The sequence below is a fragment of the Cimex lectularius genome, unplaced genomic scaffold, assembly GCF_000648675.2.
Source record: "Cimex lectularius strain Harlan isolate CLEC.00 unplaced genomic scaffold, Clec_2.1 scaffold66, whole genome shotgun sequence".
Taxonomy (NCBI): Eukaryota; Metazoa; Arthropoda; class Insecta; order Hemiptera; family Cimicidae; genus Cimex; species Cimex lectularius.
In genome coordinates this window covers 842426-914514 of record NW_019392701.1, presented here as the reverse complement: position 1 = coordinate 914514, position 72089 = coordinate 842426, and the positions used below count along the sequence as shown (strand labels likewise).

Sequence of the window (72089 nt, the reverse complement as noted above, 5' to 3'; positions counted from 1 at the left end):
ATTTAGCCTATTTTTTGAGAAATTCGGTAGTTGCCGATAATTTTGGTTTGTCAGAAATGTTTTTCTATTTCACCATCTCCACTGAGTCAAAATGCCAAAACAAAAAAATAACTTATTCGACTGTATAAAAGTTTTTTTTTTTTAATGTGCTTTTGAATTTTGTTTCTGTGCAAAGATATTTGCATTGGGTTATCATAAATGGGATTTAAATATAAAGATAATTGTTTAAATATTGGTCTTTTTTTATGTAAGTCTTGAGTTATTGCACTGTCTCACTTCTCAATTTAATTGTTTTTTTCTTTATTTCAGTAAATTTGTACATAACAAACTAAAAATCCAGAATTCCTCTATAAATGACGAACAACTTCATGGTGAATTTTATGAGAAAAATGACAGAACAGCTTCGCCACCCTTGGATCATGTATATTTATTTTTTATAATTAAAGTAACTTTAATGTATAATTATGAATGTTTTTACAGGTAGATATTTCCAATCATTTTAATTACTATATCTCTATGTTGGAGCAGAAAGTGGATATGTTAAATGTATATTCAAATAGGATTTGCCCTCACAGTATGTAGATATGATTTATTTTATACACTTGCAATAACAATGCATATTATAAAGTGATAATTGTTTTTGTTAATGAAATAAATTTAAAATTAAAATAAGAGAGCTTTATTATGCTTAAAAAAATTTTATTCAGTCATAAAATAAGTCCATAATGTTTTTTAATGGTAAATTCAATGAAAAATTCAGGTTCGTGTAAACAAAACATTAACCAGCTTGCTCCACTGTATGATGCCTTCGAACGTATAATTTTGTCCACTCAGAACTTTTCAGCTTTTTGAGCAATAAGCTATTTCATGTAGGTTTTTGATGGCCACATTGGTTAAGTGTATTGGTGTTGACACGGTGCTCACTGTAAGATATCGGGTTTGAAAAATGACGTTTTTCAAAAACGCTTACTCTTAGGGGTCATATAACCTCATAGTTAAAATACCCGTGTAGAAACAAAAAAAAAAGTGTTTTCTGCCTGTATTCCTTAAGTGAAGTAGTGTTTCCCATTAATATTGTTTAATATGTAACAATATTATATAAACATAAGAAGGACAAGTAAAATTACTTGTTAAAAAATGTTATGGACTTATTTTACAAACAAATACTATTTCATTAAGAAATATATTTTATTCAAAATTTTGTTTTCAGACAATGATTCAAAAAATGATAATGATAAAATAAGCCCTGATAATTTTTCGAAGAATAACTGCAGATCAAGAAATTGTCCTAACAAGCAGGCGGTAAGCTATGTATTATTACTGAATTATACTATTTCATTAGTTTTTATTTTTATTTTTTATAGTAAGATTAAGTAGAATTTTAAGTTATTGGGTTATTCATATAAATAATTTAGAAACAGTTAAGGTAAATATAAATAATTCATATTTTATTATTACTCAGTGTGTTTCATCTCTCTCTCTCTCTCTCTCTCTCTCTCTCTCCCCTCTATCTCTCCCTCCCTCCCTCCCCTCTCTCTCACTCTCACGCTCTCTCTCTCACACACACACACCACACAGTTGGAAGTTTTTGTAGATCTAGCAATTTCTTTTATAAAGAGAACATTGAGAAGGATGGTGTGGCTGGAAACAGAAGGGGTTTCCTTTGACGATAGTTGGCTTCGTCATTACAAATAGGGCTTCCAAGGGTAGCCGAACATAGGTGAATTCAGCGATTTCTGCCCGCCCTGGCGAACCCTAGGCCAGTAGAGTGGCGTGGCATGGCACGACCCCAGCTTCTAGAAGTCTGGCAACTTTTCTAGCGCGGCTTCGTGCCGCCCTACTAGCCTAGTGTGTGGGGTTACATCCATTTCAATGTATTTTTCTTGGGGTCAGACCTGTGCCGCTCTGCCCCACCGACCTAGTCTGCGCCCGCCTTATAAGTGAGGCAGTGATGCGATGAAGGTTTATGGTAAATGGGACTTTGTGGTGTTTATAGAAATGATAAAGGTGTGATGAGTATGTTGTTTAATCTCTTTAAAATATCTTACTCAGTTTGTTGTTTTCATTGATCTGGACTTCAAGCATTAAATGCTCGTCATCAGTGTTTAGTTAGAAAAGTGTTTGTAACTCCATCTTCCTGATGATGTGAACAAACTGTGAGTAAGAACTATCTTTTAAAGAGATTTGTGGTGTTTAGTTTGATTTGCTAGTTTATGAACCGTGTGTGCTGCCTGGAGGGTTTAATGGAGCTATAACGGGATGTCACAATTTAAAATTACTTTATTTTTATAAGTTTTTTAATTAAATAATTATTAATTATTTTAGATTAGCGACCTGAAGAAGGATTTTTGGAAATATTTAGATCAAATAAAAAAATTCATGAAAAAGGAAAAATTATCTCATAACCAACAAAAGGCTTTAAAGAATAAATTATCAACCATAGTTAGACGCATGAATAAGGAGTCTGATGCGCCTAGAAAAAGGAAACGCAACACCTCTCCCAATACTGCTTGTAAAAAAGTGAAAATCAGTGAAAATACATATCAATTATCTCCTCCTGCACATGAGCCAAATATCACTATCGAAAGCATCTTGAAGGCGCTTATAGAGTCAGTGCGCACTGAAGATTATATAACTCTGGCTAAGATAATTGTATGGGCGAATAATTCATCTGAAAGAAAATTAATTGGGAAAAAGTTATTTTATTCTGTTAAATATAATGAGGAGAGCATACTTCACATTTTAGAAAATATAATACAATATATAGAGAAGAGTATGGTTTTTAAATCAATATTAAAATGTTAAAAAAATTAATATTGAGTTTTCCTCTAGGTACACAAAAACGAGACGATATTAAACTGATAACACAAGTTTGTGTTGACTTCATATTATATTTTGCTACTTTGACAAAGTGGAATGAAGCATTCAAATTAATTGCACTGTTAAAAGAAAAGCGTATAAACCCGATTACTTTTAAGGTAAGGTACAATTTTAATATAGAAAATTTTTCCACTTTTCTAGGTCAATAGAGAGCACAGGGCTAAAGTCTGTTCAATGTGCATATTTATTATATAAGACATTGAGCAAGTCTACGAGATAGAAAATTCAAATTATTTTTTCTTTTCTTTTTTTTCCTTTAATGTACCTAAAGATTTTTGTAATAGGTGGACAAAAGCCCTCTCTTGAGAAATGACCACTTATGGGAAGTTTTGACTATATTTCATTATTAATGTGTAAACCTTTCTATTTCAGCCCATTGTACACAATACTAGTTGTATATATGTAGCTTCTTTATGTTCGCAAACTATGTTCTTCAACGGTTACTATAGCTCGGCTACAAACATCATGTTATGTAAGTTGTTTATATTTCGTATATTTAAGAATCATTTTGAAATAGAAATAAAAATGAACTAAATCATCCACTACTTTAAAAAAAATTGAATCAGATATGTAGCGTTACCCTATGTTAACTAACTTATCCCTACATCATTTAACCTAACCCATATGCACATCCCAGTACCATCAAAACTCACTAGAGTAGTACATCAGTAAGGTTCATTCTTCCTTTAATATTTCATGAAAAACAGCCCGATCACAATATAACTTTTAACTGTTCAGCGTTAATAATCTGTCTGTAAGTGTATTTTTAAAAATTGCCTGAATTTATGTTCCTGTTTTTTTTTATTTATGTTTTATATTTTATATATATAATTATACAAAAATTTTATTATATTTTTATTTTAGTTTATTTATTTTTTAATTTAATTTATTTTATTTTTATTTTTTTAATACGAAGAATTTGCCTAGGCATTTTTTTAAAATTTTGTATTACCAATTGTCACATGATGAATATTTTGTAAAAAAATCTGCCCTTAATTATTGTCAATGAAAAACAAATTTGCTCAGGGACTAGATTTTATTAAAATAATATTAAAATAAAATTTAAAAAACCGCTCAAGAAAACCTATAGTTTTTGTCCTTTGAAAAAATTCAAAATACTGGTTAGGGATAGTGACTCACAGACACCCACCATCAACTTCAACACGATCATTACAGCCTTGTTCTTGAATGATGCACGAAACCCTTCCTCTTTCTTCTTATATACACGTAAAACAATGCACCTCTTGTAGAAAACCCCCATTTTTGAAACTATTTGTAAAGTGTTATTATTCAATTTGACCTTTTGGAGATTTTTTACAATTAAAAAAAAATTAATAAAGATTTTTTCTGTATCAGGAGTCTTTACTAATCAGTCCCAAACGAATGTGTTAATGTAATGTAACCCTCACTGCGTAATCCTGTCCCTAACCCTACCTTATGTAAAGACTTTCCAGTTACACAAATTGATGAAGTTCCTTAAAAAATAAATAAATAAAATTAATTAAAAAATGAAAATCTCACTTAAAAAAGTGACCATGTTAAAAACTATTTGGCAGTTGCTTTTTTTTACACTGTCACATTAAAATTTAATTGTGTACTAAGAAAGTTTCAGATTTGTTTTTTTAAATAGAAAATTAACCAGCTTTTATTATGGATTTGTAAATATTTTGTAGGGGATTGACTCTTCAATCCTTTTTAAAATGTTATAAAACAAAAACAAAATGTTGGACAATCTAATACCAAACAAAACCTCAAACTCCCAAACTGTTTTGGATATCTCTTGATAGTATGGTAATTTTCATAAGTCAAAAATACTTGAGGGCAGATATAATTATTTTACCAGTTTCAACAGTAGTATAGATTTTATGTTTTCATATCCACACTACTCATAACAACAAGAAATATTGACATGAAGATCATTTTTATGCTTAACTTATGAATTTATTAGTATTAGGTGAAAGTTGACACTAAACTTAAGCACACCAGCCATGCTGTTTAGGTTAATATAATTTTTATTAATTATACTTTTAATCTAAGTTCTTGGTGTTGAGACGAAAATGCAAGTGTCACAATCGGGATTTGAACCCATGACCTTCGGTTGAATTCGCCGCTTCTCTAACCTCTTGAGCTAACATGACTTCAATCCACTCGAACACCAACTCCTCTTAACTCAACTTAACATACTCTAGAGGGGGCCGCGGTAGCGAGTGGTTAAGGTGTCAGACTCTTGGGTAGTAGACCCGCGGTCGTGGGTTCGATCCCCACCGTCGTCTCTGGACTTTTTCTGACGCCTAAGGGGACCGGTGGCCGCAATTGAAAGAAATTGACACGGCACTCATCATTGGAAGGGGCGGGATCGGATTTCAGCGACCCTGAATTTGGCCCCAACCCCCTTCAAAAATGAGTTTCTTCTATAGAAGAACACCGGTACAACGGGGGTTAAGTTCACATTTGTGTTGCGAGCCCCCCCTCCCAAAAAAAAGAAAAAAATATGGAGCCAGGGATAAAGTACAATAAGCTGTATAGCTCAGCTGCAGTGCTCAGGAGGGAACTCCTCCAGTCCCTGGTATTTAAAAAAAAAAATACATATTCTAATTCTAACATAAGGGAACTTTTTTGCTATATTTGGTTATCCCGCTCGTGAGACTGGCTTTTTCATCTCAACCTTAGATTAAGTTTAATTAATTAATATAGTCAATTATGACTAATAAATGTATATATAGAATAGTTTATAATGTTCTGAATGATTGATGTCTATTTTCAGCTAACAACTTAATTTTGGCTGATAAAACCAAATGGCTTATTGACGGTGAAGACGATGATTTTTGCATCACATACAACACTGTGATGTTTTTAATGGATAATTTTTTTCATCTTCGGCTGCCCGATTTGATAATCAGATTATTTGATAAAATACTCAAAGCTCAAAGCACACTTTATTCGCCAATTGGTACGTACATTTTATTGTTATTATGATATAGTGCGCGCGCGCGCGTGTGTGTGTGTGTGTAATTTAATAATTTAAAAAATGGAAGAAGAGATAATTGTTGTTGATTTTTGTTTTATTTTGGTTTGATTTACTTTACTTTATCTTCACTTATATTATTATTTAGATTATGGTTTTACATTGATATGAAGTGTAAAAGAATTGACTAATTGTTTAAAAAGGAATAATATGATTTATGTACAATTGTAAATTAGCCCTAAAGTCATTATTAGTTTGATATTATTATTCTGTCAATGAAACTTTAACTGTAATGTAATGCTATTAGTTTAAAAGAGAATTATTTTATTTAATTATAAAATAAAAGAAATTTAATAGGTCGCAAGGTCAACTCACCCACAACGGTTTGCACAACCAGTGGTAATGCATGTCTACTTTTGTAAATCAATCATAACAACATTATGTAACAAGGTTGTAAATAAAGACACACACACACACACACATATATATATATATATACATACATACACACACACACATTTCTTGAATCAATGACGCTATTAAAAGAAAATAATAATGTGTTTAATATTTTTTAGTATTGTTTCAAACATTTACTTTTATTTGTAAAAAAATTATACAGGGTACCTCAGACCCAGTTCCACTTTAAAATTTCAAATATGACCCTACACATTATTTTAAAGGATTTTTTTACATTGAAAACAGTGGTGCAATCGGATTTTAAATTGGTCAAAAAATGATGAAGTTATGGCAAAAAGGCGATGTAATTTCGACGAGGAGCTGAATATTTTACTGAAAGTTTGCTAAAATCTGAATTCCTCTCTCGGAAATGTAGGAAGGGTTGTAGTTTCCCCCCTCTTTTTCTTCACAAAATAAAATTAGACGTACTTTGGACTCAGATTTTTAAATTGTTTTGCTCTCATCTTGTCCAGGGATTTTGGGACTGTTTATTACCGGTGTCTAATCTTGCACAAATGTCGATTTGGGAGGCTGAGGAAATGTTCTTCAATACATACTATGGACTGATGAATCCAAGTGCACCTCTAATGGTATACTAAATTGTTCGAGTTTTCAAAAGTGGGCAGAGGAAAATCTGAGAATTTTGTCAACGTTAGGTGTGGACTTGTCAGATACTGTCCAATAAATTAATTGGATCTTATTTCTACGAAAATACTTTAAATGGTGCTCAGTACCTCACTTTTTTGAAGGAGCTTTTACTATCACTATTAGAGATGATGTTCCTCAGCAACAACGATAAAGAAGATTCTCCAGCTTAATGGATGCCCCACACAATTCTTTGCAGGTGAGAAGTTTTTTGAATCATCACTTCCGGGATACACGGATGGCCCAATCGGTTGTCTCTCAGTCCCCTGATTTAACTCCACTTGACTTTTTTTTTGTGGGGCCATTTAAAAAACATTGTCTACGCCAATCATAACCCAGCAACCTCAGTGAAGAACTGCGGCAAAGGATAGAAAATGCTTGTCAGTCCATCTCCCCTGTCTCTATCGCTCTGAGCACTGGTGAAGATTTGTTAAAAATAGCAAATCATGGTATCTTTACTCAGGGCAGGCAGTTCGAACATGAAATATGATTAATTAATTAATTAATAATAAATAGCAAACCAAATTTTTTTTATAACTTTTTGTCATCTTTTGACCAATTTAAAATCTAATTGCACCATTGTTTTCAGCATAAAAAAATCCCTTAAAATGATCTGTTAGGATGTATAGAGTCGTGTTTGAAATGTTGAAGTTGAACTAGGTCTGAGGGTACCCTGTTTAATTTTTCCCCCAAAAAAGGTAAAAATTTGAAACAAGGCTAAAAAATATTAAACACATTAAATATTTTGTTTTTTGATAGTCATTGGTCCAAGAGAAATTCATCCGGGCCATCTAAAAAGAACTTTTTTATCATGCAAGTAAAGAAAATGTTAAAATGATTAACCATATTTTCAGATGTTTCTAAATATTTTGGACCACTGTTATTATTGATGTTTGAAAATCTTAACAAGTATAAACACAAAGCGCTTGAATTGTTTTTGACAGTATATAAACTAGATGAGAGTTTTATTTTACCTGGCACAACTTACCGAGTGTTAGTTATAATCGCAATGAATGCTAAAATGTACCAAGTCGTAAGCGACCTTGTAGATTGTGCCACAGAAGCTTACGTATACTCAATCAAAGAGGTACATTCTACTTTTTATTTTATTATGATTATGAAAAAATTGTTTAATAACAATCAAAACGAGTTACAACACTTTGTTTGCATTTAGGCTGAGTCGAACACAATTTCATTAAGTACATGTTTCTTGCATGAAGAAATGGAAGCATATATTTATGTATGGTGCTCTTGGTTTTTATCCGGTAAAAATAATTCAACGAAAAAGAAACACAAGGCATTATGTGTTCAATTAAAAGTAAGTGTCGAATTACTTTAATGTGGAATTAGCTTTGCAGTTTTACATTTTTTTTGTAATTAATTAAACCATTTCAGCAAATGCATAATTGTGATTACAAAGATACGCAAGACCAAATTATTCCGGACATACTCAAATCAGCTAATCCTTTGCTTAGTGCAGCGATCTTGAGGATAAAATCGATCCTTCATAATTTGACTAATATGGAAATTACACCGAATATAAAAGTTCGCAGAAATAAGATTTTCTTAAGTTGTAAATTGAGTGCATGTTTGTTATCGTCTGTAAAGCGAGTAAGTAGGCATTAATGAATTTAAATTTGAATCTTTATTTAATTTTTAATTATGATTTTATTATTTTTTAGATATTAAACATTCATTGATCTTGAGATTGTAATTAGTCTGTTATGCAGTGTAATTAATATTACAATGTATATTAATTTCAAAGGAAATACTTTTTAAAAATATTTGATGTATATATTTTTGTTTTTTTATTTTATATGCTAAACTTAGTTGTAAGGTTGTATGTACTGTTGTTGTTTGTTTGTTTTTAAATTTTTTTACTGTAATATGTAATTTTGTTATTTGTAGGTGTGTACATTTAATTTTATGTCTTGAGATGTATTATTTTATTATCGAAAGTGTACTTTTAAGTTGAATACAAATTGTTGAAATTGTTTTATTTTTCAAAATTGCAAATATATAATTATGTGTATACAACAATTATTTTAACACTGAACAAATTTATCTTGATCTTTTTTCTATTCTGTTTTCTATTGGCTATTATTTCCCCCCTTTTTTTTTAAAGGAATTTTTAGATTCAGCATGAAACCAGCTTTCAAACGGTTTGCACCATTCTGGTATGGCTTCATTGATCCCAAAGAATATTGGCTGTGAACTTTTTTTTTATCATCTTTGTGCTTTTTCAAAGTAAGATTTGATTATTTTTACATTAAATAAGATTACTGATAAGATGGATAGACTGTTATAAATGCTAAAATATTTTGAGATTTTTAGGATTTTCTAGAGAAAACTCCATAAGTTTAACAGTTTATTCTTTTCATTTAATTTGTTTAATTTTCAATTCAATTTAGTTACAACAATAAATAATTTCTATTCTCCTGGGGTTTAAATTAGTTTTTGAAAAATAATGGAGTTATTCTAAGAAGAGCTATGAAATGAAGGTAAAAATCATACAAAAGGTTAACCTTTCAACTTTTTCATGGATAGTTTGTTCTATAGTTATTCCCAATTGGACAAACAGAAGCCAATCGACATGTGATAGAACACCTGATGTTTACAGAATCCCCTAAATGCCCATCCATCAAATCCTTTGTCCTCTTGCTGGCCATTTTTGTATTCCCCTTCACTATCTGAGGCACAAAAATGACAAATCCTTCATGTAAATTGCTGCAAAAGATGTGCGAGAGAGGAAAGTGACAACATGCTTCTACTGTTAGTAAAATTAGTCTGTCCCCAATGTTTTTGAAGAAATCCATTCTACATAGTTAAATAATAATGTTTTGTATAAATAGTTTGAATGTATTGTTATAATAGGTTTGCTTTGGTTTTATACCTTGCTTTGTTATTAATAGGTTTGCCTATTATTATTGGGTTGTCCGGAAAATAATGCAGGATTTTAAGTTTTCATTAAAAAAAATCTATATAAAATATTCTGTTTACGTTTACAGGATTACTCATTTGTATGAATGTCAACACTTATTAATCCTCTTCCAAATGATATTGTTTGTTTACCTCTGTAGCATTCCGCTACTTGGAAATAATTCAGTCATCCTTATAATGTCAAAGCGAGAATTTCGTACGATTTTCTTTTACGAGTTTAAACTCGGCCGAAGCGGAGCCCAAACGGCTAGAAACATTAACCAAGTCTGGGGCGAGGGTTGTGTTAATGAGTGCACTGTGCAAAGGTGGTTTAAAAAATTTCGGGAGGGAGATTTCAGCCTTGAAGATGAAGAAGGTCGTGGAAGGCCTTCCTCTCTTAATGATGATGTTCTGCGATCAGTGGTGGAAGAAAACCCCAAAACAACTGTTCGAGAACTTGCAGAGCAACTCAAAGTCAGTAAAACGACCGTCGCTGACCACCTCAAGGCGATTGGAAAAGTGAAAAAACTCGAAAATTGGGTTCCACACTCATTAAACGATCGCCAAAAAATCAGCGCTTTGATGTTTGTGCATCACTTCTTTGTCGAAACAAAAATGACCCATTTCTGGCCAGAATTGTTACATGTGACGAAAAGTGGATTCTCTACGATAACACTAGACGTTCTGGACAGTGGCTCGACAAAGGAGAAGCTCCAAAGCCCCCAACTCATCAAAAAAAGGTAATGGTTACGGTATGGTGGGCTTCATTTGGTTTAATACACTACAGCTTCTTAAATCCTGGCGAAACCATCAATGCTGAATCATACTGTAACCAAATTAATACCATGCATCAGAAATTGGCAGTAATGAAGCCCTCTTTGGTCAATCGGAAAGGGCCCATTTTGTTGCATGACAACGCTCGACCACATGTGTCACGTGTAACGTCACAAAAATTATTGGAGCTTGGCTATGAAACTTTGCCTCACCCACCCTACTCTCCGGACCTCTCGCCTACTGACTACCATTTTTTTAGACACCTGGACCACTACTTACAACACATAATATTCAAAAATCAAACGGAACTGGAAAATGCATTTATTGACTTTATCAATTCTAAAAATTCTGAATTCTACTCAGACGGAATTAATAAGTTACCAACACGTTGGGAGAAATGTATTGAGAGTATGGGAAATTATTTTGATTAAAGAACATTGCTTTAAAGTAACTAGTTTCTTTTTTTTTGTTTAATACCAAAATCCTGCATTATTTTCCGGACAACCCAATATAATAGGTTTTTATGAAAATATATTGTAAATTATTATTTTTATTGTTTTTTAAAGAAATTTCGACCTTACTCCCTCAGATAAGGATAAAACAACTAATTGTCGAAGTTGCTGCATTATAAATGAAAATTAGAAAAGTGAAGTAATATAACTATTAAAAACAAAACTGGTTTTAAGAGCAGAAGTATTACACTAAAGAAAATTTTGAAAACTGATTTTACAAAAATTGGAAATAAATTATAAAACCTGTGTGTCCGGCATCAGGCATGTAGAGAAAAGTTGCTTGTCTCCCACATAATTTAAGGGAGCAACTTGGCTCAGCACAGTGAGCACGTTGGAGTGCCGCCAGATATGATAATTGAACATGAGCACAGCAGTGAATATCTGGGCCTCATGGTTCTGATTCTTGGAGGAAACAGTTGTTTTATTGAATATAATACTGAGTCTTATCTTGTTTACATAGTGTGTTGGAGTGAATGTATTTGTTAGCATGTATGTGTAGTGTGAGATGGCTGTTTGAAAAATACTGAATACCCCATCGATCCTCAATTAGTTTAGTTATGTGATAGGTGTAAAGGGTGAACGAGGATATCAAGTACTCCACCCTACTTGAGTGAATGGTGTGTAAATAGGAAAGAACTTATTTGCAAGTACTCTTGCCTCCTGTCTCCAAAGCCAATGGAGGATCATTATGACAAGCGTAGAGGCAGCAGGAAAGAATGAGTGAGAGCGTGGATGAATTTGGATTTAGGAACCGCACACATTCGGTGCTGAATTGACCTAGCTGTTGATAGAATACAACCTTGGTGGCTGGACAGATAAGACTGAGGTTTGACCTCGGACTGCCAAAACCTCAGGTGGGAGATTCTCGAGGCCCGCTGGTAATTTATTGTAAATTATAAAAGCTGGAATTGCCGGTGGACTGTGAGAAGTGATTGATTCGACTCCGAACTCATGTGTACGTACATGTGCGGATTTGAGCTTATATAGATCCGAATCCTTCATAAACACCATGATTTTTGTGTTTTTTTTTTAATTGGCTTGAAAGATTCTACTTTCCTGTATATCCACTCAACGTGCGTATCTTAAAATGTAAAACTCTATTCATACTATATTATAATCAGGAATCAGCACAATACCATTGGTGTACAGTAAAGCATTTATCTTGGTACTGCCGACTAACATGCCATCAATTTCTTCCAGAAGGTCATGCAGAAACAGGGTAAATAGAGGATTAAGTATACATCCCTGCTTGATCCCCATTTTGGTAGAAAAACTAATCATTTATAAATGTAAATACAACATATATTTTGTATTTTGTTTTATTATAATATATATTTATATATCTTTACTCTGAAGAATTAGAGAGCTTTGTTTTAATACTTTTTAAAGCTTGAAAATGTATTACTGATTTATATATTCAAATTTGCATCCATACACACATGTACAGAACCTAAAATTCTCACAGCCTAAAAATTCCAAGCCTAATTTGGAATTAGGGACACTGACTCCATTATCCAAATATTTAGGGGGTCACACTAGGCCAGTGATTCATGGAATTACATCTAATTAAAACTACCCAAAGAGAAAAAATTGCCTGGGAGAAGTGCAGAAGGCTCTGCGCCACAAACAAGGGACTAAATCCCATAATGACCCTATGGTTCTACACCTGTTTCATAAACCAATGTGGGTCAGTGGAGTGGTGGATCAAGACTGCAGGCTAAGTTGTTCAGGCTATTAAGTGACACTCAAAGACAGCTTGCCTCAGTGTCACTTGATCAGTGAGTGCAACGCCAACGCCAACTGCCGCCTTGGAGCTGTGAACTTCCACTGTGTCATATAATAATCTGAGGAGAAGCCTCAGCACCAGCTCAAAGCGTTATAAATGAACAACCATCTGCTAGGATAGGCCATATCAATGAACAACGGAAACAGAGTGAAGGTTATGCTGTACTAGGCATGTCAAACAATGCACTTCTATCAAATATAACTTCACCAACATGTAAAGGAAAAAAGGAATACCTTTGAATGCTCCAAAATGGATAGGGGCATGGGAACTGGTAACCTCAAGGTGAATGTGACAACCGAAATGACTTTACACTTAGGTAGATATGCTACAGTTTTCCAGTCTGAAATCATAGCAATCGAACACTGCGCCAGAGAAATAAAAAGTCTAGGATCACTTTCCAGGAAGATAGCCATTTTCTTTGACAGTCAGGCAGCATTTAAGGCCTTAGTCGCATGTAATTTAAAGGCAAAGAACATATGGATTCCTTGGCATCTGTATCTGGTCATTTGGGACATAGAAGCAATGAGAAGAAGAAGGCCAATAAAGGAGCCAATATGAATTCTCTATGCCCCGAACCTTATTGTGGCCTAGAATCTTGCTACAAAAAAAAGGACAAAACCAAAAATGGATCCTTAATGAATCCAAAAACTTCGTGGAACAATACCCCAAGATTCTAGTTAGACTGATGACAGGGCACTGCTGCCAAAGAAGGCATATGCACCGGATGGGAGAACAGGCAGAAGAAACACTGTGCACTACCATAGAACATAATCTATATTTCTGTGAGGGTTTATGTAGGTGTAGATTCTTGGAGGAGAGGAAAATTCGCAAGCAAGATCCTTACTCTAAGGAGCTGCTGGCAGTCGATTAACAACCTAAAACTGGCAGTGAGTTATACATAAATAGAGGAGCACAATAGGTCTGGTGAGGTCGAGGTGGAGAAGTCCTTGAGGCCACCTTTTTTATCCTTATCCCTGAGCCTATCACTTCTCGCAGCCCATCAGTAATTCCAACGTTTGTAATTTTTAATAAATTCAATAAATTGTAACTAATATTAATTGATTAATAATAATTATAGTTTGAAAGGTGTGTTGAAACTTTTTGGACCTGGCTGTAGACTTCGTGAAGCGCGTGGTACTTCGATGACGCGCGAGGCAGGCTTTGTTTTCGCGATCTCGAACGTGCCCGTCTATCTATCGTTTAACCTTCCTGCAGATTTGAAGACATGTGCCGTTTTTCAATTGGAGTCTCTTGGGCCGAGGTCCGGTGACGGCGTTTTTCCTCTTTTCGTCCCGTCTTGGGTTCCGTCTGAGATGGGCGTCCCGTTCCCCGAGGAGGGAGTCTGTCCGTTGTGAAACCGCCGGCCGAGATGCAGTTCGACGGCATCCCCAACTACTTCAACAAGAGGCGAGTCAAGTCTCAGAACATAGTGGACAAGCTGAGGACGCGGGAGCTTTTCGGCGAGGTAAAGATGGGCACCTCGATGTACGTGAACCGTTCCTTCTACGAGAATGTCGTGCCCGACTACACGATAGTGAACGTCGAGAAGCCGCCTTGCTTCTTGCGCAAGTTCAGCCCCGACGGCAGGTATTTCATCGCGTTTTCAGCTGACCAGACCTGCGTCGAGATCTACCTCTACGAGGGGTCGACATCGCTCAACGGCATCCTCAACACGTGCGTCAACGAACAGTTGGCTTTCAAAGCGGACCCACTCAACGATTACATCCGCCTCGTCGCGTTCGAATACCTGTTCAAGTGCAAATTCTGCGTCCCCGTCGCACCGAGGGGCCAGCAGTTGAACCGGGAGTGCAGCCTCTTCACCCAGGACGGGCAGCACGTTATCGTCGGAGCGGCGGCCTTCATCACGGACGACAACCGGCCCAACTTCTACGACGTCTACACCAATAACGAAGCGGTCACTCCCAACCCCCGCTCACCGCTCGAAGACTACTCCATTCACATCGTCCACATTCAATCTGGAAAACTTTGCGATTCGATTAACTTCAAGACTGATAAAATTTACTTGTCCCACAATCAGGGGATTTACCTTTATGAGGAGACACTCGCCGTCCTCTCCGTACAGCACCAGACCATCCACATTTACCACGTTCGCAAGGGTAGGTTCGTCCTTATGAAGAAGATCGGACAGTTCGTCTATAGCCAGGACAATTCTATGTTCTACAATACATACTGCGATTCGAGGGACCCGACTGAAATAGAAGCTTTGCAACGGCCGTACAGGTCAAAAATTTTGAGCGGCCTCAAGCACCGGATCTTGGCCTATTTGTTTAGGACGCTCGTCCGGTCCTCGATGCCATGCTGCCGTTACAAGCGACTCAGAAAATTCTATGAAAGCTTTGACTATGTAAGTATTTAATTACATTTTCAAATACGTTGTCAATAATCTGCAGGACTATATCAAAGAAATAGCATATAAAGACATTCGGGATTCACCGAATTGCGAGCAAAGGTTCGCCGAATCCTGACTAGTGGGGATGGTGCTTGGCTATTCGCCGAGCAACATTATTCGGTGCTTGCGTTCCTCTGCTAATTGTCAGGTTTCTTGTCCACTTCAAAGTGCACGAATATTCATGAAGTAGCCAAACTCAAAGCTTCCACACATTTGGGAATCAACTGTAGTCATCAGTCAGCAATAAGTATTTACTGCTATTGATTTTTCAATAATAACTATTTCTAACTAGTATAGATGTATAAGTGAAAGAACAACAAGCATTGTTTCTTTTGCTTAGGAATAGATTGGCACAACTTGCAGTTCCTCAATCTGTACTAAGCTGAACCAATAATTTGGAAAGCTTCTCATCCAAATTGCAAAAATCGTAATGAGGTTTTCAGTGTGTGGAAACAGATCGAAAGTAAGATAAAGACAACAGTATTCTGTGACTGATAATAACGCACTTCTTTCTCAGTCATGGTTTCTATTGATAATAAAGGGACTTGGGGGAATTGCAGCCAATTCCCCATCCCTAACGGTACAATCCACTGCACGTCAACCCCTTTCAAGTCTACAACCTCTCTGACATTTTTAAGAGAAAATATATTTGATACACACTCATATTCAGAAGATTGCAAAACAACAGAAGAATGTTTACTATCTGCAATCATCGTTTTGCTTTTACTCCTTCAGGAATCTGTACTTTAAATTATTGGAATGGTCTTCCAATATGTCCATGTTGAGTCTGGCTGGTATTAGACCAGGATGCGTCCTCAGCCCCTTGTTGTACTCTCTATTTAAATGACCTTTCTGATGTCCTAGATCTTAGTATTCGCTGCTCTAATGTTTTTATTAAATGCCTTCTGCTGATCTGCTTCCTTTTGGAAGAACATGCATTAGAAAATTATTGCTCTTGATGGAACCTTTCTGTCATTTAAACAAATGGGTAAAGCGAGGATTGAGAAGCCCAATGCTATTCTACTTGTAATATATAACTCATTATATACTTGTTTGATTTTGAAACTGTAAATGGTGTTAAAATTTTAAATTTCCTACTCTCACTAGCGCTAAAAATATCAAAACAAGCACAAATTCTATGAACTTCCATCTAAAATTAAAGAGACGAGAGCGCGACATCAAGCTATGCATAAAGGGATGAGCGTGATATTACACCCTCAGTTCTTCACTTGGGAACCAATGATCATATCAGTCATGCTGACCATACTGAATGGGTTAAGAATTATGTTTGTACCTTTTATTGTACATCATTAATAATGATGTTATTTTCTAGATTAAGTCATTAAGAATGTGGAAGATGCAGTTACTAGATGAAGACCATCTACTTGTCAAATACGCCTCTGAAGAAGTTGTTACACTTAAAGTTTCAGAACCAAACTCACACGCCTCATTTTTTATCATATACAACATAAGATCGACCAAGGTAATTTAAACATTTGATGTATTAATTTTACTTAGTATTTCAATGGCGATTTTCCATTTACTCGTATTATTCAAGCCTGACAGAATTGCTTTTTTTCTTTCAGATTTTACGTTTTTATGATTGCAAAACAAAAGAACTAGTGGAATTGTTTGAAAACTTCTGTGATCATTTTAGAAATGCTAGGCCGCCGACAGGTGGCCCAATAATGAGCTCTCCTTCCAATAATGTTTATGCCAGGTGAATTTTTTAAATTTATTTCTCTAACATATTGGATTCAGAGTTGATGCTGGGTGTTGGTCTGCGAGTCTGTGAACTCATGCTGAATTGCACCAGATCACTTATTGGGTCCACCTTCACTCACCGGTTCGAGTAGTTCAACAAACAATAAGATGATGAACCCAATAAGTGGCCCAGAGCCTTTCAGCATGATGTTGGATTCAGTATTAAAATATGCTAGGGGAAATAAGTGGTCTTGGAAAGACCAAAACTTTCCTGTTTATTTAATATGGTGAAGAGATTTGTGTACTTAAAATGATTTTCCCTTCAGCCAAGTGAGTTTTTCTGAAAGGAATTTTCATTATATGTCGAAGGCAGACTAAGATGACAGGTTACTATCAAACAATAAATAAAAAATTGTGCAGAAATATAGATGTCTTTGAGGATTCTCAATTTCCTATAAATAAATAAAAATAAAGTTTGTAGCAGTACTCAAACAGGGTTGGGATTTTACAAATAACACTTTTTTCTTCAATTTATTGTTTAACACAATAAGTACAGAGGACACTCAGGTGCATTCTATGTTAAAATCCAATGCTCAGATGCGTCCTAGCCGCCTTTTTATTTATTTTATTTTATTTATTTATTATTTTGATAATCAATGGTGATGGGCTTTATGAGGGTATATATAATGTATATTCTCTTTTGTGCATGCGTGAGTGTGTAATACACAGCTAAAAAGTGCAACTGAATTGGATTAGATTTCAAGACAATGAAATAGTATCAACTGGCTGGGGGACGCTCCTGATAGTGCAGGTCCTGGCCTCAGCTACAAAGTCTGTAAGGCACTGCCATACTGAATGTGTTAATCCTTGTAGATTATGCTTTAAAATAAAATAATGATTTTGTATAGTATATTTTCTAATTCGGGGAATTTATACTTTATGTATGTACGACAGTCAACTCACGAAAACTAGATAATTTTAAAGAGAGTGAGAGAAAACTGCTGCTGCTTTGCCTGTCATTTCCACTTAAGAGGTTAAAAAGTAGTATTTACTAATAAGGAATCTGGGGTAAAACTACTACCGTTTTTTCTCCTGAAGCCTTCTTGTATAGTTTTTAGGCATGTGTAAAATTTCCAGTATCATTTTTGTAGGATAAATCAACTGAGGTTTAAACAAACCATTGTGGGAGCGAAATATGGAGGTCTTGTAGAAGCTAGAAAACGAATTTTAGCCCAGTTACCAATTAGCGCGCAGTCCTACAGCTGTAGTCCTTATTTAGATTTATCGCTCTTTAGTTACGACGATAAGTGGATTTCGGCAATGGAAAGACCAAAAGCATGCGGAGAACATCCTATAAGGTGAGAATTTTATGGTGAAACTTGATTAACAAATTTTTGGTTTGTGCTATGTACACCGAAGAATTTTTTTTCTCTCCAGATTTTATTCCCGGCAATCGGGACTACTAAAATTTCAAATATACGCCGGAGTTATTGGAAGAAGCCCACCCCCAGCGGCAAGGAGACTGGTAGCTTTTACATTTCACCCAACTGAACCATTTGCAATTAGTGTACAACGAACAAACTCTGATTATGTTGTGAATTTCCATCTGAGACTACCTACATAAAAGTTGTGTTAGAAATATTCGGCGAAACCGTATTTTAATCATAATACTTTTATGACCAAAATTCGAGCTTTAAGTTATATCGTTGTTGTTATTGTTTTTATTAGGCCAAACTAAACTAAATGCTAAAACTGAAATTATATTTTTATACTGAATTTTTAAATGATTTAATAGGATTTGAACTATCCATACTACTAACGATAAGTGTTGTGATATTTATTTTCTTAAGTATTGTTATGTCGAGTACAAAGTAGTAATGATAACATTAATTTGTATATTGTAAACTTTTGATCTGTTTTTAAAACAGTATGTACTACCGAAAATCCAAGGGCAACTATCAATCGAGGAAGATTTGGGAAAGTTCAATGAATTTTGTAAAAATTATTTATTCATGAAAAAATTATAACTTATATCATACATTTAAAAAAATGAATGAAGTTGTTATCTAATTATCCTCTAAAGGATAAGTAAAGGCTGTCCTTAAATTAAAATGAGTACACACTGTTTTTGAAATTTAGAAAAACACCTGAACAGATAGCTTGCTAGTTGAAGTCAATAATTACATATTAATATATGAAATAAAATTTATTATTGTGGATATTTTGAAGACAGAACACAGCTTTTAGTTTTTATTACTTGTTGGTCATTTCCATGTTATGTTCATATTAATAAATTATTACTATACTTCCTTGGTTTGTTTTGAGTGAAAATAGTGTGTTTAATATGCAACCTGAACTCAATTTTTTTTTCTATTTGTGACTATTTAGATACAAAAGGAGGCTAAGAGCATTGGATGACGATTTCAATGAAACTTTTTTTTAAAAATATTCTCTTTGTTGTGCACAAATATTTATAAAATTATATGCAGTGTCTTATCAAATGGGATTAGATAAACAAAAACCAAAAGATGCTTCCAGTAAACACCATCGGGGGTCTTTGCCCACTAGAACGTATCATTCTAGGACCATGTCAGGCATGAAAAAAACGCTATGGTCACTACTATGCCTACTGCAACAGATGAACCGCGTTCTGTACCCGTATGCAACGTGTATATAAAAATGATTCATAGCTGTCCTACTAAAGTCGGTCGTACATTTCTTTTGTTAAATTGGTGACGCATTGTTCGTGAACTTTTGTTTTTGCGTGTGGAGTGAATTTTGTTAAATAAAATATGGCTATTAGAAAATTATCTATATGAGAATTGGCAGTGGTTGCCATTATTTTGGGCGAAGAAGTGGAAAACCAAAAAACATTTGACGCTACTGGATTCACGAATCTATACGAAATCGAAAAACTGAGGGCGAATATTGGACTTTGCACAGGCACTTAATTGATGTTGAAGAAAAATTTCTCCAGTATTTTCGTATGACATCATCCAAATTTAATGAATTGTTCGGAAAAATTGAAAATGACATTACCAAAAAAAAAAAACACCATTTTTAGAGAAAGTATCCCACCAAAAGAAAAGCTAGCTGTGTCTACAGTAAGTAAAACACAAATTATTTATTTTATTCAATTTTTTATTTCAAGTATATAATATTATTTTTCTGAATTTATTTAAAAAGACATATTCTAAATTATGATAAAAAGTAATTAAATTATTTTAAGTATAGTTTTGTTGTTGAATTTGTGACTGATCCAATTGTCAGGAGGCGTTGATATATGTGCAGCAGTTAAGGGATTACTCAATGTCGATTGCGTTGATAAGGTGTAGCTATTATTCGATTGGGGAATTATTTGAAAATGCATATTGAAATGTAGAAATTGAGGTAGGTGGTGCAAGCTGCTGTATTTCCATTTCGGACACTATAATAAATATCTTGTTACGGTCCTAGTATGATACATTCTAGTGGGCAAAGCTTTACCTTTAAGGATCAAAATTTTGAGATACATAATTTGACCTAGTGACATTGTTAATTAGGTTAAATATTATTTTAGCAAGGAATAAAGTTCATACCCTGAAAAACTTGAATACAAATTTTTGGAAAATCAAGAAATAGTTTTTCTCAAATTATGTGCCCTCCCAATGCATCTGATTATTGGTAAAATATATCTTTAACACTTTCAGCACGGAGGAGAGGATCCCTGTTATTTTGATACTCTTCCTAAATACAGTAGGGTTCCCTGTCATGCCACAGCAATATGTATACAACTCTTGCAATGTTAAAAAATAAAATATGCCTTGGAATATGGCACAAGATCACTGAAACGTTGCAAAATCGTTATTTCTATTTAAACACTCACCTTCTAAATAGGATTTGGATTTTATAAAAGCTCAAATTTATTTTATTTGCTTGTACGTATTCACACACATGTACAGAGATGAGCCTTGCAGTCCACCAGCAATTCCAGCTTTAGTTATTTACAATAAATCACTGGCAAGCCTCGAGAATCACCCACCCCGGGTGTTGAGGTGTGGTGGGGTCTGACATCGGTCTTATCCTTCCAGACACCGAGGTTGAGCTCCAGGTAGTACTCGATATTCCTCAATCACCTTTACACCGACTATATAACTAATCTAATTGAGGGACGATTGGTCCTCAATATTCTGCCATCACCCTTCTCACACTACACATTCAGACTAATAAATACATTCACTCTCACACAACTAGGTCCACTAATTATCAGTACTACATACAAAAAGCCACCATGTTTCCTGCAAAAATCCAAAACAGGGGACCCCAGATGCTCAATTTTTATTTGCTCATGTTTGTTCATACACACCCACCGACACACACACACACATTCAAAGATGAGCCTATCACTTCTTGCAGTCCACCAGCAATTCTTAAATACATTCTCTCCTATTTACATACCACTAATATTTTTCGACCTAGTATCACGAAAAAGTTTAATTGAAATTTGTCATCCCACATACAGTGCCTCCTCATGTTTGTAGTTCATTGGTGCCAAATGCACCCTTATTTCAATCAGTTTAAAGTCACAAGATTGTAAGATTCATGAAGCTTCAAAGAACTTCATCAGAATATAAGTTTTATTAACTAGCGACTTAAAAAATTATCAACAAACTTGATCTTTCACGGAAAACGTAATATATTAAAACAATTTAACAGTAAATCTTTATAAAAATCTTTCTTAAATTGTTATAAAATATGTACCATATATACATAAATAAATTTGGTTGAAAACACTTTTTTTTAAATACAAACATTTATGCAATACAAATTAAAACTAATGTCACAAAATCTATCACATTACTAGCCTCTTACGTTGGGTGTTTCAAATAATTCTTTTAGCACCAGCCTTGTAAGCATCTAAAACAAAAAATATCAATATAGAAATACACATAAAGTATATTTAGAAATGCACTTACAAGAAATGCACAAATGTTCGATGCTAATAGCATATAAAATACTTTGTCCCAACCATACTGGAGTAAAATCCCAGCAAGTAACGGCCCGACTGCAGCACCTACAAAATACATTTTCAATGTTATTTATCATAATGCAAATTTATTTTATTTTTTCCCCCTGAGAGAATTTTAAGAACAAAGTTACACGAAAACCATGGGGGTGCCGATGTTTTTGGAAAAAAAAAGCCCATTGTTGGATTTGAGTACAGAAGCTCTGGAGCTGGAGAGAGGGAGGGGGTGGGAGGGAGAGTGAGAGAGAGAGAGGAGGAGTCAGGGAGAGTAATAGAGAAAGAAAGAGAGGGTGTGTGTGTGTGTGTGTGTGTATGCGTGTGAGAGAGAGAGAGAGAGACCAAGTTTAAATAATTTTGTAAGGGAAGAGAGTAAAAGGAATTGTTTCCAAAATGTGTACATTATGCTAATTGCTTCTAAAAAAACTCGTAAAAAATGTAGGCCGTTGGATTCGAACCCAGCACCTTTACAGTGATGAGCTCCATGTCAATGCCTCAACTGCAGCAGCCATTGACAACCCTCTGAATGCACATTATATTATTATTTTCTCGTGAAACTTCATAAAGAGTATTTCTTAAGCATTACCTATAGATCCAGTTCCATCAATTATAGCTGTTACTGTTGCCAATGCTTTGGAATTGTTAACAAGAGTGTTGTGTGTCCCCAACTCGGCAGATACCGCTGTAGTGATCAATGCATAAGGCCCATTGACAAAAAAACCCACCAGGGCCAATAATGTAACATTCAATGCAAAGCTTGCTGCTTTGTAAAGCTCGTTGTAAAGAAAATAAACACAAAGCTGTAAAGATATAGTAAGTCAATTATATCAGTGGACAATATACAATGAATGCTTCTTACTAAAGGAATAGACACAAGCAACATGAATGAGCATGTAAGGGCGCTTTTTCCTGAATGATCACTTAACACCCCGGCGATAATTCCCCCAGCGATTCCTCCGGTATCAAATATCGTCGAAATGTATCCGCTGAATTTTTCACCATATGTAGCTAGAATGACATAAATATGTTATTAATATAATCTTTTCTTTGCAAAGAATGTCTTACTTGATTTGTTAATGTAGAACGGCAGCCAGAACAATAGCGTATAACAAACTAGTTTAGCGAAGAAAAGGCAGAGAGAAAATTCAACTACAGCCTTAAAGAAAATGATAAATCAAATTCTGAATAAAATTAAATATAATTGAAAAAATGAAGTACCGGTATTTTTAATGCAGCTATCATTCCGATTGCATTTTCATCCCTTCTTGTTCTCTCCTCTCTCTCCTGTGAATATAATTTTCTAGAATTCTAAAATCAATATACAATTATAATCTAAGCTGTGCTTTTTAATTATCAGGTGCATTTTTACTCATAAATTTTTTTCTCTTAACTAGGCACAAGTTAACTGTGAAACAGTTGGGAAAAGTAGTATACCTGGTAACTAAGTAGTGCTGTATTGGGATTATCAGAATTCTCATGTGCGCTTTCAGACGATTGATCTTCATGTTGCTAGAACGTCACAAGAAGCTTATCAACGGAACTTGCACACTTACAATAACAATTCCAAAGCATCAATCAAAATTACATTTCAATAATTATACTAATTTACCAATACGAGCTTTATTTTTAACTAGTGCAAGCAATGTGCATAATAATGTCTACAAATATTAGTTCAACATTCAACAAGCCCGTTTGGCTAACTTACCTAACCTAACCTCTCCTTCCCCTAAACCATTCACACAAATCAGAGGACAAATTCACCATCAAGTCACCTCCCAGTAAACAACCCCCCCCCCCCCGAATTTGACCTTGTAGATGTATCATTCGGGTGTGTAGTATACTCAACCCTTTAAGAGCTATTATATCCCCCATTCTGTTGTTATAGCACACCATTAGCTCTAGTTCATCAAGAAACTTGATTAGTAGGCCCAGTTTGAATGGAAGACTCTTTTCTACAGTTACATCGTACCTACCAAAATACTTCCTCCTACGGGCAAGAGTAGCACACAACAGTTTGTTAGTAGGTATGTTGGTGTTTCCTCTGCCTCTTTCCAGAATCTGCACATGCCGTGTTGTGTTATGCTAAACTTCTTCAGATGTTCATTCCGTCTAGTGTCCTGTTAAGAATCCTGTTAGGGGTCAAAGTTTTTTCCTGCTTCCTTTAATGCATTCTTTCCTTCCAAAATTTGCTAAAAGATTCTTCAATTGTTTATGTCCAATGAGTGAATTCCACTGTGCCACAGAAGGGCTCAGGACCTATCAGCAAACAAAGGGTATAGCAGCCCTGTTCCTTGCAAAGGGCCCCCCTCTCATTGCCCTCTACCTGTCACATGTCCTGGGACTCAGCAGAGGGGGACTTTATTTTGCATACCTAACCAGTTTAGTTTAATTTTGCAATTCAGCACCACCTTTCAGCTAATGATGCTTGAACTTAGTGAATGATGGCTGCTTGGGCTATCTGGCATTATATTCTTATTATTGTACTCTGTTCAAATTGAAATGGGTACATTTCTCAATTGCAAGGATTTGAGTCTGGAAAATAATGTTTTTTTTCCCATCGGTTTTGATTATTTGGTTCTCCTGCCCCTGCGTTCTAGATCCATCATTGGACCATTTTTGACAAACACCCTCTGAAATGTTTCTAAAAAGGCCTTAGTCAGTCCTTAGCATTACCTACTTCCCAATCTGATTGAAATTATCAATCATAAAACCCATCAAACCTACAAAACCTCAGCATCTGTCATATCGTCCAATCAGTTTGCAGTCGTCAAAATCCTCTGGAAACAACTACATCTCATTTTTGAAAATGTCCAATGTCATTCTATCCCAAAAAATTCAGACGTCACACTACCATTTAACTGTACTGCAGGATGGCAGACATAATCGTATTCTCCCTTGAGTGGAAGGAATGCTACTGGAGTGCTTTCCTAGATGTGAAACAAGCCTTCGAGTGTCGCACCTATTACCTCATCCTAACATCTTATTATCCATCTGACTTAAAGTACAAATGGGAATCCTTCTCTCTAATCCACTATAAAGCGGGTGTTCTAGAAGACAGCACTCCCGGTCCCATTCTCTATTCAGTATACATTGCACAGATTCTTATTAATACTGATAAAGTACTCTTTACATATGGAGATGATACACCCAAACCTAGTTGTGGCCTTCATAAACCTCCAGAACCATCTTTACTGTTTGGAAGAATGGTTATAAAAATGGAGGTTCAGTCTCAATGAAACCAAATCCCAGCAAAGTCCTTCACTATTTGGGGCTTTACATCAACTTGGAACCCCACATTCAACTCAAAAGAACAGAACTGAACAGACGCTTCAAACTAATCAAAATACTACTTGACATCAGATCGAACTTTCACTGTCAAATAAATGCTTCATCTACACATCATACAATCAATCAGGACGAATTGAACTGTGGCATTCCATTAAACGTTCCAAGGTCCAAAGAATCTACTCCAGCCTTTCGAACCATTGCCCAACCTATCTACTTTGTAGCCAACCTTATCCAACAGACCTTCAGATCCCTTATGTCCTCGTAACTACAAGTTTTCAATACATGCCTCATCCCAACCTCTTAGCCCAGCTCGAAAGACTGACAACAGATCGACACTTTCATTATAATGCCTCTTTGTACACCAATTTGGATGAACGGAATTAAATTGCACCAATAATCTCGCAATTTCCTTCAAAGTGATTTATATATATAAATGCACAAAGACAACATTTCTTGGAGTGTTCTAGTGCTGTTGTAACCCATCCCTACCCCCAATCCTAGCCCCACCCTACCAAATCTAACCTGTACCAAACCATAACACCATCAATGATGTAAATAATGTAATTAAAATTAAAAAGAAAACTTTAATTTTAGGGACTGGTAGTTATAAACCGATTAAAACAGAATTTTGCTTTTTAGCTTCTTACCACAATTACTGTGCTTTAAACCATAAACGTACACAATTTAGATTATTTAAACAAAGAATAGTTATCAGTAATTATTCATGATGAATCAGACAAAACTAAAACAAAACCCATAAGAGAGAAAAAAATCTGCTTTCTAAACATTTTCTTTTCCTTTATCAACGTTTATTTTTAAGCAAATAATCTAGAAAATCCTCTAGGTGAATGCAGTATGACAGCAAGCAAAACTTATACCACTGAAAACAACAAATCAAACCCAAAATGTGATTGTTATCAACTCTTGTAACTTACCCTTTCTGTTATTCATATTTGACTTAATATTTAATAATCAAAACATGACAAATTGAATGCACTGACTAATACAACACAATGAACATTTTGACATGCAATTTGCTACTTAATTTAAAGATAATAAAAAATTTGACAAGCATAAACAACTAACATGGTTTTATATTTTGGTTTGAAACAAATTGCAACGGTTCAAATGAAAAATAAATAATACTCACCACACTATGTTCACTTTCGTCAGGTACGTTTATATATATGTCGACGTGTTCTGGTTTGTCAACAAGGAAAAGAAAATTAATAAATCCGACTGCGGCTGTTATCAAACCCGGCACAATAAATGATAATCCCCAGTCAATAGTAAGAAAGTAACTAGCTATAATGCTGCCAAGCATGTTTCCGACGGAGGTGTGAGAATTCCAAATGCCGAAAATAAGGCCTGAAATAACAATTTATATGCTAAATTGTATTAACAAAGTTTGATTTTAAAAACTTAATAATTCAATTAATTAAAAATAAAAAGCTTCACAACGACAATTGCATTCTCCCAATATAGAGGTTCTAATTAAATGATTATCCCAAACATACTACATGTATATATAAATATTTGATATTGAATAAAGCACAATAAACCACAATAAAAATGTGTACAATTTTACACAAGCAAATGGGTGTAAAAAGTAATAAGATTACCTCGCTTGCTTTTTCCATACCAGTTCCCCATCACAGCCACAACAGCTGGCCATCCTGTACTTTGTACAATACCGCCAAATATCTAGTTTTGAGAAGAAAAAATAATCTATTCATAAAGCAATGAGTAAATATAGGTTTACATACAGACACTCACTCACAAGGGCAAGGTTTCGGACATGGGATCATCAATGTAAATGGAACTTTTTTTGTGATACTAGGACGAAAAAATATTACACAATTGCATGCCTGAGTGTTCTTGCCTATGGGCCCTCGTAGCCGAGAAAATCAAATATTTTTAAGAAATTTAAGTAACTTTTCAAAATATGCTTTTCAGCCTTAGTTTTCATGGATTTCAAGGTGATTTTTTTTTTTTTTTTTTTTTTTACCTAAGATAGGAAAATAATATGCACGATTGTATTAACGAGATAAGATATATAAAACGTTACAAAAATGAAAAAACGCAACCAGCAAGTTGGTCAAAAAAATTTGTCTTTGAAAAAACAAAGAAACAATTTGGTTTTGTTTCAAGCCCTGCGTTAACGTGTTTAGTGCTAGTGCATAGGCCACACTTGCCCAACCCTCCATACAGAATGTTTCTAGGTATAGGAAATTTATACCATACAGGAGGGGCACAATTGCAATACGAGGCTGCAATAAAATTATTAAAGCATGTAAATATTTTGAATTTTTAATGACAAAAAAAGACATTTTTGGGTTGGATCAGCTCGGGGTGTTTTTTTCTTCTCCCATGTCCAGTGTTCCATTTAAAAATTCATAACTTCCCTGGATTTTATCTATCAACATTTAGAAAACTGAATATTTATTTTTTCAGTATATATCAGCAATGTTTAGAGTTTCTATAATTATAAGGAGATAATTAAGCATGAAATCAACCAAAACGACTTGAACTTTTTATTTTATACGTAAGTTCTAATTTATTCACTAAGCCTGAGTTTGTGCCTAAGTGTTGTGTACAGGGTTTTAATTCCCAGTAGAGTTTCCTTCTGATTGGTAAAGTCATATCAAAGTTATCTCTGTTTTTGTGAATAAAAAACAAACATCACAAATGTTTGGAAGGCAAAAAATTTGAGTTTTTCCTCTAAAAGCATTTTTTCAGTTGTTTATGAGATGTAAAAACGAATGTTAATTTTGTTTCTTGCGGGAAAAAAATCAACTTACTTGTGGCATCATTCTGAAATATATTTAATATCTAAGATAGCTATGGCTTGCAATCAAATATAATTTTAACGATGAAACGCTTGGGGTTTGATGATGGAGATCAATAAGGAGTGAGCTGGAGGAAAAAACCAAAACATTTCACTTCATACCCTGATGTCAAGTCTGGATTGACTCTTCTTGAGAGATATCTAACAATATGAACATACACAACTGGCAGCCTAGGACTTTTGGAAAAACAAAATCAATAAAATCAATGATCCTCTGTCCATAGGCTCCCCTTGTCTGAGGCACTCCCATCCACTCTTCTTTTTAATAGCATACCTGAACAAAAATGTAGTACGATAAAAAATGAATTCCCACATATTTAGCGAGCCCAAATAGGTAACAAGAAATGCCAGTAGTGATCATTCCCACAGCCAAAAAATACCTCAAACTCATACGCTCAGCAACGAAACCACTTAAAGATAAAATAAACTAGTTAAAAAAAAAGTACAGGCAACAGAAAAATTTGAACAATATTTTACCTCACAAACATTGATGCAGCGTATGCGAATAAAAATGAAGAGTCTAAGGCACCGAGTACAGTCCCAGCATGAGGTCCATCTGTTAAAAGAAAATAATTGAAAATAAAAATAAAGCTCCAAAAACCTCAGATGAAAATTTATAAAACAAAAATATTTACCAAATGGCGCCCAATCACACCATGTATCACGATTTGTATCGTTGATTATTATATATGGAGGAGGAATTATATCAGTGCAACTCCTATTAAAATAACTTTTGAGGACAGCCAAAGGTCTTTTTGCCGCATGGTAACAAATGTAAGTTATATAGGTTAACACTAGCACACTCGTCCTATACCTATAAAACAAAAAGTTTTATGATCAAATCAACAGTACAATTTTTGAAATTTATAATTGTTGAAGTCAATAGATAGTTAAAATAAAGAAATTGGCAGGAATAGAAAACAAGTTGTCTTAAATGAGACAAAAGTTCTAGAAGGATGCTTCTTATAGGAAATTTAACTAGTTTCAACACTTTTTATGCATTTCCCAAAAATGAATAATTCAATAGCTACAAGTAGATTTATGACAAAAGCCGAAGATAGTTGAAAAAAAAAAAAAATATTGAATATCTTCAAAAGAGTTTACGACCATGGTTTGTAACTTTTTTTTTTGTTGCATTTGAAGTGTAGAAGCACCTGACAAACATTTTCGTACGAGTAAGGAATCACCCTGTATAATGTCATAAAACAACCGAAAGTGAAATTCACTTGAAGTTTTCCATTGTAAAAATAATACCAAAGCCCCAAACCTAACCATTTACCTCAATCCTATCGCCCAATAAGCTTCTTAAGTAAACTAGAAAAAATTCTCAAGACGCTCTTCTTGAAAGAATCTTTCCCATCCAAGAGGAACCAAAATAGCACATCTTCAGTTTGGCTTCCTTAACACCACTCCTCAATCCACCATCATCTATTCAACATAGAACCTTGGATGAAAAAAGTGGCGTATAAAAATAAATCCATATATGTATTTAATAGTCATACTTGACCTACCTACCTATTACCTTTTATCTAAGTTCTTAGCTGAGATGAAAATCCAGCATCACAATCAGGATTCGAACCCATGACCTTCAGCTCAATACACTGCTGTTCTAACTACATTACTCAAATTCACAATAGCTCAAGTGTTTAAAGCAGTGGCGTATTTAGCCGAAGATCATGGGTTCGAATCCCACTCATGATGCTGGCTTTTTCATCTCAACCAAGACCCTAGATAAAAAGTATAATTAATTAAAATAAAAACAATGTTAAAAGCCAACATATAACTTTTATTCTCTGACGTAGAATAATGCCACCAATATACCTAATGGTTACAATTCCACAAGGTCAGCATTCGTGTATAAGGTGTAATAGATAATCACTAGCAACCTCACTATATCACGTTTTCATCAGTGAATAATTGAAATATAAAAGTCCACATCTGATTAACGCACATTTTCTTTTTCTTTCTTAACACTTTACCACCTCCAACTGTAATTTCCCATTTTTTGCAATAATTTGGTGGGTGAGATTCTGCCAAATTAAATGGAGCTTAGAATACATCCCTGTCTGACTCCTATTCTCCACATGATCATAAATAGTCAAGGATTCCATTTTTTCTGAAACCAGCACTATTCTATGTTTCAACTTTGTTATATGATTAAACTAAGCTGAAGCTAGATACTACAAAAGCTCATTCCAAACAAGGTCCATCGTCTATTTTTTTAACCAACTACTGTCACATTCAAAACCCAACTTCTAACTCACCACTGGGCACTATCAATGACTAACTCTAAACTACAATAGACTATAACTGCAGTGACCAACTGATCTGTCAACACAACTCCACTCAACTACTGACTTGCTTTTTGTAGCACTGGCTATTTACAAACTTCCCCAGAGGCTACATGGAGGCTTTCTTCCCTGCAGAACCCACTGGCTTTACCATTTAGCATTTATTGAGCTTTTCACTGGAGGGGTTCTCGAGCATCCAAAGAAAACACAAAATGTGTTACTTCAACTTTCATGTATCCTCATTCTAATTGTTCAACACAATTAATTCAATAATGTTTATACCATTAATTATTAATTAGTTATACAAATAATTTTATCACTGGAAGGGTTTCGGGTAAAGTATTCTCAAATGGACATTATAATTTGTTCTAATAATCAACACTATAAAAGAATAATTAATCTTCAATTTATCAATAATTTGAGAGCCCTTCAAGGAAACTCCTCCAATTGAAGACGATGTAATTTAAGTATAATCACGATACTGTAGTGTGGGAGAGCCCACATCATTCATTACAACGTTTTTTTATGACAAGGGCCCAATAATTGAATTAGAATAGAATCTCATTTTGTTAAAATATGTGGTTGATATTTATTGTTCCACCTCTTGCTCTGGAAGGGAAAGAAAAAAAAGCATGCTGTTGTGAAAGCAATTTTTTCTTCTTCTTTACTTTGCAGGCAAGTAATCAATGTTTGCACATAAATAGTGTACATTGTAGGAAGAAGGATTTTAAGAAAGACGCCTAAGATTAGCCCATTATCTCCCTTAGTCACTTCAAAGAACTCTTACGGCAAAAGCAAATGAATCATTTACAAAGATAACAGATAATAACAATGAACTTATGAACTGTTAGTTGCAGCGTGATAATAGGCATTCTTTTCATACAATTTATTGCCAATATCAAAATTACGTACAGAAAGCTTTAATTTTTTTTTAGTTATGATAAACTTTTGATAATTATTTATTTTACATGAGTCAATTAGAAGGAATGAATAATCAAACAATATAAAAAACGTTTTTGTTAAATCAGTTTCTAACTTTCTTATCACCAGTATGAATTTTATGCTGAAAATTGATATAAATGATAATGAAATGATATTGAAAATGTACTTTCACAACCCACTAAAAACTAACCCAATCGGCCATTGTTAAAATGTTTATTATTTTTACAAGTACTGTTACTTAAGCCTTTCAAGAAAGTAGAAACCAGAAGCTCTGCTGTATAATATTATATATCAATTAAAATTCGGTTTACAAAATAATATAAATCAAATGTTATCATTTTCTAAAAATGATATAACCATTATCTTAGATAAGCAAATAAACAGATTTGCCATAATGAAAAATTAGCTACACTTTAATATTTGCAAGATTGGCTGTTTGCGCTCTGCGGAGTGATGAATCAAACAGGCCAAAATGCTGGCCATGCCAAAATTTCCAAAAGAGTTAAAACAGCTGACATGTCCAAAACTATTTCTACATTAGAGAGAATACATGACTTTGAAAAAAACATTTAACATAATTATTGAAAAGAGAGAACCAAGGTTGTATAACCAGACTCATCTATTTTCATTTTATGCATATCTGTACTTATCCAAAATTGACGAGTCCCCGAGGTACAGAAAGCTAGCAAGAATGTAAAGAAAAGAGAGTTTCCACACTAATTAGTCCGATCATAAATTGGCTGGAGAAACATGAAAATAAATTAGTAGGATTAAAACACAAGATAAACTGGAAAATAAATGCAAAGAGGGGTGATGACTAATGTAGTTTACCACCCTAAAAACAAAAACCTGGAGCTCTCTATGATATTTGGCCATTACTATGACCATGGTCCAATGTTGGGAAATAGTAGAGGAATGGGTATAGCTCATGGTACTCGGCTCCACTAAAACCATCTTTCAAGATGAATTACTACATGTGCATATGAAATCAATAACAATTTGCTAGAGGACCAGCCTCTTCAAGCCTATGAGATCAATTCAAAACTTGTCTGAAACTGCCTGAATACACTAACAAAACTAGGATCTACAAATAGCCTCCTGACACTAAGGTGGATCACGTCATGGGAGAATTTCGGACAATGACGCAGCAGACATCCTAGCTAAAAGGGAGCCTTGGGAGGGGGGGCAACATGTAAGCCTAAATCCATTATGTGGCATATATGAAAGTCACATTAAAAAATAAATAAATAAAATAAGAACTGGAAGAAAATGGACTTTAACAGATGATCAACAATGATCTTTTTTTCTATTATGCCTAAAGAAGGCAGAGAACATATCCTATGCAACTGGTCTGAATAGCTAGGAGGAAGCTATGGTACCATTCTTGAACAATGTAACCCTTCATATTGTACCCACGAGTAGAATTCTGTACATCATTAAATTTTTTTTTTTTAATTTTTTTAAATTAAATGCTGCTGGATACTAGACTAATAAGAAAATAATATTTTTAAATATAAGCAGCAGATTAATGAAATCTTTATTAATACATTCAATTTCCCCTCCCATACAGCAAACTTTCCTATTCCTAGAAATGCTACACATAATGACCTGCATGCAGGTCATCCAACTGGCGAGTTGGACCTGTTTGGATTTCATGCAGGTCACCTGGACTGAATGAGTTAAAGAATCTTCCAGGAAAACATGTAAAGCTCTGACACAATGGATGAAAGTTTAGTAGCAACCAATTTATTCTATACACTTGCAAATCACCTACTCTGGTGTTATAGGCAGATCTTAATTACCCATCCTGCCCACTGACGTTAGGCTGCAGGGGCTATCTGTCATTTTCAGCCCACAGTGTATGCACTGTTAACCTAAGCACACTCACTATCCTTGTAGTATAAATAACATTCATCAGTCCTCACACATTCATACTAATAAAAACATTGAATTATCTGAAACATTTTTTTTTGGGTGGGAAAGAGGATCATGAAAGAAAATTTCAGGGATAACAGTGTGACTCGAAACCACGGCTGTGGGGTTTTCGAACCGAGTCTAACATGCTGATCACTCAGCTACTGCAGTTCCTCAAATGAAACATTAAAAAAGCATAATTAATTCAGTAGATCTCTTTTTCGTACTAAAATCTGAATATAGAACTCAGAAACACTGCCATATTTGACTAAAGCTCTCACATGTAGTGACATGCCAGGATTCGAATCCAGAATAGGGACAAACACACCAGAAACTTTAAATATTTTTTATTTCTTGTATATATTTAAGAAGAGATATACTCTAGTATTGGAGAATAAAAAAAAGGGCAGAAGCAAAGATGTAAAAAACACAATGGGCTGCGCTCAGTTTCTTCGTCACGTTTTCAGGGAATTGGAATTGTTGATTTGGAGGGTCGGCATTTGCCTGTTTGCAGTTTTATGGCAATGGTTTTTATAGGCAATGTGTGGTTGATAATGCTGGTAAGGGAATACTTGGAGGTGTGGGTTTTGTAATCCCCGAACAGCCTTCTGGCTTATTGTACTTTTTTTACTTCCTTAGTTCAGTTTAATTGACTCAATCCTCCTTTTAAATAGTCACTGATTGTCGATTCTTGTGTCTTCTTGGGACCTTAGGTTATGACTCTACTGTGCAGTTGCTTTGTATTCTTAAATTAAGTATGTTATTCTTAAGTTAAGTTTCAGCCTACTGCTGTCCTATAGGTGTACAAGTCATGTAGTTAGTTCTAGCTTTTATCCTTGATAATTGTTCCATTCTTTTAGACTCTGTGGTCATATTTCTTAGGCAGAATATGTGTAGACTCTTAAGAACAGGTTGGTTGGTTTTCTTTTACTTTCACTGTTTCCAATAATTTTTGTCTGCCTATCCTCAAAGGGTTGGTATGTCAGATGTGTTTCAACTTTTCACCGTCAAATTTTCTTTTGTCTCTTTCCGGTTTGCATACTGAGCATAATTGCAATTTATCCATCTTCAGTGTTGGGTCTGTAAAACATGAACAAGGAGAAATGCCAAAATGCATCTGAAGAACAATACAGTAAGGAGAGGCAGACCAAAACGATCAATATTGATCAAATTACAAAATAAGAAGTCATAACGTAAAATGATAATAGTTGAGCCAGGACATACTGTTGCTTAGATCCAATGGGCAGGTCGGACAAGTCCACTAGTCCACCAGGTCTGTCAACAACAGCAGAGTAGGCGAGTAGTCTGAAAGACCAAAATAATCTGTAACGATCAAATTAGGTTTTTATCTTTTTGAACTCGTGTTTACTCTTTTCAATGCTCAAAATGAGTTGGCAGAAGACTTTATACAAGTCTTCACCCATTAGTGAAAATAGAGAAATGCTATCCTCTGACAAAGGAAACAAGCAAGGATAGACCAACCGAGATGCTCTCCAACAACCCTTTAGTAGTCGATACTCATGATTCTTCCCAGTGACTCGAATTTTATGGTGATTTAAAAGTCGCATTTATACAAACACTGCATCGATGGATGTAAATTTATCAACCATCATAAGCATACACCATTGCACCCATATGGCGTATGGTGTATTTTGACAATGTGATGATGCAGTCGCATGTGGAAAGGACTATCACTTCCCCAAACAAAACTTGAGCAATACACGACCTAAAAAAAACGGAACAGGCCATAACCCACTTTTGAGCCAGAACTGTTTACACGACAGGTGGCATTGTGTGACACATCGACAGTTCTATTCTATTTACATATAAAATGGCATAATGTTGAGAAGTAATAAAATTGCAGCGTTTCAATAGCAAATTCGCTTCAAATAGTTCAATCTTCAGATTTGGCTTGAGGATGTGAACTGGCTTAAAATTAACTGATTTCTACTCACCACAGCAACTTGTTGAATGTCCTTTCTGGGAGAAATTTCCTGAGGAGCCAGTGGACGAAGGTCACCCCAGACGGTGTCTCTTCTGACGGAATCATCGCCTTTGAAGTCACAAAAACGACGGACCGGATTAAAGCAGGAATCGAAAGGGGTGCGGGTTTTTTTTACTTTAAAATTTCGATTTTCCGTGTTTTCCCGTGACGATTATCAGGATAAAATCATTTTCATGCTGGGGATCAAATCGGTCGACGTGAAACCGTTTCCACGGGATCTCTGTTCGAAAAGGCCCGGCCGAACTAAGGTGGGTTATGTAATATAATTAAAAACTTAATTTACTCAGTTCTAGATAAGATAATGACAATCAATTAAATCGAGCGGGGATTTCTATTGTTTCTCCTATAATCCAACGATTATGTTATGAATTATTTAAAAAAAACTTTTTTTTCCCCGAGATAAGGACAGCGCCAACCGATAAGAAAACAAAGACTGACGATTGACAGTTAACTCACTTGCTACTCCCTTGAAGAACAGTTCTAATGAACGAACGATAAGATTCTCGACAAAGAACAGGTCGTTCTCGTCTTCATCATTTTATAATCGTCAGGATGATTTATGATCACAACGGTGATGACAAAACGAATAACATACAAACTATGTATTGTATTATTCGTGTTTTTTTAAATATTAATAGTCGCATTTTAATGAGCAGGTTCGTCAAGGATGGTCATCGACGAACTGATCAATGTTTCGTTCAATGTTCCCTCTTTTTTTTGACCTACCTCTAGGCGGTCCTCAGTCTCCCATTCAATCATCCTTGTTCAATGCATTTTTTAAAAGAATGTCTTTGTAAAATCCCCTAAAATCTAAAATTCCACCCTATCGGTAGTAAACTTTTATTTCCCGTTTACAGAAAAAAAAGAAAAAAATCTTGGGTCTATAAACGTCTGTCTATCTATACCTATTTTGACACTGTTAACCGTAGAATATTACTGTTTAAACGCCACTCATATGGTGTGACTATAGCTTATTGTCTTGGACAGGAAATTATCTTTTAGTTAGGAAGCTAATTGTAAAAGTAGGATCGTATCATTCAGATTTGTTCACTGTAAGCTCTAGGGTGTCCCAAGGTTTTCACTTGGGTCCACTGCTATTCCCGGTATTCTTTAATGATGTTGATATCTTTACAGATGTTAATATTTTATTGCTGGCTGATGATCTAAAAATCTGCTATAAATTTAATGCCAGGGCTTCCCAAACTTATTTGTCAGCAGGCCCCTTTCACAGAACAAATTCCAAGGCAGACCCATCTCATTCAAATACCTATTTAAAATGAGATGCTTATAGTATGTAATGATTTAAAGTTTTATAAATCGATCAGTCCATTTTTAATTAGGTTATAGTCGGGATATCACTATGAAAATAAACATTTAATTGACATACTTAATTTTATTTACAAAATCCGGAACATAAAAATCAAATTGGACAGAATGGAATCAATAGGTGGGTAAAACTCAAGCCAAATTCCAAAGTAATCATTCGAACATTAATGGTTAATGAATTAATTGGAAGAGTGAGATTGTTTTAGCCTGCACAATTTGGATATGTTGGGTTTAATTTTTGATAGTTGGCAACGGATGTCGGGTTCAGCATTTAAACAGCTTCAGTATTTAGTTTTGGTGGTTGTATAGATAGAAAATCCAGATTCGCATAGGTTAATTTGTGGCAAATGAAAGACACACCTTTTGTTTGTTCAACAAACGGATGAAATTTTTTGTTTTCCAGAAAGAGCCAAAAATGAGGTATGTATCAGGCTCAAAAGTAGATGTCAAGGTGCAGTTTGACGTAATGTCTTTCAAACATCTGTATTCACTTGATAGACTGGTTGGCTTTATTGAAACTGAAAATGGGCTGACCACCCATTCATGGTCATGCAACATAAGCTGTTAGGAAGTAGTGCTCAAAGGACATTTCCAAACTACAAATGTGTTCACATATTTCATGAATCGCAAACTCCAGGTTTTTGTTTAATGATTTAACACAGGAAAAGACTCCACCACTTCCTTCTCAACAGATTCAACCAAAACTGGAGTTTTTGTTTGAAGGCGAACTTTATCATTAGCATCGAAAATTGTGATATTCTTCCTTTGCAAAGAAAGACTCATCCCATTCATTATGATGAAAATATCTGATAAATACAACTATTCATTGCCACTTATCATCACTGAAAGTGTTGGCCAATTTGACATATGGTCTATCAAAGTATCAACAGAAATAAGACTTCAGAATGCAATTCCTGTAATCATGAAAGTGCTTTCCCACCTCACTTCTGTTCTGAGAAGCAGGGAATGGTGAAAGCTTCCCAATCATCACATAGTGTTGTGAAAAGTCTTCACTTTAATGGCCATGACTTGATATTTTCATTTTTTATATTATCTATTCATTGTATGTTTATTTTTGTAATTTTTTACTTGAAGATTACCACAGACCCCCCTAGTTAGGGTCAGTGGACCACAGTTTGGGAAACCCCACTATAGATGATGCAATGGTACTCCATGTAAATTTACAAAGTTTCATTCATGGTATTGTATGTAATAATTTGTTGAGTCTAAATGTAAGGCAATTACATTCACTAGGACGTCAAAAAAGGTATCATACCAATATTCTTTAGACAATACACAAACAATGGTCCATTCAATTAGGGGACTTGGTAGTTATATTCAACTCAACCCTCTCATCTAAAGATTATATTATCGCAAAATCTTATAAATTATTGGGCTTTATAATCAGTAACTCTCAACAATTTGATAAATGCAATCTTTAAAATATCTCTCGAGTTAGGCCTCGTCTTGAATTTTGTACTCCCATTTGGCCTCATACATAAATTCAATTAAAAAGATACAGTGTAAATGCATAAATTTTTGAGATTCACTGCATTTAAACAAAACATTCCATTTTCTTCCTTATATTATGATCAATTACTAAAAGAACTAAACGTGATTACTTGTTCTGATAGAAGACACTTATACGATTTATGATACCGAAACCAGAAATGATCTTGATTTCTTTCTGGTTTACCTTTCTGTCTTCCCAGTGTCATAAATATTTAATATTCAATTCAATAAAATAAATATGACTTTCATTATTCTATTCCTAAAGCCCTCCATCCAACTAAAAAGCCATTGTCAACCTCACATAGATATTTTTAATATGACAAGGTCCCAACTCAAAACTAAAATTACTCAAACTTGCAAAATGTCAAATCTATTCTTTAGAATCTAGCCCTTTTTTACCTTTAACCTAACCCAACCATCCTTAACTTACCTTTACCTAACCCAACCATTCTTAACTTAACCTACATCTAACCAAACCATTCATAACCTAACGCAACCATTCTTAACTTAACCTACATCTAACCAAACCATTCTTAACCTAACCCAACCATTCTTAACTTAACCCTACCTAACCCAACCCCCAACCCACGCACAATCCCTTGAAACAGAAAAAAGATTTGTATATCCAGCACAAAAGACTATCCATATTAAAAGAAAAAGACACACTTTCATTAAAAATGTCGAGGTGAACGCAAATCTGGATTTCAACTGATTAATTCTGAATAGGAAAATAAAGTTAAAGGTTGTGTATGATCATCTTGACAGGCCAAAATTGCAAGGGTGGCTGACAAAAATAATAGAAAATGTTATGGACTGTTGTGTGTTATATTAGGCTAATATTTACATGGGGTCTTAGATTCAGTAGTTTTGTCTTAGGGATGGGTATTCTATGTTAAACATCTGTTTAAAAAAATTGATTATTTTATAATTAACGATGATTGGTTGTATAACATGTTTTACCCTGAACCATCAATGTCAATCATTTTTATGAACCCTCTAAATCTGTCTCTCCCTCTCACAAACTCACTCACTTACTCTCACACCCACTCTAAATTTTTCCCACTCACACATACAGATTCTCTCTCCAATTGAGTTGACCTTCTAAACAAAATTGTTGAGTGCATCCACAGTTAACCAAGAGAAGGAATTCAGTCTTGAATCAGCACTGGAACTCATGATTCATGGTTGCTGGTTGGAATGCTTGCTCTTAGAGGAATTGCTTCTCCTCTTCTTGACTGTCAAAAGCATTGCCATGGTGATCAATAACGCCGGTAGTGCAGTGCACTATCTGTGTTCAGTCGTGTAAACCTTCGTTTCTTCAGTCGTGTTAATATGAAATCTTATATACAATGAATTTTTGTAATGATGAACAAAATCAGTAAGCCATTTTCAGTGAGATTGTGTTTTTATTTGAAGTCTTATCTCATTTGGTCTTAAGAGATGGGAGTGCATGTGTTGGTATTATCTTTGGTTTTTTTCTTGTTCTGGCCATTACATGTATGATCTTGTATATATACTATTAATAAATTATTTTTCCATATAATTTATTAAGATATCACATGGATTGGAAACTGTATAAATGACTGGTCCAATATACTTCAAAATATCGTGTATTTTTATTTTATTATCACAATTCAACAATGGTAATAAATATACAAAGTCTTTAATTAGGTTAACATTCTTACATTTCCTTCAGATTTTTAAAAAATTAATTCATTTTTATTCTACTAAAATAACTGTAAATAAAAATAATACAGTAGAAAATATCTAATAGTATTGCACAAATAGAAATGGAATGTACATATAAAAGCAAGAAAACAATGTACAAGAATTTACATATAAAAATCTATTGATTTTTCAGAATTTATAACAATAGTTGTACTATAGCTGTGTTTTATAGCTGTAAAAATTATTTTAGAGTACGATGACATTTAACACGTTGACTGCGGAGCATCGTTGTCAAAATGTTTTTTTGGGCCTGTATCAAGGGGAAGCCTTTGAAATGCAAAGGAAGTCATCTTAACACACAAGTTAACACAAGTCAACATGTTAAGTAAGTAAATTTATTGTTAAAAACATTATATTTCTGTTTGCAATTTGATTGATAATTGCAATAAATTGACTTAAACAGATGAACACTAAAACTTATATAACACATCCAGCTATTAAAATAAATTTGATATTTCTTTAAAAATAAGTTTATTAAACTGTGGAAATTATCCCAAATCGGTTTTAAGTATTTCTAAAACATTGTGCTATTATATTATATCAAACTTTTCTTAATAGTACTATAATTTAAAACGGAAAAGTAATTGCAACAATAAAAATCGATAGTTTCAACCTGATGTCCTCTTAAACACAAATTATTAGAGAAACTACTACTTATTTTGTTTGCTAGTTACTGCAGCACATTTGACACTCTTATGTGTTCAACAAAACTATATCATTTTAAATTGATATCGCGTCAATATTTTTAACTTGTGTTTAAATTTTAGGTTCATGTTCCATTACGACTGAAGCAATGCTAAAAAATAATATAAGCAAAGCATTAAAAATAGTTTATTTACTTTTATGAAAGAAAAAAATAAACATTAATATCTAATTTATTAATTGAAAGCAATATACTCCTCTAAAACGATAATTAAACATTTGATTTGTTTAATACTTAGAAGAAAAAAAAAGTGATTTTGTTTTTATGGCACAAACTTAAAAACTAGACATAATAGATAATAAATATATATACTATTATAATAATAAAGTATTTAGATTATGTACTGTATGTCATTACAAACTCTCGTGTGAAAATAAAATAACAATGGTAACAGATTGGAATGAGCAAATAATTATTTATTACTGATAATAAAACTATTATAAATGATAATAAAAACAGTAAAGTTAAAAAAATATATATATCACTCATATTTATTACCACAAGTATAAAATTATCATCATAGGTATAATTATAAAATGTTACCAAAAACACAACATATATGTCCTTCTTTCCTAAAAAACGAATCAAATTACATAACAAACAATATTCAGGATTTGTCTTTGAGGAAGAAAATTTATTCGCAGGATTGATTCAGTAACAACAAAGAAATGTAAATTTTACAAAATTTGTTGATAAATTCACAAAAATAGGGTAAAAAACGCCAAGGGGAACTAAAACTTCTTCGACAAACACACAGTACAAGATCTTACTTCCTTCTTCTTTCTGAGGTAATAAAGCGCATGTAAAGCAAAAACGATTTAGTACGCCATGTATAAATAAAACATGAGTTATATAACAAAAACAAAATTTACATATACGTACAACATCCATACTAATAATCAGATCAATTTAATTTATACATTTGTACAACTTTTCTGTACACAAAAAACATAAAAGGTTCACAAAATAAAATATTTAATTTAATAAACAGCCACCGTTTATACCAATCTTTGGAGAGTATATCACCCTTTAAAAAAAAAAAAAAAAAAAAAAAATAATAATAAAAAAGAAAAAAATTAAATTAAAAAACAAACAAAATATATATTTCTTTTTAAACCCAACGTACATATAATTTGAGCTCTCAACATCGTAACAACCGTCTTATGTAGTAAGGTCTTAATAATTTTCAGTGCAAAAGATAATTTAAACATTTTGAGCATAAGAAAGTTCAGCTTAAGAGTGTTTAACAAGATCAATTTTGCTCGGTTTTGCTTGACGACCATTACTGAAGACAGGCCTGCAATTTTTCAATCCATTCCTGGGCTGAGGTGGCATCCGAGGCACAAAAATTATAAGTCCTTCGGTTTGTACGCAACTAAAATAAATTTCAATGATCACTCTTTCAAATAGTATGTTTAAATAAAACAACTGTTAGTAAATTATACATTAAACATTATGTGTAGAGATTAGTGACCTCACGATATCTGAATAATTAAACATTACGACAATTGACTTATTTGCTAATAAAAACTTAACTAAAGAAATTGTAAGTATTATTATTTATGGTTACTTTTATTTTTATGAGAAGAAAATATGTAATTTAAATTATAATTTATATGTGTTGTATATATTGTTGAACTTTCCTAGACGGATGTTTCTAAGAACCAGACACTATCAAGTAAAAGTATTTATAATGATCAGAAATTAGAATAAACAGAATGGACACTACATTTATAGAATTTTCAATGAAAACGTCTCTTATAAGTGGACAGTAGAAAGGAAAACAACCCAGGATCACACAAATGAATGATGACTCTTAGGTTTTACTTGAAATTTCTTACAAAAACCTTACACAATACTCTTGAATGTCTTTGGCACTTTCTGGGCAGTTTTCTGTTGTGTTATGGATTGTGATTGTGACACGCCGATTCAAAGTCGTCATGCAAAAATAAAGAAACAATTAGTGTATGGACATTTGTTCTAATTAATCTCATTTTTTACTTTCACTTAATGTGCGTAATAATAATAATTTATGTATATTCTTCTCATAAGCAGACAAAATTCCATCCCTGAGTGTAGTGTCTGCTTATGGGAAGTTTGACTGTATACATGTGTGCACAGAGTGCATAGGTGAAGATCCTAATTGTAAACCCACTACATTAATTATATAATGACTAATCAACTCACATCAAAAAATGACTTTTCATCTGTTTTCTTTGGTGGTCCTTGTGCTGGAGGAACTTGATTAACTGCCACGACTTCTGCTAAATCTGAAAAAAAAAAAAAAAAAAATCAGCATATTGGAACTATGGTGCATACTGTATGATATTGTTAAGGTCTGTGAGGTGTTGGATTTGGTAATAAAGTGATACATATTCATGGAAAAATTACAAAATATACAAATGATTGAAATTTGACAAAGAAATATAATAGTTTTAAAAAATAACATACCGATGAATCCTTTACAATGTGAATCTTCCATCGCATCGTAATATCGAAGCTGATGTTTTATTGAATCCAGTACAAACCACCTTTGCTTCCAACCCTTCAACAAAGCGCCCCTCTTGTACAGATACCCTTCGTGAGTCCTATTTTCAGCAACGTTTGATGAAAATTGGTCATAATATTGCTGGTTAGTTGTCTGTATCGCTGTCACACCTGAAATTGCTAATTTTCTTAATTGAAATGTATGTTCAATAAGCTGTTTATAATAATAATTTTTATTTAACATTTCCATAACCAATTTCATCAAACAACATTTGTCACAATCCTGGATTTGTCTTTGATTTTAACATGGATGTTTTTGAGTTGCTAGGGAGTGTGCATAGGTTGGGTTAGAGACAGATTAGGTTAAATTGTGTAAAGTTAGGGTTAATGACAGATTATGTTCATCTCTTATGGTTAGAGTAAGGGACAGATTAAGGTAAGTTCTGTATGGTTAGGGTTAACAACAGATTATGTTATGTTGTGTATAGTTAGGGACAGTTCGGTTAAGTTGTGCATGGTTAGGATGAGGGACAGGTTAGGTTAAGTTGTGGATGGTTAGATTTGGTGACATATTAGGTTGAGTTATGTACAGTTAGGACTAGGGACAGATTATGTTAAGTTGTGTATGGCTAGAGTTAGGGACAGATTAGGTTAAGTTGTGTATGGTTAGGTTTGGCGACATATTAGGTTAAGTTGTGTGCGGTTAGGGTTAGGTTACCTTTAATTGCACCAAAACCTAGTGTCAGAGAAATGAATCGTATTGATATTAAATCCAAAGGCTGTGCTTAGAAATTTATGGCACTTTTCAATGGCAATAATTTAATAAAACCAGTTGATACGAAAATATTGTGTTTACTATAGTGATCACAACCCAAATGAAATACTTACTTGAATTAACCGATGCTGTATCTGCTGCACTTCTTGTCAATGTATGGTTTGCATAATGTATTCCATCCGAAACTGATTTATACTTTGTACAGGTTTTTGGAACACTATCACAGCATTTTTCATGGCAGCTGTAACCACAGTCTATACAACGGTGACCGGTCTAAACAGAGAAAATTATTGAATAAAAAGAAACAAGGAAGATAGAAAAGTAATGAGATTAAACAACATACCTTTACAGGCCCCCATAGGACATTAGTGCAAAAATCACAGTAAGATGGTGTAGTAAAATTGTATTTTTCAAAACGATGCGGATGCGAGTAAATTGATGTTGTAGAAGGCTGGGTATCAACTAATTTTCCTTTCATTAATATTTCTAGTGTGGATCTTTTGTGTAGCAGACGTCCGTGGGATCTAACTAAAGCTGTGCTCAATGAAGCATGCCGCTATAAAAATAATATGTATTAATTCGAATGCTTAAGGATATATATATGTATATATAAAAATACAGTTAAAGAATCTGTGGTAGGAAGTTCCAACTTATCCCAAAGCACTTTCCACTTTTGTGGTAAATGTCCTAATTCAGTTTCTAGGTTATGGATTTCTTCTAATAAATGTGTAAAAGCATCGGGCACACACTGTTGTACATTATCATACCTAAATCAAAGAGTCAATAACAACAAATGTTTAACAAAAATAACAAAACAAATTAAATTTATATAGTAGCCTACCCCATTAAAACAACTTTTCTAGAAGAATTGTGTGTCCCTTCAGCTGCATCTGCTTCTTCCTGCTGAGAAGCTTCCAATTCTACTAACTCTAGGTCATAACTAGGTCCGTGCCTTAGGTCTTCACTAATATAATAATTCCAAACATCCAGCACTGCTATATGTGATTGAGGCCTGAGCACCTGTCCAGAAATATAATGTTGATAAAACAACTGTTGAATATATTCCTTTTAAATGTATAATGAAAAAACTGTACCGGTTGATCAGTATCTGGGGTGTACATGAAATTAAAGAAAACTGGAGCTCGTGCATTGTGCTTTTCTATATAATCAAACACAGATTGTCCTAATTTCGGACCTGTGTGTGTACCAGCTCTTAAACCTCCTATAAAAAAAAATATAAAAACAATAAATAAATAATACAAAATAAAATGAATAAATCAATAAAAAACAGCAATAAATTTCAAACAGTTCACACTATTCTTACTAATGAAATAAACTATTACCAGGATAAATGGATTCATCATCAGAACCTGTGTCGACAGTCTTGTGGTGAGATGTAAGAGAACCCCTCTTATCCTCAATGGCCGTTATACCACATTCAGCACGATCCAATTCGCAATCTAACAAAAAGGTGCGGAATCTACAAGACACTGATTGGTATGCAAGAACTCTGAGGTAATATTCATTAAATTCAAACGCTAAGGGGAATTGCTTCTGGACCTAAAAAAGTTCACAGAGATTTATTGAATATGCACTACAATGCTGACTTGTGTTGTAAATTTTGTACTACCTGGTGAACTAGATCTAAAAATTGCAAGAATGTCGGAGTAAAAGTAGAAGCCTGTGAACTGGGTGACAGACTGCTTCGGTGACCAAACCTGTGGCCGAATGCCAACCACTCCTTTTCAATAAGAACCCGGAAACCGACAATTGTTCTGTAAAAAGGATCTAAACAAAGCTGCGCCAATGATGAAATCTGAAATCAAACAAAGATAACAAAATATATCACAATTTTTCTTGGACTAAAAAATACACAACAAATTGTACAATAAAAATAATTCCATTGTTATGGAAATGTTAGTTTAGTATGTTAAACACAATGATTAACACATTCAGTATGGAGGATACTCAGGCATTTCCTATGTTAACATCCAATGGGCCAGTAGATCGCACAGTTGCTTTATTTTCTTTGATGATTAGTAGGGGTCGACTTTGTGAAAAATGTTCTACCTGCTCTATCTGGCTTCAGTTTGCCCCAAGCTATCCTATAATGCGTTTTGCCCAAGTGTTCTGACTACCAAATTTTGTTTACTTATAGAGAATATTTATTTATTTATTATTTTTATATCACAAATATACAGGGTGTTACAGGATTAAATTCAATACTGCCATGGTGGATTCACAAAACAACTTAGTTCAGTGCCACCAGAATGAGGTTTCTATCTTGACTCTTTCTTAAGATATTAATATTTTTGTAATTTTAGTTTAAAATGAGAATTTTTTTTTACATAACATCATAATTTCTCAACTTTAGCATCATTAAAATTCAAATTTGGCCTTTATTTCGCAAACTACATTAAATTTTCCACAAGATTAACATTTACGTTGAAAAATCCATGCTTCTGAATACACAGTAGCCGCTCTAAGAATAACAAATGGCAAAACCCATTTTTTTGTAAATAGAGAAAAATGTATAATTTTTGTTACTACTTGTTGCGCGCGCACAGTAACAAAAAAAAAAAAAAATAAATAAAAAAAAAATATTATATATAATTCTTATTATAGAGTAGAGGAAAACAAGTAAAGTGTTACCAGATTACATTCCCAAATAATTAATAATAATTAACTGTATTAATTATTTTAATGAAATATACTTTTTATGTAGTCTTGGTTGAGATGAAAAAAAATTGATAATATGGCGAAAAGGGGGAAAATTTCAAAGGTTGTAGGTTAAGATGAGTAGTGTAGCTTTTTCATCTCAACCAAGACTTTAGATAAAAAGTATAATTAATTAAAATAATCAAGGAGTTTGTATAGTACGGAACACTGATTAGGGAAAGAGGGCCTTTCCCCCCCAGCTTTCATGGAGATACTTTTTTTTTTTATGAGGGTTCGCAACAGCAGAGGTTATATCAACCCTCGGGGTGCCGTTGTTTTTGAAAAAAGCCCATTTATAAGTGCCGGATTCGAATGCAGGGTCGCTGGATTCGAACCTGGGACCTTTACCTTAGTGATGAGCGCCGTGTCAACGCCTAAACCGTTGCGGCCACCGACGCCCCCCCATGGAGATAATTATCCAGGAGTTTTAGGAAATTTTTGGCTCATACCTGACATGTAACATCCCATCCATCCTCAAGACACAGCATGACCGATGACCCTTGTACATCCAATAAATCGACAACCGCACCACTCAACTGCAAAAGCGATTGCAGCTGTTGTAACCATTCACTGTTCTCAATCAACCTTGAACATTAAAAGTAGATTTAGTATAGGGCGGTAATTAAATAAAAATTCAATTTGAGGCAAAAACAATGCCTGCTAAACATGCAGACATATTCTAACAAAACTTTGAAGAGAAATATTTCCCCAAAACTAAGGAAAAATATATAATGCATATATACAAGACACATTGATGACACAGCATAAAAACAATACTATTTAATTTTCAATGGGATTACTTACTTGTAGAATGACTGGTCGACTTCAGTCTGAAGGTTGCTTGGTATACAGGCTCTCATGAGTTTTTTAAAAGAAGCTTTAGAAGCTCTAAAATCAGCATAATCGACAGGAATAAATTCCGCCTTGATACCGTCCACTTTAAATGCCTTCAAAAGTTTAATGATAAATTATGTTAGAATCAATTTATTTATTTCTAGATATAATAAATTTGGTTTACCTTATAATGCGTCTTGTCAGATAATACATACAACGGTGCATTATGTAAGGTGTGTACACAGTCACTCCCTGAATCCGAATCACCAGAGAGTCTGGGCGCACCATCTTTGACTGAACCCCATCTTGCCCTGGAAAGTCCAACTTTTGAAGAACTGAAAATTCCAAAATGCCAAAATTTGCAAATATCAACTATTAACAATGGTTGAAACATTTTTGATGCCAATTATGCAAGCCATTTTCTTAATTAGAACTAAATAAATACAAAATTTAGACATTTCTGTAGAGATAACACAAGCTGGTAGAGCTTTTTAAAAGCTCAATAGCACAATTTTTCTCCCCAGATCCAATCTTCAAGCAGGGGTCAATCAATTTTGACATTACAAAAGCAATTTTTTAATTTTTTTCTAATTTATTTATTAAACTAGAATTTTGTCTGCATTGTACAGGCACCCCTCTATGCAGTGTAAATGTCTCAAAATCAGCAATACTATGTGGCTTCAACAAAATGTTACTTCATAAAAATTGGAAATTGGAGTGAGTATATCAATTAAATACAGTTGAACTTCCCCAAGTGGACACAAAAATCGGTCAGCAGAAAGAAAAACATTCCATGAATGACTGTTGGCTTTTAGTTTTTACTTGCTACCAGTAACCCTCTCAAAAGAACTGGTTTTGCATTGATCCGAATTTTGAGCAGTAAATGCTCTCAATAAAACTATGCCAGTTATTTATGTAGATAACTGACAAAGCCTGATTAGCGTGTACAACGCAAAATCTGGATCACTACAAAACCAGTTTTTTAATACAACCATTCTTTTCAACTATTGATTAGGAGTAGTTAGGGTTAGGTTAGGTAGGGCTATTTTAGGCTAGGTGGGGTTAGGAATGGGTTATGTTAACTGAAGTTGGGTTAGTGTTAAGTTAAATACCCATAGTTAAATGTTTTTCCACTAAGCAAAGAAAATATGCTAGTGTGAAGCATGGGTTTTTATTTCATTATTATTATTATCATTTTGTAAAGAACTCAGCCATTTTTGTAATTAAAAAAAAAAAAAAAAAAGTCCCAGGTCATGTTTATTTTTCTTGGTTTCTGTTCAATATTTTGAACTGCTTATTTTTTAATTTAACCAGGACAAAAACTAAAGGTTGTGTCATAAGCTTTTTTGGAAATAAAATTCAGGCCCTGAGAAATTTGAATGATGATAATTATGGGTACAGTTTTAGAAATTAGTAAAAAAAAAATTATAAAATTCAGGCCATCTTTCAAAATGCACTTTCCCACAGTTCATTAACACTAACAGCTTCTAAAATACCTATCTGAATTAAACTTATGAAACTATTAGTTCACAAGGTATTAAAGGAAGAATGGAAGGATTAGGAAAATGAATGACTTTTTAAAAAGGATTGAACACCGCACTCACTCCATCATTCATCATTTCTATTAGTTGACTTGGTTGACCCCCTTAGACAATTATCATAGTACAATTCTTGATCAGTATGACCAACAATAGAAATAAAAATGGCTAATTTAAATAAACACGAACCTCATTGTAGGCGTGACATGGTTCGTCTCTTCCGCAGCCAAAAATAATGAATTGATAGAGAGGCTAGAGTCTGATCTCCATGGTCCGGTACGGAGATTAGCAGAGGCTGGAGTGCATGAGACAATCACGGACAAATACCTTTCATGTTCTGCAGATGAGGCGGCCCCACCGCTTTCATTATGGCCTCCACCTATGACAATATTTCTTAATAACCAGTAAATCTTTTCATCCACAGAGACTGACCTGTTTGATGTGGATGATTGGTTTTTAACATGCTCATAACACTTTTCCCATGATAAGAAGCTCCCCTTAAAAGAAGTGCTTTGGTACGACTATGCCTCCATGTGATTGCAGGTACACGGCCATGCCTATAACACCGAGAAAATCTTTTGATGCTGTCATCAGTCACATTAGTCGGCATTACCATCAGAGCAGGATATCTGCAAACAATAAGATTGTCTAGTCATTGTAATGATGTATAAAACTTTATTTAATGTACATACGTCCTGCATAACGAATAATCTGAATTTATACTTGATATCCTAAACTGATCTTTGTGATTTAATGTATTCGGCGACGCTGGCGATGAATGAATCAATCCGAGCCTAACCCAATCACGGACATAACTTCTTTCTGCGATTCGTTCAATACTTCCTTTGGTAACATCTTCTACAGGTACTGCACAATACAAACATAATTTATTTACTGGAATTAGCACTTATAAAAATAATTAAATTAATACTAACACTGAATTTCATCAGTAGTCAATGGCAATGACATTCGGCCAGGTGATGTGAGATATTTATCAGATCTTGTCATATCTTGTAAAACGTATTTTTGACGTTTGGAAGATGTTTTCTGCTTGAAACCTGCTCGCCTAGCTGTTTTCATCAAAGTCTTTTTAGCGAACCCCCTAAAATTAAAATTGAATATGCAATACAAATTGAATCAACACTTTCAGAAAAATTGGTTAATTAAACAATAAATTCAATTAGTGTTGCTTTTTCGTTATTTTCTCTTAAATGTCCTAATTTTATTTATACCCATGCATAAAGCAAGGAACACCTGGCGCAACACGTGACATGATGCTGCGCCACCCCACACTAATCAGATGTTCTATTTTCCATAATAATTTATTACCCTCGCACAAATTTTCCTGATGTGATGCAGCACCACCCTACTCTACGCAACCAAGATCTCCACTGTCCAGATTTTTGAATAGCTTTTGGTGGCTACTGGTTCGGTACTGATAGCTGGGTGAAAATTTGTATTAGTTTTCCTGATACGTTTATCGCACTATACAGGTAATCAAATTGTTTAATCATCCGACCATGTGGAATTGATCAGCATTTTCTTCTTTTTGTAATATAGAAATCAACATATGATATTTGTGATACATTTCCAGTCAGGTTCACTTCATGAACCCAAGTTTTTCTATGCATCACTGAAAGCAAGCAGATCGCTGCTGTTGCCATTTCTTCCATGCCTTCCTCAGAGCTATCCATTTCGCGAATACTATTGTGACTGATTACCGTGATATACTTTGTGACTGTTGCATGGTATGTGCTTGCATCAAACAGATGTGCCTATCCCACTAACATGGAATAAGGTGTCGGGCGGTGTTGGGTCACGTCGCATTGCATTGAGTCAGGTCAGTATGTTCCTCGCTGTACCCATCTCTTTTCTTTGTACATTCCAAGAGATTACAAATTTTCCAGTTTTCAAGAATTTTCTACTTTGTGAAAGGTTCATACGTAACACACTTCTTTACCAAGGGAAAATTGAACAGTGCATATTACTGTACACCGTGGGCACATTTTACCTAACAACTAAATATCTTGGTTTATCAAAAAAAAAGAAAAAAAAAAGAAAAAAAAAAAAAAAAAAAAAAAAAAAAAAAAAAAAAAAAAGACAACAACAAATACATTTTTATGATGAAGGTGTAATCTATAAAAAAGAGCTTACTTTAAAGTTGCGTTTTTTTCTTTAATTCTTTGCATTGGAGTTTGAGGAATAGGAATATGGCCAGAAAATGCAAAATGTCGCAATACATTAGGAGGATGTCGCACCTTATGTAATGTTTTTTTAAATGTATCTATACTTTCTGTTGACACTTCTTCATCAAAGGCAACTTTAATGAGCTGAAATGTTACAATAAATAAGAAACCATTGGATAAAAATTGTCTTTATTATACAAGCATATTACCTGGAAAGTACACGACCTCAACTGGAGACCTTCTTGCAACCATTGATCCAAATGATTTTGCACAGAAACCTTTTTTTCTTTGGTCAATGAAGTAACTGGGAATGATCGGACTACTATCTGTTCACAAGCTAAAAAACAAAAATTAGATTTTAATAGTGTTAGGCAAATAGAAAATAGCAATCATACCCAAGGGATCGGAAGGAGTTCCTTTGAATATTACTCGATAGTTTGTGACAAATATGGCACCTTCGGCAGGCAAAAAAGGGGGGACACCAAGTAATTGTTGGGATGTTTCTTCTCTTCCATCTGGTAATAAATAAACCCTGAGCCCCTCACACAGAACCTCCTCTCCCGCCACCAGTGTTGGAACAACCATCTTCGCCTTCAAAATTAAATAAAAAAACAATAATGTATAATTAGTCAAAACTTTTTTTATAAATACCTTTTGAATAGGTGGCAGCCTCTTAGATTCGCGATGAACGGCTTCGAGTGTTTCAATGTGCATATGTACAACGCCGGGTATCATCTGGTGAAGGCTTTTTACATGTTCGCTGTTGACACCACCCTCAGTACATACCCTGTCTACAAATCTTGTGACAACTCTCACAACATCTGAGGTCCCTGTAGAATTGCCAAATAACCCTTCAGCCTCGTCAAATCCTGATTCTGAACCACTTTCACTCTCTCCAACACTTGACCTAAACAACAAAATACGTGTCAGAATAATTTGAACTGACAATAGGAAAATAATTGAGGTATATTAGAATAGTTCCTTATCAAAAAGAATTGGATGCTACCAATACATTTTTTTGTTCCAATGGGCAGAGGGTGCCTAAATATGTTAATACTTAGTTACTAAAGTTACAAGTTCAATTGACCATTTTTATATTTATTCTACATTTCAGAAATGAGATATTAAAAATGCAAATAAGGAGTGTTGGTGACCACAACTGTTAAGGTGTTGACACAGTGCTCATCACTGTAAAGATTGGATTCGAACTGACATATTTACAAATGGACTTTTTTCAAAATCATCGACACCTTGAGGGGGTTGATATAATTTCTGCTGTTGCGAATTTTTGTTTAAAAAATAAATAAATTAAAGTGTTACTGGACAGTGCACATAGGTTGGATTAGGTGAGACAGGGTTAGAATTAGGGTTTGGTTAGGTTAGGGACAGGTTAGGATTATGGTTAAGTTAGGACGGGGAATTAGATTAGATTAGATATATATTAGGTTAGAATTAGAGTTTGGTTAGGTTAGGGATGGACTATGATTAGGTCAGGTTACAATTCAATATTTTTTGGTGAAGTGAAGAAAAATTTCGATTATTCCTAGAATTTCTTCTGAACTGATTTTAAAATGGTTTTTGCCATTTTTAAAAATAAAATTGAATGGTTGTAACCATTTCTCCATTGTGATGTTGGGTTTCATGAATATGCAAATGAAAATGTAGAACCAGAATTTCATTTCATAACTTTTTTAATGAATTGAACAAAATGCAATTAATTATTGCAGTGTGTGTAAATTGAGCTTATGCTATTTTTTAATTTTAATTTGTCTAGGTTCTGTAGTTTTTAGAAAGAAAAAAAAGAGGTGACTCAACTAAGTTGACACTCAGTATATTGTCGTGTCAATTCTAATAACATATGTATGAGACAGCCTTCACTGGTAAAAACAACAATAATTGAATTAAAAAAAAAAAAAAATAAATCAAACACCCAATGATGGTCAATTTGAGACACACTTGTTTTGGTTAATAAAAAAGTAAAAAACATTGTGAGAAGACTGTTTAATATTATATTATTATTGAGTACGAGTTCAAAAATATTTCATTGACTGTAATTGAAGGGGAAAAAATAAGAATCTAAAATTATTGCCTGTTAGTAGTATTAGTATGAGAGTGTTGATCCCACACTGCTGGTTGTTTTATCTGCCTACTTGCAACATCTACAGGAACTATGAGATAAACCATTCTGTTTGCATAGTGAATCGCTTGGCTGTAAACCGTCGATTCTTCACTACCAGCAAGCTCAATTTGTTTATCTGGGAACAGCAAATAATTAACATGTTATTGTATTATTAACATTATACTGGTAAAGTACAATGGGAATAATTGAAATTTATACACAATGGTGGTTTAAGGAATCAATTGACAAACTTACAAAAAGCATATAACACAAAATGTAGCCAAGTACCTGGATTAATATTTGGCCAAAGGCGCATTTGTTCTGCGGCGATTTCTAATGCTGATGGTTCTTGACCTCTCCCTTTCCATATTGTGTCCTAAACAAAACATTCACACATACAGGATAACAAGCTGGAAGTTACTATACAGATATAAAATGGGTTGTAGATCTCATTCCACTATCAACTTGTAAATTCACTGTTTCAAACCATAAGTTTTTAAGTCCTCATATAGTGGATATATTCCTATTAATTTTGTTAAAAATTGGTTTTGTACATAATTTGTTAATATAAAATCAAACATATAGTACTGTGGGAATGCTAATTTTCTCAGTATCATTCAAATTTGAGTGAAACTTCTTGTTAAGGAACAGTAATGGTGTGACTACTTTTGTCCTGCTTCATTAGTGACCTCTAAAGAGAGATTTTTATCATCTAATAATAAATAGCTGCCTTATAGATTTAGATGTACTTTTCCTATGCTTTAATTTATCAGCTAATGTTCTTTCACTTGTTCTCTCAAATTTTTCATAAGAATCAAATACTTTTTTTTAAGCCTTTGGTGGGTTGGAGCCATGTTAACATAGTAAAATTTGAACTTAAACTGAAATCATGAAATGAAAATAAAATCAGAAAGAAAATAAAATTAGATAAGGGGAGTTAACAAATTTATGTAACACCCCAATTCAATGAATCGGTTATAAAAAAATTAGAGATCTTTTTAAAACTTGGAGATTGTTTACCTTACCTTAAAAAAATGTCCTTATCCATTATTTAAAATCTTCTCTAAATAGAGGTGCAAATATATAGAAAAGGAATCTTCCTGGTGCATCTTTAATTGTCGTATTGATGGAGGTAAACAAATGTGTCCCTTACTGGAGGTTTCATGTTATCACCGAAGAAGATTATTTACCCATTATCCTCCAACTTATTTTTAACACTTAAAAATTCTAACATTTGTTGCAAAAAATTACTATTACATAAGACTAGTTTTTGAACTGTAGTAGAATTTAATCTGACAAATTAGTTTTAACATTAGATTGCATTTGGATTTATATGCTCACATGTATGTACACACATACCCACTGTACAGAGTTCAGCCTATCACTTCACGCAGTCCACCGGCAATTCGAGCTTTTGTAATTTACAATAAATTACCAACTGGCCTCGAGAATCACTCACCCTGGGTGTTAGCAGTCGGGGGTCAGACCTCAGTCTCATCCACCCAAATCACTGATGTTGGGCTCCAAGTGCTGTCAACAGCTAGGATTCAGTACCCAACACATGCATTTCCTTAATACAAACCCATTCACATTCATTCTTAAATACATTATTTTCTATTTACCTATCATTCATTCAATACACAGTAGTGGAGTACTCGATATTCCTCCATTACCCTTTACACTTATTATACTGACCTAATTGAGGGTTGTTGGATAATATCCTGCTACCAGTCCTCTTGTACTACACATACACTCCAATAAATCCATTCACTCTCAACATACACTAGGTACACTAAGCTATCAGTACTATTTACAATAAAACAACCCTGTTTCCTCTAAAAATTGGAACAGGGAACCCAGACTTGCTCAAACACAATTCTCATATCGGGTGGCATTCCTACACGCTCAGTCAGATTCTCTTAGGGCTACAAATTAACAGTGCTCTTGGTATGCAAGAGCGTCTATGACGATCTGGCTCACTGACATTGCCACCTTCTTTTAATTGTTTTTTATTGCATTTTTAGCATCAGAGGGCACTTAACATTTGAAAAAAAAAAAAAAAAAATCAAAATGACTAGGAAAAAAATCATGGATACCTCATTAGAAGAAACTTGTGCATAGAGCGCTTTTATATCTTTCTGGACGTCTTGATAAAAAGCGCCTTCCCAAAACTGTTGATTCTGCCATACGTTGTGTTCCTTTAAACAACAAGAAAACCAACGTTAAATAAGTTCATTGTACATTTAATATATGTAAAAAATACCGTTAATAACAACAGACATTTAGGTCAGTCCACTCACCACAACAGAAATGAATTATAATTACAAATAAATTGAAATTTTAACTAGCTAATTAAAGTTTTAACAGCTTAAGTAAAAACGTTGTGTACTCCTTCACAATGTATTGTGCCTTTGTACTTGTCATACAAGGGGAGACTAAGGACATTTGATCACAGATTTTTTCCTAGTGATACTAATAAAAATAAAAGTACGTATTATGTAGTATAAAAGTATTAGACACATGCGTAAGCGTTCTTGCAAATGGGCCCTAAGAGTCAAAAATAGAAATATTTAAGGTAATTTTATAAAATATGGATTTCTGTGTTTGTTGTGGATGTATTTCGAGGTTACTATAAATCAGTCAATTATTTTTTTTTTAAATTTTATTTTTTATGTAGGATAATAAATTAATACGCATGAACGAACTTAATGAGAGTAGTATACAAAACAGTACAGTAAAGTCTGATAAAAAAGGTTTTTGTTGACAAAGGCAATTCGGATTTGGTTTAAGCCCGCTAAAACACAGGAAATGCCAGCATGCAGAGCAAGAATGTTATTTACCTGTATGCATGTATAAGCGAATTGGATCACACCAGTACAAAGTTTCCTGCAGAACGCAGTAGCTAGAGGAAGAAGTGCAGCAGCAACTCCAAATTCATCAATCGGTGAAACATCCTTTACATAAAATATACATAAATAAAATATATACCTTTACATTATATATTTAATAAATATTTTAACAATTATTCAAAATTTAAATAGTATGTTAGTACTTACTTGAAGTGCGCAATTCATTAGCCTGACAACTAAATCAAACTGCTGGTGTTCCAGCATGGCTTTATTTCCATTAACATGAGCCGCCAATTCTGTGCACAGGGCTAACCTCGCTATCCGACATTTGAGTGCACGTAAAACAGCAGGAAGACTTTTTCTTGCATCAGAAATTTTATTATCAAAGATATACGAAATGCAATTTTTAAGAACCTAAACAGAAGAAAAAATATGTGTATAATGACAATCTTACTGTGTGTGCTTAAGTTTTTTCTTTTCCAAATTTCTACTTTCATCCTTATACTTTGATCCTTTATTATCTGCTAGCCCCATTAGTTCTAGGGTGGGAAAAGCACTATTGAACGAGATTGTTAAGAAAAGCGATAGTTGATTGAAAAGTCAGTCTAGAATAAACTGCGATGCATATGACATGGAAGACAAAATTCATTTGAGGCACTGCTTGCTATAGGAGTTCAATCTCGGGTATAGAGTGGCGGAAGCTTGTCGAAATTTATGTGGAATTTACAGTGATAAAGTACTAACTGAACATGTGTGTCAACAGTGGTTCCAATGTTTTTGTATGGAGAGAGATGAATCTCTAGTCCAGCCTCATTGTGGAATGTCTAACAAGCTTAAAAGCGACAACTTAGTGGCATTCAAGGATGAGGGCGAATTAACTGTAGAATTGAAGGAACATCGCACAACAATAAACAAAAAATGCAAACTCTGCGTTACATTGTGAAACTCATGAATTGTTCTTCAGGAACAAGGAAGACTGCATGGCTTGTTGTGTTTCACACCTGAATAAGAATAAATCGGAATGGTTTATTTCCTATTTGCTCACTGGAGATGATAAATGTGTCTTTTATAAATGTTAATTGCTAAGGACTGTTTGCAAGAAGAATGAAACACTGATGTCAAGAGCAGGATTGCACCCTCGTAAGGTCCTATTGTCTGTTTGGTGTGATTTTCAAGGAATAATTTATTGGTAACTGTTACCATACAACCAAAACTTTAGGTATGCTGTGCCCAGCTGAGCATCTCTGGGAGTGTTGAAGGAAAAATGTCCAGACCAGGTGAACAGACAGAACATTGTGTTTCACCATTGTGCCAGGCCTCCCACAGCTGAACTCACTCTGAGTAAATAAATTGTTAGGTGGGCAACAGTTGCCCCACCCTCTGTACTCTCTAGATCTTGCCCCTTGCTGATTATTACTTGTTCCCCTCTATAGACAACCACTTACAATGTAGAGAATTTTAAATGTAAATGCTCTGAAAATCGGACTTACACATTTCTTCTTGTCTATAACTTTTTTCCAAAAAGGGGATATTTCTACCACCAGAGTGTTGGCAGTATGTTATAGAAAATGAACACGCACACACACAAAACAATACAATAAATTTGACTCAGAAAAACATACCTCTAATCTTCTTGCTGAATTGCTGACAATTTGTTGCCGAGAATCTATGACATTTGATATGTGTACTCCCATTGGTACTATTCTGCACGTTGCAGGTTTTAATGCTCCTAACCTAAAATATTTCATAAGCATACAACTACAACAATTGATTTCATGAGTTAAAATAATTTATGTGTAACCTCGCTTTTATGTCATTTTCAGCAAGACCCTCATCAATTATTGTTTGTACAATCCCAGCATCAATTTTAGGAAAAGCTGGCTGGTGTATTCTAGCGTAAGCTCCTTCAGGTGGCTTCAGTAATTTTTGAACGTACGGCTGATGATTTGGATTCTCATTTGTGTATAGGACATTTGCTACGTCCTACAAAAAAAAGGCATTCAATTTGAATCATTGTGATGTATCAGCCTTCGATGACAACTTCTTTGGAGGTTAGACTATTTAGTAGGCCTCAAGCCTAATACTCTTAACCTCCAAAGAAGTTATGAATAGTATCTAATTAATTATAGCTGAAGTTGAAAAACTAACCTGAATATGTTTTATTACTGATGCTGGGTTTAGTTGCTCTTGGCGGATCAATTCTGGCATTTGAGCATATAACTCATCCCAATGATCACACGGTCGCCAAGGTGGTCCCCTTTCCATAACAAAACCTGTGAAAAACATAGAATCTAACACTTTTGTCGTGAATTCACAATCGACAAATCCCCTTTCGCCTAAAAATCCTGCCTGTGAACAATATTAACACATGTCTTACAAATTAATAAACAAACATTAAATTTATATTACAAAAAATTACCTTATGAAACGTTATTACAGGTTTAGGGTGAATCCTTATTATTGTAAGACATGATCTATAACCTTGCATCAGTTGTGCAAACATTCTCATGAATACAGCTCTGATCCTTTTATCAATACACTGCGGAGAAGGGGGAGGAGGTGACTCAGGTACAAAAGCAAAATCTGCAGAAGTGAGCTCTGGTTGAAGTACAAGGCTTAAAGCAGACATTGTATCCTCTAGAAATGGTTCAGGAAGAAGAGGTACAACTACAGTGTCCGGAACAACAACAAAACCAGTATCTAATTCTGCAACTATTACATCCATCTGAAATAATAAATGTAAATAATGCTCATAAACACCAATTCTAAGTATATAGGATGTATCAACATTGTGTTTATGCTAATAATATAAAAATAGTACTAATGTTTAAATTGAATATGCTTTTATATTTAAAATAAATAAATTTTATAAATACCTATTTAAAAAAATTAGAAATTATGAGATATATTATTTTTCATTAGCCCGATGAGTCTCTTGTTTTATGATACTTATCCAACGGCTGAATTTAACTTGGGATAACAATTTATATATTTAAAAATTTTCAACAAATCATTAAAAATGGAAGGGGTTATCATTTTGAAACAATTTGTATAAGTCAAGTTGCAATTCAATAAAAACACTAATAAAAAAAAATAATTAAGAAATAGCTATAACATTTCACAGCAGAAAAAAAACTTACTAATTCAGTGTAGTCAGTTTTTAGAGACGAATGTACTCCGATTAGAAATGGAATTGGCGATGTTAAAAATTCTACCAAAGAAGCTGGCAACAGTGGAATATAAACATGGGAATATTTAAACGGGTACATTAGTGCTGTTAACGCTCGACAAGCTTCCGTCAGCCTTGTGTAACTTTGAGATTGGAAAAGTATTTTGTGTTCCGTCATAACAGCACAAAACAAAAACACGCAATTACGAATACCTAAAAAAAAGATCAAAATCAACATTAATAATGAGAGTGAGTGAGTAGAGAGAGTGAGAGAGAGAGAGAGAGAGAGAGAGAGAGAGAGAGNAAACAAGGATTCCATGAATGACTGTTGGCTTTTAGTTTTTACTTGCTACCAGTAACCCTTTCAAAAGAACTGGTTTTGCACTGATCCGAATTTTGAGCAGTAAATGCTTTCAATAAAACTATGCCAGTTATTTATGTAGATAACTGACATAGCCTGATTAGCGTGTACAACGCAAAATCTGGATCACTACAAAACCAGTTTTTGAATACAACCATTCTTTTCAACTATTGATTAGGTGTAGTTAGGGTTAGGTTAGGTAGGGCTATTTTAGGCTAGGTGGGGTTAGGAATGGGTTATGTTAACTGAAGTTGGGTTAGTGTTAAGTTAAATACCCATAGTTAAATGTTTTTCCACTAAGCAAAGAAAATATGCTAGTGTGAAGCATGGGTTTTTATTTCATTATTATTATTATCATTTTGTAAAGAACTCAGCCATTTTTGTAATTAAAAAAAAAAGCGTATGAAATGTCCATTTTCGAATTTTGGATATTAAAAAAACTCCAAAATTTTATTCAAAGAATTCTTCTATTTATAGGATGAAACTCCTCCTTGTTGTTGTATTCATCATGTGATAGGTATATTTATTGAACTTCACTTTTATTTTTTTACTTTTTATTGTCAATAGGTATTTCGTATCTAACTCAGGTACCCATTTTCAAGGCTTATACTCGCAAAACACATTTTGAACTGTGAATCATTTTCAATAAATTTTTCTTCAATTAAGTAGTTTCAAATTTCTAAACAGTTGAAAATCTGTAGGAGACAAGTCTGAAGAAAAAGGTGCGGAAGAACTTCGCATCACAGGTCCTTTAATTTAATCACAGTCTCCCTTGAACCATGAACCCTAAGCCTGGCATTGTTGGCCCTTCCAATTTACCAATACAAGCTTTTTTAGTTATGCTTTTGATGCATTTGGTGAATTGGAGGTTGTTGAGTTAATGTCCAAAACAGAACCTTGGATTCCAGCCGTAAACTATAAAACTGTAGTCACCATGTTTTTTTGTAAATTGTTTGACCTGTGTACTTTCATTAACATTTAACTTCTGACCGACACCGATTATCTCACACAAAATCCATTTTTCATTGCAAATTATTCTTTCAACTGAAGCTCGGTTTTTTTGCCTAGCTGGAAATGAAATGTATGTCTCCACTTCAACTCAGGGAGCTCATTAGGTTGTTGATATACTTGTGAAGGGTTTTCTTCCACAGTAGGCTTGAGGACCTTGTCTCATTAATAATGGAGATCTTCCTCAGGCCAAAATTTATTAACACTGCCTTCCTAAACATCGTAATGATGTTTCTTGCCATCCTGGGCTGCTGAATGACTAAGTTTAAACTCTCACATGTTCATATTTGACAATATAACGAATGTGTAATAAATTTGGGAGCTTATCAATATAAATAAACAATGGACGATTAATAACTGCTTCTTATATCTGTAAACATGTGGGGAGTAAACAGGAAACGCTTAATCTTTGATGAATTTTTTAAAATACATAATAAAAACTGCAAGTTCATGTGAAACTACCCAATAGAAGATTTTTTTAATGTACACTTTTTTTAAAATAGATATGCAGTGTTGGTTTTCCTTACTCTTTGTTTTTCCAGTTGTACTGGAATAACTCAGTTTTATAAACAAAGATTGTTATCAAACACTTTACTATAAACAAATGTTTTTTTACCAAATAAGCTTAATACACTTGTTACTATGAGGGAGAGCCTTTTAGTTCCAGTGAAAATGACAAATTCTGCATTATTCACCAAATGAACAGGGTTTGAAATTTGTTCGACAATTTAAAAACACCAAGTTGAACTTATAATTAAGACTCATTACATTTTTTTAATTATACATTTTTCCAATCAAATTAATGATCCAATAAAGCATGTCCAGAAAAAAGGAAAGTTAGGTAAGTTTTATGTTTTTTGATAGTGATTATTCATGTTATATAAAAATTTAAAACATAAGAAAGATAAAATCTTACCAAGTTGTTGGAAGAGCATGGTCACTGCAGTGTTGGTCGTAGGCAAAGTTGAAGACAAAGGTGGCTGCAAGGCTTGCCGATCTCCAGCTCCAATACTAAATCTAACTTGAGGTCCACCAGGAGGAGGAACATGGACGCAACCTAACATGTTACCAACCAACGCTTCCAGTTTAATGCTACTAACAACTTCAATCCAAACGGAATATACAATTCCCAAGCAATTCTATGAAACAAGAAAAAAAGAAGCAAAATATTAAGAGTGATGTAGGAAGAGACAAGTGTATTTGTTTATTTACTCTAAAAGTCTCAATGTAATCCAGTCTTGACACAAGAACCAAACATTTTGGTGCATACATGATACTGTGGTGGGATATAGCCGGCACGACACCTGTACCTTCAAGTCCATCGTCATCCTAATCATAACATTGACAAAAGTAATAAAAATCATCTAAAATTAAATTTAAAACATACCTCGTCAACTGGTTTACTAGGAGTAATAGAAACTGTTTCATTAAAGCATAAGCAAGCACAGTAATGTCTATTTGCATCGATGTCTGTCAGCACAGAAACAAAAAATCGAGGTTCCTGTCTTTCTGTCGATAATGCCCATCCTTGAGGCTGACAAAACTGCAATAAATCATTTATAAGTTATTATTTAAGTTTCAAGTCAATAATATTGTAAAATCCATACATGTTTAGCAGTCATAATTGACCATATTAATTATTTCAATTAATTATACTTTTTATCTAAGGTCTTTGTTGAAATGAAAAAGATATGCTATGAGTGGGATTCGAACCCATGACCTTCAGCTCAATATGCCGCTGCTCTAATCATTTGAGCTATTGTGACTCTTTGCTGAAGTACACAAACTATTTCTACAATAGTATAAGACTTGCAAATGAATTGCTTGATAAAAAGATGTACTCCATTAGAACACTGAGAGCAAACTGTAGGGACAAGAGAGAGCATCTCACTTTATAACAATAAAATTGTGTGTGTAACCACATAGCGAGATAGAAGGAATATTTTTACCTCCAGCAAATGGAAGGGTGAACTTGTATTAATAGATACTAAGAGGATGCAAAAACAGTTGAAACCAAAATTAATAGATAACCTCAATAGGAAAGTGATGGGAGTTGATCAGCAGGACCAAATGTTATCCTATTAGATGTGGAAGAAAGAGGAAAATGTTTAAAATGGAAAAAAAACTATTATTACAACCAATGTTGTGTGTAGTATTGCAATAGTGTTACAGTCCTTGGCAATGTTGGGACTGAGTCTACATTTAAAGAAATAGAAACCATTATTTAAAAAAACCTTAATTTTGCCAATTTGTAGAATATTTAAGAGTTTTGATCTGATGATCTTAAAATAGGTTGAAAGCTTGGCAGATAACAATTGAATTTGTTTTTTTATCTAAACCATACTGAGAACTAGAGAATTCATGAATAAAAAAATGCTCTAATTCTTTAAAGTACAGTCAAGACAGCTGTACGGCATACAGACAGACGACACATGGAGCCAGGCCAGGCCAGGCCAACGAATCATCGAATGGGGTCAAACTCAGGTAGCCTACAGCCGATAAGTCTCCATGCTGATAGTGTTTAATATGATCTGGGAGTTTAAGTTTACAGAGGATGCTTGATGGGAAGCTAATTCTGTGAGAAGGAATGACTTTGTGTCTAGGATGGAAATGTTTTAAAGGAGATTTTTAAGGATCTGGACTTCACAGGAAAGAAGCTCAACTGGCATGAATGAGATTTGTGGTTGAGAGGTTTGAGAGCTTCAGGAACGAGATTCACATCGGGATATTCTCGTAAGAGAGGAAATTATTATATAAACATAGAATGTTTTATANAATATTAATTTATTAAATGGCATTAAAAGTACAAAATATTTACCAATTCAATTCCATCAATAAATGGGGTGTCTTCCCAATCCTTTTCAGGGAACCTCTGTAAAATGATTCCTTGACTGTGACCCCCTCCTGTAAAATGTTTAGTTAGTAATATATATCGTTTTTTTTTACAGAGGCATGGTGATTTCTGAATATTTTTTTTATTCAGTAAAAACATGCTGTATGTAAAAACATATACATACAATAGTACTGTAAAAAAAGTTAATTTTAAATGCCCAATTCAATTAGAAAACTGACAAAAAAGTCAATCTTTTGACAACAACACTCAGAAACCAGCCATCCAGAGCACAGTTTGATTGATTATAGATATTCTGTCTTTTTTAGAATATGTGGTTAAAAATTACACACACACACATTTTTTTTTAACCTTAATATATATACACATAATAAAAATAAGGTGTGAAAATGTTGTGTGTGCACAACTGGCCACAAGGGCATGCTGGAGAGTCTTTGGGTGTAAACAGTGCAGATATGCCCTGCGTTTACCATGACTCGTTATTACTTGGTTTAGTTTTATGGTTCTGTGGTAGTTCAATTTTGCTCTTTTTTTTATTGATGGTAGAAACAGTTGGGTCTGTCTTCCTTTTTGTGAATTTTTATACATTTCTTCCCACTTGTCAATGGGAAAGTCAATAAGTCACCTGCTTTTGGATATAAGACTGAAGATTTAACAAGCTATGGAATAACACTCAATATCAACCAACTTTAAAACCTAAAACCATAAAAGAAAACCTATTTTGAACGTACACTTCAAAAAATGAAGCTGATACCAGATAAGGATACAAAGTATTAAGACAAGTGTTAGAAGAATTCTGAAACTATTTCAGACTGTTGGTTAATTTTTACCATATTGAAATAGGTAAATCCTGCATGACAACCAAGCAGATTACCCCCTTTAACACTGAATGTACTCTCCCATTTTATTTTAGAGGCTTGTGGTCTTTTTTTTTTTTTTTTTTTTTTTTTTTTTTTGAGATCGAATCTATCATGCATAAAAATCGGTTCATCTTCTGACCTTTCCGTCCCAGATAAAACTGTCTTTATTTAGTTTCATTCCTTCAATGACATATATTTCAAAATAAATGAATACATCTTTGGTTTTTTTAAATTAATTTTCCTTATATATTTTTAAAAACTAGAAATAGCTAAAAAATTATAATCTTCATCAGGACTTTGAAACTGTAGTTAAAAATTTACAAGGTTAACAAATATGAATTACAAGTTTCAAACATAATAAATTTGATAAAATTGAGTTGATAATTGAATGATACCACCCGCCCTTCTATATCGGAATTGTTGCTTTATTCTCTTAACGTTATCCCAGATTTTTTAAAATACTAAATTACAATATTGATAAATTTATTTTTTTAATGGCCTTGTGTTTTCTATGTTAGCCTGAATACAATTGTCAGGGAAATATATGTTAGGAGGGATCAGAATATGCAAGCACATTACAAGACACTGACATAATAAATTTTTTTTATGCTGTTGAGGACCAACCATTATGAAGTTGTTAACAAAACATAATTTGGTTAAAAGCACTTTTGTTTTTATAACATTATATATATAACATTCCAGCTGTAAGAAAAATTAAAAAGGCTGTTAAAGTGACGAACTTAAGCACTGAGCACTATGTAACCACAAACCCTCTTTGCTCCATGCTTCACAGGCGTTCTTGAGGGGAGCATCGATGCTCGTCCCAGCCAATCAGCCAGAACACAACAGACGTTCCATTAATCATAACATGCAAAGAGTACATTTAATCTATTAGGATGGCTGACAGAGAAGCGAAAGCAGCCACTAATGATGAAATGCTCCAGAAATCCTTCTCAACATTCTACCTTTATATATCAAGCAAAAGACATGGGATGTGTTAATAGCCGAATGGGAAATGTGGATTGAAACAATAAAGGAGTCTCATAACAAATTGTTCTTTCCAATGATTAAAGCAAGGACAAAAGTGGATCTCCCAAAATATTATAAGATAACTCAAGTTTTGAGCGGACATGGGAAAAACAAAGCTTACCTACAAAATTCAAAATTGTAGACAATGATAATCGCAACTGCTGGAACAGAATTTTGCAAACTTGGGAGTGTATCCTTAATGAATGCAAAGTTTTATGATAATGTGAGGTTCAACATCATAAGAAAAGTAGTTTTAGCAGGTAAAAACTGACCACTGCTGTTCTTTGACCTTATGTCGGACTTCACGGAAAGATTTGTGAATTTCATGAGAGTAATGAATTTTGATGAATGAGGCTCTTAGTACTGCTGTTATTATAAATGTTATCTTAACATACTGGAACATTACTAAACTATATTATGTTTAACACATTTTATATAATTTATAACTTGTAAATGGCCACAGAACACCGAAGCTGTAAAAAAAAAAAAACAAATATGTGTAATTGGGGACGTTGGTAGCCACAACAGTTTAGGCATTGACAAGGCACGCATCACTGTAAGGTAATGGCCCCAGATCCCGATATACTTATAAATGTTTGTTTTTTTTAAAACACCAACCATTGAGGATTGATATGACCTTGGCTGTTGCGAACCTTCATTAAAAAAAAGCAAATAAATAAATAAAAATAAAAATAAAAAAGATTATGCTAAATAACTGTAATCAATGTGGGAGCAGGTAGAAATAAATTCCCTAGCCATAGGATGTACTGGGATTAGGTGAAAAAAAGGACTTTCCTTGTCAGTCTTCAATTTGCTGGTTACTCCTTTTACATAAAATTTTACTACTTCAATAAATAAAATATTAAATCTATTTGGTCTACTTGTGAAGAAGAAACAAGCCACAAATACCTACTATCTATAATCTAACCTAATAACAGTTTTTATTTGGACTTATATGCTTGTGTTTTCCAACTGTCTGCAGTCAAAGAGCCTGTGTTTGACATGGTTCGTCTTACAGTCTGCACAGAATGGACTGTTTTTTGAACTGGTGGAAGTATATGAAATTAATGTCCTGTCAGAATTTGAGTGATCCAACAATTCGATCCTATCCATGGCGCCTTTGCTCTTTTACATTCATCTGATCTTCCATGTGTGCTGATGATATGAATCTGAAGTGACTGGACAGTCTTACCCAGTTAAATGTCTTTAGATCTCAGGTCCCTCCGGTCAACTGGCAGTTCGTTCAATCCTGTCAGTTTTAGAAATGTCATTGAATTGAAAATTTAAAACTTACTTTCATTTATTGAAACGTAGACTTCTGTGTTCTGTAAACCTCATATCACATAGACATGATCGTATCAAACCAACTTTTCATTTTTTACTTCTTTTAATGTTGAAACAGCTACGAAAAGGCAAAATAATAAATTTCTTTTGTAACCCATACACACTCTTGGACGAACAAAGCATTTCTAGCTCAAAAGAATGATTCCCAAATCAGCTAAAATCATTCCATGGCAGACTTTTGAAAATGGATACTAAATTTTTTTTTAAATGTTAAAAGGACAAGAAAATAGCTTATTTCGAATAAATAGCCAAAATGCCGAACAAGTTTGGTTTATACAGAATGCTGGACCAAGGACCAAGGTTAATAGAGAACCAAGGGTGAGTTTATATGCAGTGCAATGAATATTTAAACTGTGAGGACAATTATTAAATAAATTTTAACACCAGACCAAGCAGTGATCATAAAACCTGCGTGATAAATGTTCTCTCTGCAACTTGGATCCATGGGAGGAATTATTTTATTTCCTAGGCTGACTGTGGAGAGGTAAAAGGTTGTAGACGTTGTAAGTTATCTTAGTTCTTTTGTTATTCAGGCTGGATTTTTTGGGATGTTATCTTGTTGAATCAAGGATTTGTTTTGTAACACCACTTCTGTTCGCTTTTTCTTTTTATAAATACTGATCTAGGGTAAAGAATGGCCTACCAGAGACTGTCAGATAAGAGTTGGTGCCAGTTGATAGTCAGAGTTAGGGTAAACCTAAGTGGACAACATTCCTCCCTTACATGAAGACTGTAAGCTGAGCAATAAAACTGATCGTGAGCCAGTGGTGTAACCCATAAAGCCCTTTTTCCTGTATATAAATGCTCTACCACATTATCTACGAAATATTCCAGGGCACAGGAGGTGAAATTTGTGCCACAATATTACATTATACTTTCACAGTGGTTCTTGCTCAGCAATACTAAAAACTGTTGTTATAAGCAAACAAATACTTGTTTGGCACTCAAAAATCTCATTTTTGTAATTAAATGTACAGTCGAATTATAATTACATGAAACCAATATATATTATAATTTCTGGCAGGCCTTGAGAATCATCCACCCTGGGTGTTGTCAGTCCAGGGTCAGATCTTGGTCTTATCTGTCCAGGGCCGAGGTTGGGTTCTGGGTGGTGTCAACAGCCCCCAACGCAATCAGTTTCTAAAACCAAACCCATTCACTCTTAAATACATTATCTCTTAAGTTTGGGTGATAAGATCTTTAGAGGCCATATGACCTCTAAACAAATCTTATCGCCCAAACTTAATTTGCTGCAGGTCGATCAACATCCAAAACACTTTCTTATTTAAAGACCATTCACTCAGTTAAGGGTGGAGTATTCGATATTCCTCCATCACCTACTACACACATTACATAACTAATCCGATTAAGGGTCGATGTGGTACTAAATATTTTGCCATCAGCCCTCTCACACTACACATTTATGCCAATAAATACATTTTCCCATACCATCCCTAATCATTCTCTCTAAACACACACTAGTGGACACAAAACGAGATAAAACAACCGTTTCTTTAGCCGTTCTTATAACAGAAATTGTTTTCCTTTTGAGACTGAGGTGGGCGAGCGGGTTTGAATGCTAGCATAGCCCATGGATTTTTAGTGGTAATGGTAAATAGAGAAAGTATTGTAACATCGTATTTAACAACATTGCATATAACATCGTGTTTATTTTCTAAAGCTTGATGCACTCACACCCTCATTCTTAAAGACATACTTTCTTATTTACACACCAATCACGCAGGGTGGTGGAACTCGATGTTCCACCATCACCCTTCACACATACTGTATATCTGATCAATGTCTCTTTAGACCACTCACACTACACTTTCACGATAAACATAAAATGAAACACAAAACAAAATACGATATACAATGAAACAAAAAAATCATCTAAAACTGAGAAAATGGGACCCAACGACACGCTGCCGTGCTCAAGCACAATTCTCACATCAGATGGCATTCCTAGCCAAGGAGTTGCACCCTTCAATTAGGTGGGACACATCGAACAACCTTTCTTTACATATCACATAACACATTCTCAGGCATTGGCTGATGAAACGTTTGTTTAATTATCTATTTTATTGCCAAAGAAGTCTAAATAAAATTAAAGAAGAAAATGAAAAAAAAATTGTACGAATAATTTGACCCAGAGTATATTCAGTTTCAGTCGCTACTTTTTCTGCTAAAAAAAAGAAAAAAAGATGTATGAGGAACCTGACGTCAAACTCGGGTGAGAAATTAATAAAACTTTTTGATTATTATACACAACACTGATGAATATTGAGGCTGCAATATACAGTAGACTCTTGTTATCTGCGCTTTCTCTCATCCACGGTTGACTCCCTCGTTGAGTTCTAGGGAGGTGTGGGAACTTAGTGAATCACTGAAAAATGACTGAGTGTAACTGAATTCTTATTGAATACTTAACACTGACGATAGACGTGTCTGACTGGTATGCAGATGGAAGAAAATGCTTTGAAGCCTGATATTCGAGATGTTTTCTATTATCCGTTGTGACCGTATCCCCCGTGGATAACGAGAGTCTACTGAACATTAAACAGGACGTCTTTAAATGTTTTTTTTTGTTAAATTGGGCCTCACATTTTTGTCAGCCATGGTTCTAATTGCTGTAACGATGTAAACAATTGTTTAAATTTGCCTTTTTCAGCAGCGCTCATCAGTCAATCAGGAAATATTGAAAACAAACGAAGAAATCTGCATTTATCCAATGTTGTATACTTCATGACACAGGGTTGATGTTAATGATCCTTCAATACGATGAGAGATGATTTCTTTGTCTCGAGTCGTTTGATTTTGAACATTAAGTTTAAAGTAGAGAAATTGAATTTAATAGGGCTGTATATTAATATTTAACTTTATATAGTGGTTTATAATCAGTAGCCGTGGGTTGACAGATAAAATCTTGTTGTTATCAAAGTCCAGAGTTCCAGTAAGAGAAGAAAATAAAAACGTTGGGCCGAATTAAAAACGGTTTAGAGAATGGCAATAGTTTGCCTTCGAATTGAAAATATTCGGTGAAAATGGAAACTGATCTGTGGAATGAAACAGAGGCCTAAAAAGAAGTCGGAAATTTCCCGACGCGGAAAGTGTGAAAATTCCTCCGAGATCGATGAAGGACGAGGACGGGCGGACCCGAGGGAAAAATCCCGTCCAGACCGTAATCCGGCACAAATCGCCAGGAACAAATCGTCCCAACAAGTCAAAAAACAAATACGCTAACCTAACAAAAAAAAATAAAAACGTTTCCAACATAAAAAAAGTTACTCACTTTCATTTTTGTGATCATATCCGACAATAACGAAATAATCGGCCAACCGAGACATCACGTAGTTTGTGTCGAATGTCGAAAACTATCTGTTGCTCTTGGGGCCAAGAGAGACGGTCGCCATCGTGATCGACTACTTTTCCAGTCAAAGACAACACCCAAGTGGAGAGTCGAGACCGAAAATCCGAATAACTCGGGGAAAGGAAGAACAACCTAACCGTATCAAAAACATCGATCGACACCCGCCTAGGCATCGATTCATGTCTCTCGGCACTGGGAAGAGATCGATGCCATCACGCAACCCAGGACGTCGTTGACATCTGACGTCACTGTTTTTCATCTCTCTTCCAAAACACCGTACTTCTCATATTAGAAACATGGATAGGCTTTTGGGTCGGTTTCACACATTTGAGTGCACAAATTCCAAGTTCAGTTTGGAATGGTCAGGTTAGTTAGGGTTAGAGTTAGGGTCGGAGCAGGTTACACAAAAATGTGTCAGTCGGAAGCTCGAGTTTTATCTACAAAGATGCTCAGTTGGAATAATGTCTCCCTTCATTCACTGTTTTAATGCAACATGTTGCCTCCCCCAACAGCAGTAAATAGCTCATAAGCACTGCGCCAATTCCTGTCCTCCTCATTTTCTTGTTTGAGGTTAGGTTAGTTAGGGATAGGGTTAAAGGCAGGTTAGGTTACGTAGAGATATGTGAGTGTGAAACTCGAGTTTTACTACGCATATTCCATGTTAAAATATCTTTTCCTGCTTTCTCACTTCTTTCAGTTTTGTTAGTGTCCTCCAAATGATCCCCTTTGCAGATATAACAGTACTCCTTCTTGTCGTGTTTGGAGTTAGGAAAGGTTAGGGTTAGGGATGTGTTAGGTTACATCCACGATTCAATATATTTCCATGAGTGGGAATCATAAATTTTATGAAGATGCTCAGTTAGAAAATGACTACCTGCTTTCTCTCTTCTTTCACTGGTTTAATGTTCCAGGGTTGATGAAGATGATGATGGACACTAAGATGCAGGGTGTGTGTTCCCCAGGCATTGTGGCCTTCTGGTTAATTATACCTTCCTAGTTCCTTCGTTCAGTACAATTGAGTCAATCCTTCTTCTCAGAAGTATCAGGTGCTGCTCAACACACCACTGTAATCATATCTGTCTCCAAGAAATCATCAATCCACCTTGAATCTCGATGGTCATCTTCCGATTTATTCGGTACCGTATTATTGGATTGCATTAATTTAAAAATATAAACTTTCTTATTATTGGATTACATCTATTACTTACTCACGTAAACCGCTACAAGATAGCTATAATGGTACAAAATAAGAAGAAAATTCAACTTTGACAGACCATTCCAAGTGGTCATAGATAACAGGAAAGGGGCCCTAATATGGTACAAATATGGAACTGGGTGTAGAGGTAAAAGGGCCGAACTATACCCTAGCAAAGAAACTTTCAAGCCTGAGGTTCAACAATCCAACTCTGTGTGTGTGTGTGTGACTGATATAGAATAGTATAAAAGTTGTACAGATTCATACCTTTGGATTTTCAGACACTAAATACGTTTGCTTTCAGCTCTCAATTAGTCCGGTAATCATGCTATACTGGCATAGACGGGTTTGACAAGGTCAACAAACCCGTGAGTGGAGACGGACCCAATAAGTGACCCTATTTCGCTTCAGCATGAGTTCACAAACTCACTTTGACCCAGCATCATCTCTAGTCTGGGAATTTCCAATGCTTTAGAAAAGCATACATTTACTTTAAAGTTGGCTCCGGTACATGAAGGTATAGAGCTTATAAAATATTCTGTAGGTTTTTTTCTTCTATATGCTAGGTTATGTCTCCATTGAGCCATTGCTTCGCATTCGAAGATGATATGGGTGGCTGTTTCTTGCCTCATACTTTATCTGCAAATAGAATCATCATTATATATGCCCATGTTAAGTAGATGTTTTCTGTCTGGTTAATAGTCCTATCACTCCTCTGAGTCTGGCACTCTCCATTTGCAGCAGTGAGTTTGTCAGTCTTGGTGAGGGTTTTTACCATAATTTTTC

At 34.3% G+C, this 72089-nt stretch overlaps 4 protein-coding genes across 10 annotated transcripts in view; 2 read left to right on the top strand and 2 right to left on the bottom strand.

Moving 5' to 3' along the window:
• Positions 1 to 8784, top strand: part of LOC106668952 — a 14730-nt gene extending 5946 nt beyond the window's left edge. The window contains exons 9-19 of the mRNA XM_024226152.1: positions 310 to 421; positions 481 to 574; positions 1211 to 1302; positions 2326 to 2773; positions 2833 to 2978; positions 3253 to 3352; positions 5645 to 5830; positions 7801 to 8033; positions 8121 to 8264; positions 8342 to 8557; positions 8629 to 8784. Coding sequence (XP_024081920.1) covers positions 310 to 421; positions 481 to 574; positions 1211 to 1302; positions 2326 to 2773; positions 2833 to 2978; positions 3253 to 3352; positions 5645 to 5830; positions 7801 to 8033; positions 8121 to 8264; positions 8342 to 8557; positions 8629 to 8646 — 1789 coding nt within the window. The 3' untranslated portion in view covers positions 8647 to 8784. The remainder of the gene's footprint in view (positions 1 to 309; positions 422 to 480; positions 575 to 1210; positions 1303 to 2325; positions 2774 to 2832; positions 2979 to 3252; positions 3353 to 5644; positions 5831 to 7800; positions 8034 to 8120; positions 8265 to 8341; positions 8558 to 8628) is intronic.
• A 5341-nt stretch (positions 8785 to 14125) lies between these two features.
• LOC106668940 (DET1 homolog) lies at positions 14126 to 19361 on the top strand. Its single transcript, XM_014398153.2, has 5 exons — positions 14126 to 15302; positions 16681 to 16830; positions 16934 to 17067; positions 18203 to 18409; positions 18489 to 19361. The coding sequence occupies exons 1-5, from the start codon at positions 14307 to 14309 to the stop codon at positions 18673 to 18675; spliced, it is 1674 nt and encodes a 557-aa protein (XP_014253639.1). The 5' UTR covers positions 14126 to 14306; the 3' UTR covers positions 18676 to 19361.
• Positions 19362 to 21702: 2341 nt separating this feature from the next.
• Positions 21703 to 35781, bottom strand: LOC106668928 (glucose-6-phosphate exchanger SLC37A2). Of its 4 annotated transcripts, none has more exons than XM_014398126.2 (13): positions 35292 to 35781; positions 28825 to 29003; positions 28667 to 28745; positions 28464 to 28599; positions 26964 to 27045; positions 26492 to 26709; positions 23488 to 23562; positions 23272 to 23361; positions 23119 to 23209; positions 22913 to 23061; positions 22640 to 22853; positions 22007 to 22104; positions 21703 to 21947 (listed from the first exon to the last, which is right to left on the bottom strand). In XM_014398126.2, exons 1-13 carry the CDS (start codon positions 35384 to 35386, stop codon positions 21891 to 21893), a joined length of 1563 nt encoding a protein of 520 aa, XP_014253612.1. In that variant the 5' UTR covers positions 35387 to 35781; the 3' UTR covers positions 21703 to 21890. The 4 variants fall into 4 exon arrangements, with proteins under 4 accessions (XP_014253612.1, XP_014253613.1, XP_024081890.1 ...); XM_014398127.2 differs by having other exon boundaries at positions 23272 to 23337; XM_024226122.1 differs by lacking the exon at positions 23488 to 23562.
• A 4043-nt stretch (positions 35782 to 39824) lies between these two features.
• LOC106668916 (myotubularin-related protein 13) lies at positions 39825 to 70241 on the bottom strand. 4 transcript variants are annotated; one of them, XM_014398105.2, is made up of 37 exons: positions 70031 to 70241; positions 63473 to 63558; positions 62042 to 62197; positions 61867 to 61983; positions 61571 to 61793; positions 59257 to 59498; positions 58536 to 58841; positions 58265 to 58465; positions 57918 to 58099; positions 57739 to 57850; positions 56324 to 56530; positions 56108 to 56221; positions 55364 to 55465; positions 53556 to 53643; positions 53238 to 53403; positions 51800 to 52055; positions 51544 to 51739; positions 51358 to 51485; positions 51117 to 51292; positions 49898 to 50064; positions 49655 to 49829; positions 49395 to 49591; positions 49152 to 49341; positions 47609 to 47759; positions 47395 to 47537; positions 47040 to 47175; positions 45503 to 45688; positions 45216 to 45432; positions 44967 to 45094; positions 44714 to 44892; positions 44492 to 44639; positions 44216 to 44428; positions 43986 to 44145; positions 43062 to 43268; positions 42798 to 42880; positions 41737 to 41985; positions 39825 to 41637 (listed from the first exon to the last, which is right to left on the bottom strand). In XM_014398105.2, the coding sequence occupies exons 1-36, from the start codon at positions 70083 to 70085 to the stop codon at positions 41893 to 41895; spliced, it is 5886 nt and encodes a 1961-aa protein (XP_014253591.1). In that variant the 5' UTR covers positions 70086 to 70241; the 3' UTR covers positions 39825 to 41637; positions 41737 to 41892. The 4 variants fall into 4 exon arrangements, with proteins under 4 accessions (XP_014253591.1, XP_024081892.1, XP_014253592.1 ...); XM_024226124.1 differs by having other exon boundaries at positions 39826 to 41637; positions 43062 to 43277; XM_014398106.2 differs by having other exon boundaries at positions 39826 to 41637; positions 43062 to 43277; positions 47609 to 47735.
• Between the last annotated feature and the right edge of the window lie 1848 nt (positions 70242 to 72089).

Excerpts from the sequence above, each read along its gene's own strand:
- LOC106668940 (XM_014398153.2), top strand. The coding sequence starts at position 14,307 with ATGCAGTTCGACGGCATCCCCAACTACTTCAACAAGAGGCGAGTCAAG. Across the intron at positions 15,303-16,680 it reads TCTATGAAAGCTTTGACTAT|ATTAAGTCATTAAGAATGTG; the intron begins GTAAGTATTTAA and ends GTTATTTTCTAG. Across the intron at positions 17,068-18,202 it reads TCCAATAATGTTTATGCCAG|GATAAATCAACTGAGGTTTA; the intron begins GTGAATTTTTTA and ends TCATTTTTGTAG.
- LOC106668928 (XM_014398126.2), bottom strand. The coding sequence starts at position 35,386 with ATGATTCCGTCAGAAGAGACACCGTCTGGGGTGACCTTCGTCCACTGG. Across the intron at positions 27,046-28,463 it reads CGTACTACATTTTTGTTCAG|ATATTTGGCGGTATTGTACA; the intron begins GTATGCTATTAA and ends TCTCAAAACTAG. Across the intron at positions 22,105-22,639 it reads TGATGGAACTGGATCTATAG|GTGCTGCAGTCGGGCCGTTA; the intron begins GTAATGCTTAAG and ends TGTATTTTGTAG.
- LOC106668916 (XM_024226124.1), bottom strand. The coding sequence starts at position 70,085 with ATGTCTCGGTTGGCCGATTATTTCGTTATTGTCGGATATGATCACAAA. Across the intron at positions 44,893-44,966 it reads CCCCAGATACTGATCAACCG|GTGCTCAGGCCTCAATCACA; the intron begins GTACAGTTTTTT and ends ATTTCTGGACAG. Across the intron at positions 44,429-44,491 it reads CTACCACAGATTCTTTAACT|CGGCATGCTTCATTGAGCAC; the intron begins GTATTTTTATAT and ends TTATTTTTATAG.